The sequence below is a fragment of the Manacus candei genome, unplaced genomic scaffold (assembly GCF_025592945.1).
Source record: "Manacus candei isolate 608988 ecotype Guabito, Panama unplaced genomic scaffold, ASM2559294v1 h1tg000009l, whole genome shotgun sequence".
Classification (NCBI taxonomy): Eukaryota; Metazoa; Chordata; class Aves; order Passeriformes; family Pipridae; genus Manacus; species Manacus candei.
In genome coordinates, this window is record NW_026138057.1 from 6,390,493 (window position 1) to 6,462,581 (window position 72,089).

At 45.2% G+C, this 72,089-nt stretch overlaps 1 protein-coding gene across 11 annotated transcripts; it reads right to left on the reverse strand.

The window, feature by feature from the left end:
• Positions 1-4,627: 4,627 nt before the first annotated feature.
• BDNF (brain derived neurotrophic factor) lies at positions 4,628-42,586 on the reverse strand. Of its 11 annotated transcripts, XM_051776865.1 has the most exons (3): positions 21,639-21,704; positions 20,312-20,380; positions 4,628-5,679 (listed from the first exon to the last, which is right to left on the reverse strand). In XM_051776865.1, the coding sequence occupies exon 3, from the start codon at positions 5,656-5,658 to the stop codon at positions 4,918-4,920; it is 741 nt and encodes a 246-aa protein (XP_051632825.1). In that variant the 5' UTR covers positions 5,659-5,679; positions 20,312-20,380; positions 21,639-21,704; the 3' UTR covers positions 4,628-4,917. The 11 variants fall into 11 exon arrangements, with proteins under 11 accessions (XP_051632825.1, XP_051632820.1, XP_051632823.1 ...); XM_051776860.1 differs by lacking the exons at positions 20,312-20,380; positions 21,639-21,704 and adding an exon at positions 42,391-42,586; XM_051776863.1 differs by lacking the exons at positions 20,312-20,380; positions 21,639-21,704 and adding an exon at positions 41,455-41,557.
• Positions 42,587-72,089: the final 29,503 nt, after the last annotated feature.

The following is a 72,089-nucleotide window of genomic DNA, read 5'->3' on the forward strand; positions in this document are numbered from 1 at the left end:
GGAAGTGGTTGAAAAAAAGAAAAAACAAATCTCCACCTATAAAAAAGTAAGGTTCAGAAAAAGAACCTCAATCTCCTCCTCTTCCAAAACACACCCCACAGAACCTTCCTGAGTTGAAAATGTCAATTCCTTCATAAGGTGAAGCCTTGGTGCTCTTTATATTTACTCCAAAAAAGCGCATCCATTCCCTTTTCATTTTAATTGACCTGCCAGAAGGTGTCTTCTCAATGAGGACCTAATTAGGGGAAGTAGCCTGGAAGCAGCGTATTGGATCCACCTGGGACAAACTGAAATAAGTGTCCTCCCCCTCTCATTACACTTACAACATAGCCTTCAAATACTCTCTTCAAAAATCTTCTTTTACTGCTTTCTACTGGCTTTTGGCTGAGTAATTTTAAAGTCTCGCTATATGCCTTTGTTTCTGCTCCAAGTGATAAAAGCCAGGGAAATACCTTTATTTTCCCCTGCAGAGCTAGGACTCAGTAGTGGATGGATGGATATATGGATGGATGGATGGATGGTTAGTGCCCATATCTTCCTCTGTAGCTCAAATATATATTTTGAAGGTGCCCATTTTATTCCCTAGGTACCCATGACATATAATTAACATATATTTAATAAGCCAAAGCAACTTCACCCATCTCTGTCCTACCTTGGGGAGGAGGCAGGGTCCGAGCAGAGCCAAGCTCCTGCAGGCACACAGCGTGGTCGTGATGCAGCTCCGTCCATCCACACACCACAGATTTTAGTGTCTGTTACTGCTTCTGGTAGCTTATTTTAAGATGACAGTAATGCAAGCAATGTGCAGGCACGTGTGTTTAATACTCATGACAATCTGCAGAAGCACCATTTCCTCTGAGATGTTGCTGGTGCTGGGCTCTCGAGAAATCCACAGCAATATATATTTTTTGGTAAGAGTTTGGGTTTGTGCTTTTCCCCCCTCCCCCCCTTACATTATATGAAAGTTTTCTACTTGTCGTGAGGATGATTGTTACAGGGCTATGGGATAATTAAATACACAAAGGGCTTGGCAGTTGTAGTAGAGAACATTCTTTTAGAAATGCTAACAATATGTTAAATTCAAGGAATTCCACCCCTAGTACTCCATGGGGTCATAAAAAAGTTCAGTGCAGGGGATATAAATATAAATGACACCATTTAAAAATCAGGTACATGACTGGACTATAGATATTATGTCTGACTTATCCCTTACTTACTAGGGTAGTAACCCCTCCCCCTCACTTCCATTGTGCTCATTATTTTACACCTGAATAAAATCATATATATGTCATTAACGGGTTTTTACTTCATGATGTCTTTTGTGCTAGAATTAAATGGAAATACATTATTCTGTGAGTACTCCCACCTTTTATGGGAAGTAAATTCTTGCCACCCCTCCCCTCCCGATGCTAACTGTCCAGCTATGAAACAGGGGGCTATCTGCCCTCCAAGTGAGATTTTATTGCTAAAATAGAGTAAAAATTGTTTTAAAACAAAGAACACACATCTTTATAGTAAAACTCAAGTTTGTTTTACAATTAGAGAAAAGAGTCACATGGTCCCCCAAAACCCCCCAAGTTTTATATATATATATATTTCGAAAATATATTTAAAAACATAAAAAACTCTAGTTAAACATATATTATGTTAATCAGTACACTTAAATATAGCTTAATTATATTTACAATATGACGCGGTTGCTTTTAAATTTTAATGCCAATTTCAGTATTTTCCCAAAAAACCATAAAATTATATAAATATACAATAAATATTTATGTTACACAAAATGAATAATAGAGAACAAGGCCACAGACATTAACTTACAGTTGCAAGAGTCTTTAACACAGCACTAGGCCTGCTGACATGCATGATATACTTTTGTCACGTACAGACCACAGCAAGAGTTTAACTAAGTAATATGAAAGAAAACCAACCCCTCCCCTCTCCGTCTCTGCTTTAACTAAAACTGCTCAGCCTGTGACCATGGATGGGTCAGGTCAGGCAGGAGAGAGCCATGGGACTGCAGCTTCATTGCCAGCTTCACCTTATGTCAGTAGGTACAGAATTGGCATGTTACAGGGAGCATCACTCTGGCTGTAGTTACAGGACACAGTTCTCAAGGTTCCCAGCTCCATCCTTTAGTCCCCCCCACCTACATGGGCTGTCCTTTACCCCTCTGTACCCACCATCCCACTGCCCTAATTCTGCCACACCAGCACCACCCTCACTGTGCCAGGTGAGGATTTCTGAGTGCAGGATACAGCCATAATTAACTTTGGGAAACGAGGAACTTTATTTCTAGCATGATTGATGCATTAACACTTCTCTTTCGGAAATCCAGTTTATCTAAATTGGGAATTATTTTATTCCTGTATCTGAATTAGATTACTGTCACATCCTAGCTATCTTTTTATTTCCAATCTAGATGAGTGATCTGATTGTTACTCACACATCAGCATCATCCTGTCCTCCCTATAATCAACCCACCCTTGTTTTGAGAGGAGCCACCATTATACTTCTGTGCTGCAGTTTGAAGCAGCTCCTGAGCCACTCTGGGTTCACTAAATGCAAATTATAATACACACACAGGTACTGGCCACAGGGGAATGAAAGGGTCTAGTGGAAGGTGTACCTGCCTATGATCTAGACGATCTTTAAGGTCCTTTCCAACTCAAAACATTCTTTGATTCTACGATTTAATTTGCACAAAGAACACCTGAGTTGAAGTTTTGAGACATTTCAATAAGTTTGGTTTGTGGTTTTTTTTTTCTTTTTCCATTTCTGATTTCTGTGTGGGAACCTGAGTATCAGCAATGGATGGGGAAGGCTGAAGTTTGACGTTCAAGTGGGTCACACAACCCTCTCTTCTCACTCACAGTCCAGCAGGCACAGGACCAATGCAAAATGTAGCACTTTGACAGAGTTACCCTCAGGAAGAGGCTGCCCTTCTACCCCCAGTAGAAAAAAAATTACTGATTTGAAGGCGCCTGTTAGCTTCCAGCGTGGGTTTCTACAAGTAATGACATAAATTCAGTGCTAAATATGCTCTTCAAAGAGCATGATGGGGGGGCAATCATATTTCAGTAAACTTTCCCTGGTCCAGGTTTTAATTAACGCAGATTCTGCAGCATTCAGGAGCAGAGATATATTTTGCAGCATATTCCTCTTTGTTCAGCTATTTTTCTTCATCTACAGGAATTACAAATACAGCATCAGCCTTCAGTGAGCTCACTAACGAGCTATTTCTGCTCTCAGCCCACGGTAGTCAGTGCAAGAGCTCGGCACAGCTCTCAGCCTCACAACCTTCTCAGCAATACTTCTGTCAGGAGAGTGAGAGGGGGACCGTAAGCAAGTTAATCCAACTGCTCCAGCACTTGCCCTTCACTTACTCCGAGAATATTTTTTTAAGGACAGTATTTGTTTCACAAACTAATGCTGATGGCAGAGGTTGAGCCACACAAACTCGATGGTGATTGCTTTCTACCAGGGGCAGGGCTCCCTTCTGCCTCATTCCCCGGCTCGTTCCCTGGGCTCCTACAGGCAGAGATACCACCAGAGTTTGCCCACCAGCTTTACAGGCCTGGGCTGCTGGCATGCTGTGGGTGGAGGGTGAGGGCATCCACGTACAGGGCCAAGCTCTCGCTCTCTCACGGAATGCACAGGACCCCGCAGTGACTGCAAGTGGGACGGCCTCACTCAACCCAAATCACTGTTATTTGTCCCCAAACTGGCTGAGCTATTAAGTCCCATAACCAACTTGATTTCAGATCCACCGTCACATTCCTAGACTCTTTTTCTAGTGCTTCACCAAGACATTTGATCCAAGCACAGTCTTTTATTACATGAAAATCATTGCTCTCAACACTCTATAGAATATTCTCTATATGATAAGCTCCAGTCCTATGGTAACTGAAATACTTTAAAGATCACAACCAATGTCCCTCCAGAGGGAGGAAAGGGGAAAGAAAAAATACCAAACACAAACAAACATAGTATAAGCAAATGCAGGTCTCAAAAGACTGCAAATTAAAAAAAAGAACAAAAAAACAACAAAAAAACAAACAAACAAACAACAAAAAAAAAACCACCAAGAAAGCGTGTTACCATACAATTAAATAAGTGCTGTCTTTAAGCCTGAAGTTCAACAATGTGAAGTGGAACATCACCATTCTTTTTCAGTTGCCTCTTTTTATTATTTTTTGTCAGTAGTTGGATTGCTATTGCAAACACCTTCACAACATACAAAAAACAAATTTGTTTTTAATCCAGAATAAGGTAATGATTTTTTTTTCCTTTTTTAAATCTGATGGGAATTCAAAAGTAAAAGAGAAACAGTAAAACTATGACAACAGCACCTTGACATTGTTTTAATTCCAACGCTATCAGAAGTTAGAAGCAGTAAACATATATACTAACAGGAATAAAGATACTTACTGTCTAAAATGTAAACAGAATGTTTTGGTTCAATTTATTTTTCTGAAAGAGGACAGTTTATCATTAATTCACAATTGAAGCAGCATGCAATTTTATTATTTTTTTTTTTAATTTTTATATTTTCAATTCTTGGCAACGGCGACAAACCACAATGTTATCGAGGAATGTAATGCAGACTTTTTCTTTTGCTTGATTTTCTTTTTTTTTTTGGTTGTTTTTTTTTTGGGTGCTTTTTTTTTTTTTGTCTTTTTTTTTTTTGGTTGTTTTTTTTTTTTCTTTTTTTTTAACTTGTGCGCAAATGACTTTTTGTTCCCCTTCAGGTCATGGATATGTTCAATAAATAGATTGTGTAACCACTGTACTGTATAAACTTCCATCATACATGCAGTCCATAAAATTATTTTTTACCGAATAATTTACCCTGTTATGTATATATACAAATAGATAATTTTGTCTCAATATAATCTATACAACACGAACCCACTATCTTCCCCTTTTAATGGTTAATGTACATACACAAGAAGTGTCTATCCTTATGAAGCGCCAGCCAACTCTCTTTTTATTATCCATGGTGAGAGCTCTCACGTAAGACTGGGTAGTTCGGCACTGGGAGTTCCAGTGCCTCTTGTCTATGCCCCTGCAGCCCTCCTTTGTGTACCCCTTAGGGTTGCATTTGGTCTCATAGAAGTATTGCTTCAGTTGGCCTTTGGGTACTGGGACTTTTTCCAGGACTGTGACGGTGGCCCCGGACATGTCCACTGCAGTCTTTTTCTCTGCTGCTGTCACCCACTCACTCGTGCTGTCACACACACTCAGTTCCCCACGGCGAGCTGGATCGGAGTGGCGCCGGACCCTCATGGACATGTTTGCAGCATCCAAGTAGTTTTTGTACTCCTCAAGCAGAAAGAGCAGTGGGGGTTCCAAAGGCACTTGACTGCTTAGCATGACTCGGGATGTGTACAAGTCTGCATCCTTGCTCTCCTCACTGGGCTGGATGTCCTGGTCCTCATCTAGAAGCTCCTCTATGACATGTTCAAAAGTGTCTGCCAGCGATGTCAGTCCTCTCGAACCAGCACTGGGCCCATTTAGGCTCTCAAGAGTCCCGTGGGTCCGAAGACCTGGGTAAGCCAAGCTGCCTTGTCCTCTTAGACTAGCTTCTTTCATCGGGGCAGCTTTCATGCAACTGAAGTATGAGATAACCATAGTAAGGAAAAGGATGGTCATCACTCTTCTCACTTGGTGGAACTGTTAAAAACAAGAAAAACAAATTAACTTACAAGGCTTGGAGTAATAAAAATTCACCTAAGTTGTCACAAGACTTTATGCACTTTCTACAGAGGTCTGCTGCACGCAGCTGCAACTTGTTACCAGAGATAAAGCATACTCTTGTAGAAGAGTGTGCCTTCATTTACAGTTTCAGATAAAGCATCTGCTGCACTTAGGCAACATTGATCCCAGCAAGTCAGAGTTCTTATGTGCCGAAGTCTCTCTGTAGTAAGTATCAGATTAGATATTATGCAGACTCCTTATTTATTGACTGATTACACCTATTTCAAGTAACAGCAAAAGCAGAACTGCTACTTAGCAATGCAGCATTTCAGCAACAAAAGACAGCTTCACAATCATGAAAGGCAAGACTTCCATTTCAAGTGCAAATGTAAATATTTGATTTTTAAGATCTCTCTATGGCAAAAATAGTTCATCGTTGTATCCACAAAAAACCTGAACAGCACCAGGATAAGTTACATTTGTATTTTGAAAGCAACCTTCAGAACACAGGAAGAAACTATAAAATTCTGAGGTCTCAGCAGGTCAATTCCTCATTTAAATGTAGTAGGTATATACACATACATACAGAACAAGAAAAGGGCCCAGAACAGTACAGCAAATTTGAGCTCCACAGACAGCTTGCATCATGTGAACAGCACGGAAAGGCCCTGCTGGATTCCAGGGCTGGTAAGAGCTCTCCCGAAGTGAAAGGAGCAGAATCACTGTTTCCCAGAGCCTCACACTGGCTGTTTTCAAGTGGGCAAAGCATTTATTTAAACCTAGCTAGAGCCCAGAGCCCATCATGAACTCCAGCACAACCAGCCCCACTGCCATACCGAAAGACAGTTTGCCTGTTTCTCTCACATTCTGCCCCAAGGTCTGGCGTGTGCCATGGGCTGTGCTTTGATGTTTACGTGTATGCTTGTCTCTGTCCCCATTGAGAGGGGGGTAGCACCAGAAAGGAGTGCTGGTAAAGAAACTCTTCACCAGGCTTGGAGTCAGCACAACTCACTTCTATCAGCACTCTCAACAGCTTGGAGCTTGTATGACTGCTCCTTCCCAAGAGCTTTGCTGAGTCTCCATACGAGATCAGAGCAGAAATTGTTTCCTCCTCAAGAGCAGAGGAGGAAAGTACTGTTACAAGAACCCCCCAAATCCTGTAGTGACAGAGAGCTATACTTTCTGTCTGATCCCAAGTGCTACTAAAACATCCATCACATCCAGTTGTTATTTTTCCGCCTTCTGATCCCTGTTCTCACTAGTCCTGCTTGCTAGAAAGCAATGGCATTGTTCACATTTTTGAAGAAGCAGCTAATGCTTGTTTCAGAGCTTTTGAAGTTCATTCGGAAGTACCTCATACTTGGCAGTAAATGCTGTTTCTGTTTGCCAACAGGGTGCTGTGTAAAAAGACTTACTTTATCTCCTGCAAATATGCTGTGGGAAACTAGTACTCTTAAGACTTGAACATGGAAAGACAATTTATCATAAAACATACAAATAAAATAAAATGTGTACTAGAAAGGAAATGCCCAAAATATGGGTCTCAAAGTTTACTTAATGAAGGCAGGGTGGAAAGTGTTTGGGTTTGTGTCCATGCCCTCCTCACCCCTAGCCCCTCCCTGAACAAGATTTTGGCCAAGAATTCTCTTTACCTCAGTGCAACTCTTCCTTCATCCCTCCATCTCTCTTCCTCTTTAAAAGTGTTGTTGTGGCATAGATTTATTAAGATTAAACAAACCTGACATCTGTGACTCACAGGAACACAGTGTTTGCTCTAACCATGCAGAACATTAATATTTTGCAGATTTTTTCATCCTAGGATTTTTAAAACATTCTACAGGGAGTGTCAGCTTTCTTTCTCAAAGGGGAGAGAAATACTACAGAGGTGATTTACAAAACAAAGAAAAAGATTGTTAGTCTTCCTTTATCAAACAAGGAGAGACAACTCTTGCAGTCTTGAAAAGGGGTGGCTCAGCTAGCATACAAATGCAGAGCCAGCGGGACAAAAAACAATATTCATACTACATCTTTGGAGAGTTATTTTCTATAAGACCTAAAAGGAAAAGAACCCCAAACACCCACATCACACTTTGTGACCACCAGAGCAGTGAACAGAACACAGATCTTCTGGCTCCTATTCAAGTTCCTGTTATTTTTATTAAAGCAGTGCCCAGAGATCCCAGCCAATTCTTGACTCTGGAGGACAGAGTCTGTCTGAGCACGTAGTACCCCAAGGGATCTTCCAGTGCAAAAGAGAGAGGGCACAACACAAGAGGCACCAAGACAAGCAGAGAACAAGGAGAAGCTTGCACCCACCAGGTAAGCACACCAGCTGGAGGCTGATCAGCTGCTTTTCAAGTGAGTTGGGTGAACAAAGGAGAGAAGGATCCCTGGACCAGGCCATGTCCTTCACCACTGCCACTGGGCTGTTTACTTCTCATGGATGTGAAGTGAACAGAATAGTGGCTGTGCAGCTTCACTCACAGGGACACTTCTCTTACAAGGAAAACAGAGGACAGAGGTGTGGATTGACTTTGATAAGCCCTCAGAATTGTCCACCAATGGCTGGTTGGTCACCAGATACAACAGTATTTTATATACCACATTAAATTAATTCTTCCTTAATCAGTTTTGCTTTCCATTTAGCAAGGACACTGCTGCCACATTTGATCTATTTACATCCCATCCAATGACATACAACTACCACTATTAATTATCTGGGGTGGCACAAAATTGTGTACAACTAGACTTTGAAAACCAACAACTTTTAGACAGCCATTACCCACGTAGTATACTGATAATACAGAAGAAAACATGTCTGCTTAAAAGCCATTCCTCTTCCTCCCATTTATAACAGCAGAAGACTATGTCAAAGTAAGCTTTAGCAGCACAGACACATGGAATATTGCCAGCAAGCGATCACAGATCAAACATCTTTTTCTTTGTAAATGAGTCCCAGACTAAGTTGAACTCTGCAAGCAGGATGTGAAAAGATTCTTCTCTCTATCTTGACAGTGACTTGAGCAATATACACAGTCCTTGTCTTTGGCAGCAAAATTATATGAAGTGATTTAATACATGGAAATAGTATTTTATCACCTGGGAAATATCTTCATTTTAGAAGTCATAGCAATTTGTATTAGCAGTTGCTCAAAAATCTACTATTTTAACATGGTATAGCAGAATAAGGTATCTCACTTCACAATCTTTCAGCTATTGTTGAACTGACATCTGAATGCATGGTTCATCTCTTTCTTAGTGAGGCAGGACTAATATCCCAATGTAGCACCAATAAGGTCACTGGAAACACTTTGGATGGTAGCTTCCAGTCCTTTTCCTCTGTTCCCCAACTATCAAACCTTCATTATATTACAAAGATTAAAGACACTCCCTGTCCTGTTACAGTAAGTGCCTTGTAAACCCCAAACACTAACATATTATATACATTTTTCCGATTATGAGCCAGTTACCCTGTCTGGAAGTAGAATTGTGCTGGGAACATGGGAGAAAACTGTATTTTCCTGTTTTCCCAGCATGTTACTACCGAGCAAGGTACTGAATATCCCCCACTACGAGGCCTTGCCTGGAGATGCCCAGCATTTCTGTGTACACCTGTGCCTGAGGATACCCTGGCAGACCCAGTACCTATTTCCCACGGAGGCTCACCAGTGCTGAGCAACCTGGCTGATAATGCACGTTCTGAGGGCATAAATACAACTGAATGCCAGACAAGGAGAGTAGCCACGACCACTTTTATTAAGACGTGCAGTCAGAAAAATACAGTGTAGAAATCACTGATGGCACAGCGTGAGTCTGCAGTCCCACAGCGCGCTCACCGCCTCCCTTCTCAGCCCTAGGAGGTTCAGGTCTCTACTCCACACCTTCTAGGACAAACAAGTGAAGACTGCAACCCCTTTGCACTCCTGTTCAGCCACATCTTTGGGCATAAAAGATCGAAGACTTCTCTAGGAGAGGAAATCTTGGTCCAACTGCTGTCCCACAGACTGTTGTATACACCCACTAACTTGTGTAACATGGATATAAACCAGCCTCCTTGAGAGCAAGCCTGAAACTACTCCCTCAGGACGCACGAGATCTCTGTCAGGAATCACATTTGAGACTGGCTTCCCGAATGCCATCCATTCTCATGACTGCAAGAGCATCCTTCCTGCTTTCATGCAGCATAGCAATGAAAAGAGGTCACCCACCACGGACCAGATCTCAGGAAGACGTGACCTACTTTGTACTTCAATAAAGTCCATACAATTACAGCTAGAATAAGGGCACATAATTGTGGCAGTCATCTCCACTAATGGGAAGGAGGCTCATTAAATGAAGGTCATGTCAATTATCTACAGCTAGTTTACATACACACTCAGTTACCTTGCTGTACTATTTATTTCAGTATTTGTATTTAATGAGGATTCACCAGTTAATTGTTTTATTTCATTATTTTTAGTTATTTTAAGCAGGAATCTAGCAGCTTAACAGGTTGTATTTCCAGCAGAGAGACCTGAGGAACAGCTGTGAACATGCACTTGCTTTTCTGCATCCTGATATGTGCCATGGAAGTTGAAATAACTTTCAGTAGTGAATAGATTCATAATGCTTTAATCTCCAGAAAGGAGTCTGTTGAGGAAGATAAAATTAGCACCAAGATGACATTCATTTTCTGCCTTGCCATTTTCTAAGATCTTTACACAAAAGTTCAATTTACTAAATACTACTGAATGCCACAGGCATGAGTTTCTGCTTTACGCATCATTACCAGAGTGCGTGAACAGATATCAAAATGGGATGCGTGTCAGCACATGATTTGCAAAGACTAAATGTACAGAGAACAAATACTATTAACCTTTATCACATGCATAACTAGATGTCTGACACACTCTGGTTATCCTTGAGGCCACTTATGCAGCAAACTGTATAATTATTTTTTATTACTGCAAATCAAGCGCCCACCCCCCAAAACATACACATGCACGCCCACATCCAATTTGTATTCTTGTAAATTGGTGCTTCATGTCAGGAAGAAGAAACCTATTTTATTTTTATTCTCATGTTGGTTTTCCCCGAGGTAATAACATCTACTTAGCCATAATGCCAGAGATGGCAGAGACTAAGAAGCATTTTGAAGTCCAAGATAAACAGCAAGCAAATTTACAAGTAGTGTTAACTTTAACTACAACTTTTAACATGAGAAATTTGCTTTCATCTTATGTTGCTAAATTTTGCCTGTGGTACAGCTTCTGAGAGCAAAGATACTCCAGCAATGCCTACACTGGCTCTAGAGAAGCATGCATCTGTTTAAAGCACTACAAGGATAGTTCCAAGGTGGGGTTCCAAGGTTTTATCAGACTTTCTCTGCAAAGCATACAAAAATCACAACCTCTCCTGAAAACCAGAAGCGGGAAAGAATCCAGAGAAAATAATGGCAAAATCATAATGCCATGACATCACAGTCCTGATCTTTCACAGAGCTGTGCATCAGAGTTTCCTACAAACTTTCATCATACCTTTCCGGACACTCAAACAGTAAAGTACACACTCGCTTCAAAGCTCCAATTAAGGTGCTTTAATGGGCACAGAGCAGACAGTCTCCTCATTTACAAACATGCTTATACTTAAATTGGCTAAGTGCAGGACTACAGGGAGTTCCCAGCAGGATCTCTGTCGGACAGATCTCGGACCCATTCTGCCCATACCAGGAAACAGGCGGGATGAGTTTTGGCAGCATGTGCAAGTGAAGGAATGGCAGGCCAGACTCACAGATAGCGTCACAGCTTCCAGAGAGACAACATCCACAGAAGAGTTGTGCACTATTTTAATAGTTTGACAATGGGAACTGATTGTTGAACCAGTGACACACATACTGCCTTTCCAGGTGTTTGTACAGCATCCCACTCCTGGGGCACTCAAACTGCATGGGGAGCTGTGATTCCAATTGTAAACAGAGAAAGTCACCTCCCAAAGGGTACTTGTGTGCATGCCACCTTTCATATCAATCACAGTGTGCTTCATCACAATGGTTTTTTGCCAACATTTCATGTTGAAATCCCAAGGTATGCGGTGAAAGTCCTCCTCAAACAAAAGCAGGTTTATTTCTGCCCACCAGAGTATCATGGGTAGAGTATCATGCTGCACTTCTCTTGCCGTGTCACAAATGCTCTACAGTAGGGACAATACTTCCAAGTCTAAAACCTATGCATTAGCAAGTTCCAATTTCAAAACTGACTTCAGGCTCAGAAAACTGCATTAATCTTTTTAGATTATATGTCAAGGTTCATATGTTCATGCCATTACTGTCGTCATTCAGAAGTAACATTAATGCAATCTCTGTGAAAGGAAAGTTCACCTACAGAACAGGCTACCTAACCACCCCCCCCCAAAACATGAAAAACAACCACAAAAACAATCCATGAAATAATTACTCAACGCCAAGATACCACCTAGTTCCTCCATGGGAGCAGATAATTACAGTTCTCCGAAATCATTTGCTTCAAAAGCCACTGGAGCTGCACGGAATGTTAATTCAACCTGTGTGCAGAAGAACGTTAAGGCAGAACCTCAGACCTTTGAGCAGCATCTGTGGTTTGTCTTCCATTTCACAATGGTTCTTTGGTATGAAACACTGTGCTGAATCATCACAGGACTTGGCAGCCATTCTGCCAAGTACACACATGAAGCTCCCACTGAAGTCAAGGATAATTGGCACCCAAGAGCAGGAACAGAACGGATCATGTTGCGTGCACTCTAGTGCGAGTTGGATCCCTTGTACTGTGACATGTGTCCAGCAGCCCTGGAACAACCTAGAAGCTGCTGTACCAGTTGAACTTGGATCTTACAGAGTGCTATAAACTAGTGAACAGCATGTAAAGCATCCCACGCACGCACCAGTTCTGCTGCAAGTGGCAAGCTTCCTAGGACCTATAGAACATCATGCACTCGACAGGAACGTAAGCGAAGCCTTGCCAAGGAAAATCCATTGTTAAAAAGCATAACCATCAGACAAAGCAGTTACCCGTGGTTTGGGCAGGCAGTGCTTTCCCCAGGGTATGGGGAGGAGAGCAAGGGCTATACCCCTGCAAGACTCCTACCTCTGCTGAGACCCTGACTGTGTGTGGCACTGCTGTAAGAGAATGCCTTGCTTTTAGCCACAGTCAGTACTTGAAATGAAGCAGACCAGTATGTCGTGATGTGCATGAACCAGAAACTGGAAATGCCTGTTGTCAGAGCCCTGACAGGTATTAACAATATGCCTGCATTTGCCAGTGGTGTTATCAGTCATCTTTTGGCTGTCCGCCCTTGTGTGCAGATTTCTCTAGACACATGCTCAGTCCAGTTATTAGCACAGCATCTCCATGGAAATATTCCATAGACAGGGCAAGGGATAAAAGCTCACACTGAGGGACCAAAGCAGTTTCTGGGAGCATTCAAGTTCAAAGTTACATGGCAGCAGAACCAGAGCAGGAGTAGAAACTTGTAAGTTTGCAAAGTCACCTCAGTCTCCATTAATGGAATAATGAGGACTTCATATTGAGTAAGGATACGCTCATTAGGAATCTAACCCACTTCACTGGGCAGCCAGCCCCACACGTGCCTTGCTGTGGCAACAGCTTTCTCTTCAGAGATAACACTGTTGGAAAACTATGTCAATATGTTAACATAACTGTATTGAAAACACTTTGGCAAGAAGTGCTCTTTCACCACTGATATTTTACTATGACAATGCAGCTCACCACAGATTTGAAAGCATTATAGTTTTCAGCTTTTTTTTCTCCCACCTCTGAAGTGGTTTCATGTTGAAACAAGACTTCTGCAATTGCTATGCCTGGTACTCTATCCCTAACCTAATTTAAAAATTTGGAGCTACCTTCAATTGGATTCAATAGAGGGATACACAGGGTCACGTTGTATAACCAGCATGCCAATAGCTGAGACTCACACAAATAAGCTCCCCCCCTCCTCCATTCTTAGGCAAACACTTACAGACTTACAACACTGTATTTTTGCTTTCATTTCACAAGCTCCACAAAGGGAAAGGGTTTGGAATTACTAGAAGGGGTGAGAAGGTACATCTGGCAAAGATTCAAGTGTTTGAAAACAAGCTTCATCAGTTGTACTGCTCAAAGTACAAACATTCAATGGAACACACAGGAAAAAAAAACCTGCAGCCTTGCAGGAAAAATTAATTTATCAAACTCCTGCCTTCTCCCAGTTGTATAATGGCATAATTTCTTTCACAGGGGAGCGTTACACCGTGCTTTCTGTGAATTACACAGACCATGGGTTCTTCTCCTCCTCAATTAAAAATGAAGTCACCTTGGTTCATGACTTTTCATACTTGCCTCCAGATATAACTACAGACTGTGGCATCACGGGGAATTATTTCCACAAAACCACTGAGGTTCCTTGAAGCAGTAATTTCCAGTGGACCTAATCCTGGTGGACACAGTCACTACTTGGTATAAATCCACAGTGTTCCATTCATAGATTTATACCAGTTGTAAAGGCAGCCCAGTATTTATGTGGTCTGCAAACCACCACATAAATATGGAGTCACCACCTAAACTAGAGCTAACAGCTGTATCCAAACAAAATGTGACAGGTTTCAGCAGAATAGTTTCCTCACGCTCAGGACTCCTGAGGGATACAGGCATATTTGGTAATAATTACACTTTAAAGAGGAAGAAAAAAGCTTTTTAGGCGTGCAGACTAGCTCCTCCCTTCCCCCACTGCTTTAAGCACACAAATAGCCCAGACATGCCTATAAAGAGAAGTATGCAAAATCCAGCCCAATACCACCTAAGGTTCCTCACTTGGGTGTCCTGTTTCACGCACATCCCCCCCACTGAAGAAAGTGGCTTTGCTGCCAGCAAAGTCCTCACTGTAAGAGCCCTTAAGCTCCAAAGGGTAGGTTTGTATATGAGATTTCAGTCATTAAATAAACAGTTCTCTAAAAAACTTCAATACCTGTCCCTTCACGTAAGCAGATTCTACTACCCTGCAGGGGAGGACGGCTTCTCTTCAAGTAGCTGGGGGTGGGGGAGGAAAGAGAAAGTTAAAGCAAGAAACATTAAATTACCCAATTAGTCTGTTGGATACACCTAAGTGTTCTCCCTCTCCCAAGTATCTCCACAACATAACAGACTACCTAGAAGTCACCATCCTATTCAAAATCAAAAGCAGAGCTGTCATGCCAGAGATCATTAGTAGCTATAGAGACAAAAAAAAGTTGCAAAAGCAGAGAGATCTGGTGCTTTTACTACTGTGACTCTCCAGCTGTACAACATTTCTTGGAGAACACACTATCAGAGCCCCCAAAGTGCTTTGCAAACATTGAATCTCAACACACTTAAGTGAGGAGGAACCACATCAGAAACCTTGTTTTCCTTCTGGGTAGCCTGAAGCCCACAAATATGCTTAAACATCTTACCCCCAGACTGCATAGCAAGTTGCTCCTGAACCAGAGGAGAGCAGAGAGCCCCCGGCCCCAGTCCCTCACCTCAGCCACTACACAAAGCTGTCTTTACCACATATATCATCCACATACTTTGCAAATCTCTCTATGGTAACGTAGATGTCTAACACAGAAAGAGGCTGATTAAAACCTTAGGGGTATTATTTGGAATACATATGCTAGCTCACTTCCATCTGTGTCGTTAATTAGTTCCTGACTGTAGGTTAAATGTAGGGCATGTTGTCACGAGCCTAAGGTGGGGTGGCAGGAACTCCTGCTATTGCCATATGGCTTTTTGTTTCTTCTTTCATTCTTCAGCTTTCAGCCTCCTGCTTCCAGTTTGTGGGCTCAACCATCACGTAACAAAGAACAACAAGGAAAACAAAACTATTGTTAAAACATTAATATTCTTCACCATTAAAACCTCTACGAAGTTTGATTGAAATGCAACACAAGTATCTATCTCATCCAGAGGCTTTTACCTGCAGTAAACTTGCTATGAAATTTAGGAAAGACCTATTCCCATGGAGAAGTACAACTGCACAAGTAGGGATTTACCAGCCCTATAAACACAAACCAGGCAGCTTTCCAGGGACCAAGGGTCAGCCTTAAGTTGGACAAAATGAGAAGAGCAAGGCTATCCCTACTTGTAATATGGATGTCCAGCACTTCCAGGGGATGAAGCCAGTGTACCAGCACCATCACCAACAATAAAAAGGAAAAAAAAAAAAAAGAGTTCCAGTCATCTTGTTCTCCAGTGCATCTCCACAGATCCATCTTTTCTGTTAAAATACCAATGGCTCAGGACCATCCTCAACAAAGCTAAGCCTGAACGTGAATAATTACAAGATATGCAGAGTATCAGCAGTTCCCCCCCAGCCATTTTCTAGTGAGCACAACTTGAATATTAACGGGTCTGCTGGTGCTTTGCGACTGAAGACTTGCTCCAAAGTGTTTAATTTAAAGTAGACATGGAAGTTATTTATTGTGTTTTCTGGCTCTCACTGCATACCTGTCCTTCCATTAGCTAAAGGCAGGGGAAATGATTTATAGTATTTCCAAGCATAAGGGTCTATAAGTTTCATAACAGTTACAAGAATCAGAGCAAGGAAAAAAATACAACAATATCCATGTTGAACAAAACAGGTTGAGAATCCAGTCATATGACTTCATGCTTGAGGCTTATGGAATTCAAGATGTTGCCTCTAGGTTTGTCAGTCTCAAAGGTGGAGACTTCTTTGGAGGCTTAGACCTCTACCCAGTTTCTTCTTAAACATTATTTCTGCCTTTTTTTTTTTTTTTTTTTTTTTAATGGAGGCGTGTGGAATTGACTCACATCCTTTTGCAACATCCTTGCTCACTGGTGACATTCCTCCTACTTTTGCAGTTTCAATGGCAGAAAAGTTTTGCACAGGGGGCAGCAGAAATACATCATCGGTGCAAAACTGGAAGAGAAAAGGACTTAAAATGAGTCTTTCATGGAAGGCAGCTTTATTCTTTGTTTTAAACTCACATGCCAATCATTAGCTTTTAAGGGGAAAACTCATTTTCAGAGATTCTTTTGCAAGTCATTACACAAAGTATACATTTCCGTGAGAAGATGTAAAGGTGCACCTGTGTATTCTCTCTTTGCACCATTTCATTGGCAGCAATTTGCCAACACCACACCAGTAAGTACCCTGCTGCTGCAATGACATGTGAAACATCCTTCTTTGCCCCCTGTAGAATAAAAGCAATCCTTCTTCACCCGTGGGACATAAGCTGCCAATAAGAACAAAAAAAATCATTACACTGACATAACGTATAATGTTTATATTTGAAAAAGCAAAAATGGAGAACTTCACACGTGTTTATTTCTAGTTTTGGTTCAACCAATTATAAAGATAAAGGATGGTCATGATATTCAGCAGAACATTCATACTTCACCACAGTTTCCTGGCATGGATTCTGGTTAGGTCATCCTTGCCAGCTTGAACTTGTCAGTGACTTTGCTTCCCCCTTGGACTCACACTGGCTTTTAGTACAAATTCTATCAAATAGCATTTCTCTCTTGGCATTTACGGCTCAGTCAAACTGGATTATCAACTCAGAAGGAATGTAAATAGCAAGTGAAGATCCAAGTCTTAATGGAGGCAGCCAGCAGGCACAATTACCTAGAAATACTGCAAAACAAGTCCCGTCGCTCATCCCAACAGTGTCCATACACTTCTGTGTGCAGTGACAACTGTGACTGAGGGGGGGTGACTGGTTTACTTACTAATTCAGCCTTTGAATAAAGTTTAGATTTAATTTCTTTTCTGCTCAGTGTATCAAGTACTGAACACTAAACAAGAACGTCATGGTCAGTGTAAAGATGGATAAACTAAACCATGTGGATACTCAGTGGTGCACCAAGCTTAGAAAGTAAATGGCATAAGGGACTAAGGAATCCAGAGATCACAACCTTTAATTCCTTGATCTAGACAAAACTGCATTTCTCCAGAAGCTGTTATGTTTAAAGAAAGCAGTGTTTCAATCACATTAGATAAGGCACAAGATTAAGCTTAACTCACTTTTAAAAGATATGTACTACAGGATTCTGGGGTGAATCTTTTGCTGAATTAGAAAAGAACATATAACAGCATTTTGCTCAAGATTTTGCTTAGTTCAACTTTTTTCCAGGCTCCTCCTCTACACTACATGTATGTAAAGCCTACTTGTAGCTCAGTGCACATAAAGGAAAGGCTGAGGTTGATGTGGAACTCTGAGAGCCAAGAGCAGTCTTTCAAACTCTAGACTGGTACAACAGCTCTCATGCACTCTGATAAGTTATAAACAGTTGGCAGTTGCTTCCTGACTTGTGGCAAATATCCCTGTATCACAGCTCCTCAGTTTCCCACAGGAAAACTCTATTCCCTAGGAAGTTATACATTAAGATCTTATCCCATTATAGTTTATGCTGACAGACTTCAAGTATCTTAAGAAATTAAAAAAATCAATCACATGGAAAGTTATATAGTACATGCAATCAGGCAGTGGCTTGTCAACTCCAGGTTTGGTTAAACTGAGGTTTAGTTGCTTTGGTTTTCTTATTCCACTGGGCATTTGATAGCCAAGGGTTAGCAGTTATTATAAAAGCCCCCAAATCATACTGTGTCTCTAAGAGTCAAACAACTAATTGCACACGTGACTGTGAGTTCAGTGGGTAAAACAGATGCATTGTTTCTCTCTGTAAGCAGTTCTTCACAAATCAAATACGGAACAGCACCCTCTCAAATGCAGAGGAAGAACCTGCTATAGCAGGTTGATGCACAGAACAAAAATCAGAAGCTGCGAGCTCAAGAGAACCAAAGAGCAGATACAACAAGTGCATTCCATGTTGTTAGATTTGAGGGAGCAACAAACACCTGTGCACTCAACTTAACTTCGGTACTTTTAAATGGAGAAAAGTATGAATCTACTGAAACCAACCTAAAGGCTGCTGACTCAATACATTGGGAAAAATCAGGATGCTTTTCTAGCCCCTCAAATTAAAGGGCAGCCCCTGACAAGTAGACTTCAACGATGGGATGGGGAACAAACCTACCTTCAACCCAACTCAAATCCTTCAGGGACTAGTTCTACACTGCATTTTATTTGTGCAACCTTTAGACAGGCTATAAAGTCTCACCAACAGCTGTACCAAACCAGTATAGATTTGACTTGCAAATACTTTCTTACTGAAAGTGATGCTTCTTGTTTACCTATTCAAGCCAGATAGAGAAGACTGTATAAAACTTAATTACCTAAATTGCTAGAACAGGATTCGCAGGTAACACCTCAGTTGCAGACCTAAAAAAAGCCTGCACTATTACACTAAATTTATACTGAGGAGTTAGAAGGATTGGGATTAACTCATTTTAATGGTGCAGAGCCAGCCCGAGCAGCCTGTGTGGTTCGTGCATCTCTAGGTGGCAGTAGTTGCTCAGATTTTGAGATACCATAAGATGCTTATCTCAAATTTAGCAACCAGTATTCCTCCCATCCTCCTAGAATTGCCTTTCCTAATGTGAAATGTGACCCCCTCCCCCATTTCTTCATAATTTATAGTAGTCTGTAGCTGAGTCACAAGGATTTCTGCATTTTCCTAACCAAGTACACAAGAAAAGAAGTGAACTGCCAAAGGATTGAGGTAATTTATAGCGTAAAGCATCGAGAGCTTTAGTCGATCAAAGGACTCAGAGAAACAAATATAAGAACAATCATGCCTTCTGTTCTCTACAAATGCCACGGCCAGAAATAACTGTCCTAATTAACTGGTTTCAGAAAATGACTTCTCTGAAAAATACAATATTCTTACCGAGGAAACTATACAACTGCCACAGCCTTACAGCAGCTGTCACCAGGGCATGAAAAATCACTGATGGAAGTTTCCTTTTGCTTTCTCCGGTTGTCCACGGTACTCATCTTCAGACAGCTGTATCCACTCATGATGGCTAAATTACGCTGTAAGGGGACATTCTGCTACCACTAGGACCAGTGTCACCAAGAACCACAATCACACCGGGTCAGTGTTTTCACAGCTAACACTCTGTTCACTGGTTATAAAGGGTAGAAACTTTGCCTGAGACGAGGTTGGCTTTTTGTTGCTAAGACTCTTCCTGTTCAGTGTGGTCCATGGTGTTCCCAGTATTTCAGACTGCTCCATGTTCGTGGTTGCTGTTGGGTGTAGCAGTTGGACCCCACCACTCTACAAGTTCTTGATAATTAGGTCCTGAATGTTGAAAAGGAGGAAAGGCTGAGCCTGACCCTACAGATCACCTACACCTTATGCATATGACTGTCCTGTTCCACATGGACAACTCCTGGAAACAGTGCTCCCCACTGGGCTGCTCAGAGCCTGGAATTGGTAACATGTAAGCTTAAGGGACCACAGCAGAGTTGTCTGTATGCACTGCACAGCAAAATCTATTATTTATTGTTTGAATTACAAGAGCACTCACAAGTCCTTGTCAGGTACCAGGAAGAGAAGACAGGCAAGACTGTCTCTGTCTCAAAGAACCCGCAGTCAAAGATAAGACTGAATAATAGGTATGGATAAGGAAAGGAAACAGTAGGATTTGTGAGTTGACAGACAGCACAGCCTACCAGCCCCATCCCAACACATGAAGCCATTCACTCTATACACACCTGTGCTGCTTCCTAATGGTGTATCACAGCAAACAGGAGTTGTTACACACAGCACCTTCCCAGCTGCAGCTGAAGACAGTAAGTTATTGAGTTAACACTTCATTTCAGCAACACACAAAAATAGCTTGGCTTCAGTGCCTTTTGAAAGCTTCCTTTTAAAGGGTGTTTACAGCTAAGCATTACCAAGAATGCCAGTGTATGAACTGATCTAAGAAATGATTGAGAGTTTCCCAATTAAGCAGCATTTCAGCTATTTAGGAGGAACCAAGTGCTCGCAACATATGCTTGAAAACAGGTCAAGACAAGTCAGCAATTAACCTATTAAAAGCACATATCCTTTTCTAGTGGAGCCTCCACCAATTCACACAATGCCTAACGTGAGATTTCTAGTGTAGGCACAGGGCACATTCTTAGAACAACTTTTCAGCCTTTTATACAAACCAGGAAGGCAGGTATGGGACGTACTTTCTTTTTTTTTTACTAGGATCACACTTACTACACAAGTCACTCAGTAGAGCGAATTGTTTCTCATGTTCATGCAGTGCTTGCCCATAGGAGGGTTGAGAGGCTCTCCTACTTTCAAGTTACCTGTGACCTGTCCCGCACCCCTCCGGAGAATCATCTTCTGAGCAAAACACACAGCTTCTTGTGTTTTCCTGACAGCAACAGTAACAGTTGCATAAAGTGCTACAGGTACTGCAAGGACTTTTAACTGCAGCTACTTTCAGCCTCAGCACTGTCACTTCGCTTTTAAGCAAAGCACAGAACCTTATACATTCTTTCCCTATATTCTTTCACATGTTAGCGAGTCTTTAAAATCCTTTGCGTCTGTGCACTGCATTTTGTAGTATTCCAGCACACTGTAGTACTCCCATAGCACCACTGTTACAACATAATGCCTTGGTGCTTAAAAGCATGCTGCTTGAAATTAAACTTTTTTCAGTTTAGTCCTACTCCCTGCAAGATAAAAGTCCTTTCCCATTTTCCTCCACCATTATATCTGCATTATTCGGATAAAAAATGTTCTTCATCTTTCTGACCTGGTTTACCCTGATTTCACAGCCATATAACAACAGGATGTACCCTGCAGCTCCGGAAAGCAGAGAGCACTGGCAACATGAACAGAAGGCACACTGCTTACATATGGGTTTTCCCAGCCGAGGTTCAGTGAAGCTGAACATTAAGTGATAGTACTACAGCAGAAAATTGTTGTGAATTACAGAGACCAGCAGAAAGGCTCCCGTATCTACTCGCGTTAAGTAAACAGCTGAAACATCTACCAGCTCCTTTAAGGTATTTTAGAGTTAAAACAGAGCCACTGCCTTACCCTGAGACCAAGGTGAGGGACAGCACTCGCTCCTGTAGAACATCACTGTTTGTCTTCCCCCTCTCCCCAGGTGTGTTTACACAGCCAGTGCGGCCGCTCCGCACACAGGAAGCCGTGGTGTCCCCCCTGACAGCTGCTACCTCCTCTCGTGTGCCAAACCACAGGATTCGCATAGAGCCAAGAGCGTCCCCTCTGCCTGTGTTGTCTTCTACACCTAGACTAATTCTGGGCCATCGCTGGGCTCAAGTTTTCACCCAAAGGCTTGCAGGCAGCGCTCCGGCTCTGCAAGCGGAGCCATTGACTCACACCAAGGCACTACCCGGCACAAAAGAGCAGGACGATACGACGACCTGCTCACTCGGGACAGCCACCCATGCGCAAACAGAGCAAACCCTTCACTTCTGCACAACCAGCCACTCAAAACTGGTGATGTGAGAGTTCCTCCCACCCACGAGCAGGTGGCTCATTACCCAGCCCTCTGCTCGTATCTACAGACAACCAAGGAAATTCATTTTAAGTACTTATCACCATGAATTAAAGATTACAGAAATACTGGCTGAAAAAAAAATGTATTGCCAGGATAGATTCTTTGCATTCATTATAACTGTGTTACTAGAAACATAAATAAGTAATGACTATTGATCTTGCATAACCTCAGAACAGCAAACTACAATAAACTGAGAGGAAAAGGACATATCTTAACTGGAATGTACAAACCAAGACACCAACAGCACCTCTTAAAAATAAACAAGCAAAGCCAGCGCGGCTCACAGCTGTAACACCTCACGCTTTTAATTCTAGTAAAAAAAAAAATCACCGGGACAGCACGAGGTTTCCAAAGTATTAACTACACATTCGCCAACCAAATTTACCATTTAACCCGTTTGCTTCTGGCTGAAGGAGTGTCTGACACCCCGATACGAATCCACAGCCCCGCCGCTCCCCTTCCCGGGCACCTCCAGCCGCTCAGGCCGCCGGGCTCCCGCCCTGCGCCGCCTGCCCGCCCTTCCTTCCTTCCCTGCCCGCGGGCTTCCCGCGCCCGGCGGACGGGGGAAGCGGGAGAGGCAGAGGACACGGCGCCCATGGCACCGGATCCCGGTGAGGGTGCCCGGCGTGCTTCACATTCCAGCGACGGTCCAGCTTCAACAAGTGCATCGCGCCCCTCCCTGACGGCACCGGGGCGGCGCCCGGACCCGGCCCTGCCCGCAGCCCGGCTCCTCCGCGGCCGGGCCGGGCCGAGCCCCGCCGCCGCTCCCGCCGCGGGCGGAGGGGAGGAGGGAGCGAGGGACGGAGGGAAGGAGGGAGCGAGGGACGGAGGGAAGGAGGGAGCGAGGGACGGAGGGAAGGAGGGAAGGAGCGAGGGAAGGAGGGAGCGAGGAGGGGGCCGGGGCCCCGCCGCGCGCCCGCCGCCAGGGGGCGCCCCCCGCCGCCCCAGGGCCGCGCGCCGCGCCCCGCGCGGGGCTCTCGCGCCGCCGTCGGGGAAGCGCCGGCGGGTCCCGCGCGCCGCCCGCAGCGCGCGCCCGGCCGGGAACGGCCCCGGGAACGGCCCCGGGAACAGCTCCGGGAACAGCTCCGGGAACGGCCCCGGGAACGGCCCCGCCGGGCCGGCAGGTGCGGGAACAAAGGGGTCGGGGCTGCCCCGGGCACCCCCCACCCCCCGGCGCCCTTCCCGCTCCCCGACGCGTCTCCCCGGCCAGCGCCCGCCCAGCCCCGCAGTCACCCGCACCTCCCGAGCCCCGGCCCCTCCAAGTTTCCTGGCGGGGCGCCGCGTACCTTGTCGTCCACACAAAGCCTGTCCGGGTCCCCTCCGGGAAGTCACATCCTCTCCCGGGCGCCCAGTCCCACCGGCCACCTCCCGCCGCCTCGGCAACACAGGCGGCGTCTCAAGTGTCTCATCAAAGCTTTATGAGGGGCGGGAGGGCAGCGGAGCCGGATCCCCCACTCCCGCCGCCCAACCGGAGCCTCCCGGCCCAGCCCCGCCGCCTCCTCCTCGCCGAGCGGCTTCGCCCCCGGCCAGCGGCTGCGGCGGCCGCAGGCACCGCGCTGCCCCGCTTAGAGCCTCCGCACCGCCTCCCGGCCCCGCCACCGCCCCCGCCCCGCCCGCCCGGCCCCGCTCCGCTCCCCTCCGCTCCCCTCCGCTCCGCTCCGCTCCCCCGGCGCCCCCCGAGCGGGGCGGGGGGGTGTCTGTTCGCCCGCCAGCGGCGGGATATTGGTTTACTCCGCCGGGTATTAAGCAAGCCCGATCCATTTAAATATCGCTCCCGCGCTGACCTCTCCGTAGTTCGCCTATTAAGAATGCAATCAAGATAATAACAGGCATTGCTTATTAATGAGCGCCCCAGGTAACGTTACACCGGTGACTTTCTGCAGGCGCGCAGCGGGCGCTCGAGTCCCGGCGGCCCCGAGGCGGCTCTGCCCGGACCGGCACCGGCACCGGCACCGGGATGGGCCGGGGACGACACCGGCAGCGGGGCCGCCCGTCGCGCCAGCGCCCGCCGGCGGAGACAGGGGCGGGCGCGGAGCTCGTGGATCTCGGGCGAAACGCCCTGCTCGGCTCTGCCCCGCCGTCCGCGGGGTGCATTCCGTACCCCCTGTCAAAAATCTGTCTGGCCGTTTCCCCCTTCTGCCCGTGCAGCACATACAGTAAATTATTGATAGTGGAAATTGCATGGTGGAGGCAATAATGGCATCCCCTGATTGAGTAGCTCCATTTGATCTTGGTAAAGACAGAGAGATGGCACGATCCCTGGCTGGGCCGGCTGCGGCGAGTGGCAGCGCACGCGTGTGGCTGGCGGGGCACAGTAGCTTGTGCCACATCCCACGGCACAGCCAGCCGTGGGACAGGCACTGACTGCACCCCCTGCCCGGCTTGGGCTGTGGTGGCCCCACCTCTGTCCTTCCCTGTCCCCTCACTGGTAAAACTGGAAGCGGTTGATTTTCAGAAGAAGATATCCCAACTCCTTTATGAATCGGTTAAGACACGTATGTTTTTGCACCTCAAGCCTGACTGCCATCTAATTGCAATTAATGCCAAAGGCCCAGTCACTCCAGCACACTTCTGGCCATTTATTGATACCAGGAGAAATGTGTGAAACTCATTGCTGCCCTCAGACAGTCTGACTGCTTGTGTGCTTTTGCTATGAAACACCTGCATTGATTAGATTGGTAAAGTAATAAAATAACCAAGGCGTTTGAAATTCAAGTACACCTAACACTTTCCATATAAACCAGCTTTTAATATATACTAAGGGAAAGATTCCTGGTGGTTAACAACCCTTGCAGCTTTAAGAGCTTCTCTAAAAATCGTGTTTAAGTACCACATTACCATCTTTCTTGCACTTGGGGGTTTGGTTTCACGTGTTTGAACTAAAAGTGTCACTGAGCTAGAAGACAGTTCTACCTCTTTAGTCTCGGTGTTTTCCAGTCAAAATCTACTCAATTTACAAGAAAGGAGACAAATTTTCAAAGTAAGTCCTCACTAACAGCCTGGGCCTGAGGAATCACACTCAGCCCTTGCTGGCTGATAGTCACTAATAGAGGTAGCACTTCAGGCCAAGTCCTGCTCTGCTATTTCTGTATTATTAAAATTCTGCCATTAGGAATGCATCAGCCATTCCTTTTCCCACTCTAATACACTGATAAAACCTTATATCTCTCAGTGATAATGTTGTGTGGATGTTCGAGACCTATTTCAAACATGGTATTGTAACTGGCACTTGCTAAGTTGACATGTGCATTTCATTTACCTGTTTTAGACTTCTCTCCACAATACCATTCCGCTTTCCAGGTGTGACTGTATTAGTGTGGGTGCCTGATTTCACCAAGGCAGCATGTTTTCAGCAGCCTTTTTGTACAGTGATAAGAGCACAATTTCAATATTCTGTGTTCATAAGATGATGCCTGCAGATATTTGGACGATCCACCAGTCAAGTTTAACAGCAGCAGCAGAGGCTACTTTAATCAGCTGTAATGTAATACATTACACACGTGTTATTCCTGGAGGAAGGACTCTTCTCCTGGTACACTAGACATGCAGATGAGCAGCAGCGAATATCATGCTTTAGAAACACTTAAGCATCTTCTGGCCCGTTCTCAGGAGCGAAGGAGAAGGCATATACTCTGAAAAAGTCTGCTTGCAATCAAAACAAGTTTTTAATTTTGGAAAGGAAGTGTGTTACGGACCGCCTGACAAGTCCTCACTCTGTGGTACACGCTTTCAGCTCAGCTCTGCTAAGAACGTGAGAACCATTAATTCCAGGCAACCATGAAATTCCAATTTTGCTCTGCTACAAACATGCTGCCTTTTGCGCCGGTGTACGGATTTTCCCGGGGAAGAGGTGTGGTCAGAGAGCTGCTGTATCTTGCTGGTATAATCAGCCCTTTGGGGATTATTACCAGCCAGTGCTTGATTACTGAGAAAATGAAAAAAGTAGTGTAAATAATTACCTGTTTGGATTTTTAAATGCACATGCAGGCTGGGCTTCATATGTTTCAATCGGACCCTGACTTCAAGGAGAATTTTTTATGAATGAATCCCAAAAAATTTGGCCTACAAAGTATTAGTTTGTGAAGCAACTGATAGTCATCACATGGAGACACTGCCCTGGTTGGAGCTCCACTCCTTTGTCCATAAGATGTACTATAAATGTGGAGGTTACATAAACCCTCACCATGGAAATTGTGGGATACACAGGATGCAAAGATCAGACAGCCTGATGTTTACTTGGTAGCCCCAGAAAGAGTTCTCTCTTGTCGCGTCTGACAGAGATGTCTTCAGCCTGTCTCAAGAGCAGCTATGTTTTTCCCATTTGGATTGTACAGATGTCAGAAGTGAGTGGCACTCGAAAGGAAAGTCACACCACAGGCTGCATGAGGAAGAAATGGGCAGGCCAGGCCCTTTTCCAGTGATTTCAGATAATTCAGTGTATGGAGCCTCTTGGTGTTATTGCCACAATATGCCCACCTTACAGCATTTACTTGTGTAAACCGAGTGTTTTTTTCTGTACCTGACTTTTGAAAATTATTAGTTTTGTATACACAAATCACACTTCACCCTTTTCCATACAACAACAGGGAAAGAGCATGAGTTGTCAATCAACATAATGTTGATTTATCCCTGCAGTAATATCAGATTGCTTGCAGGAGGGTAAGATCATTGCTTTTTGCTGAATTCAATTTAAACTGCAGCATAGGCACTAATGATGCTGTAGATACTATAAAGAAGAAAGCAGAAGCACGCACATCTGGTTTCTGTCTCAGTGGAGGTTATGCATTATAGTGATTGATGTACAAGGTCCAAATTTACTGATAAACTAATTATATGATAAAGTAGTTTGTGGGGCTCTTAAATTCCCCCATTGCAATTGTAAGAGAAGCAATAAAAAAAGTCAATACTTGAAAAGAGTAACATTCTTAAAAGGTCCATAGTTAGTCGATAGGTAACTGGTGATTCAGTCTCCCCCCCCCAAATGTGTCTTTACACTCCCATTTTATTCACGTAGTATCTTGACCTGTTTTTGAATGAGAAAAAGGTCAAGAAGCTACAATTTGGACTGCTCCTCACTCAGCTATCAGGAAATATAAACTAATCCTGATTACAGAAGGGACAATGCTGTTGATGTACTTGGGTTTTGACGCTAGAAGGTTTTTTTCTATTAAAAATTTTAATTGGCTGAGGTCAGTTCTTATATCATTACAAGCATTTTAAGTTTAATTATATTTATTCATGTTTCCTAGTTACCTTTATTTGCTATTTTTTCACATTAAAGGGCTGGAAAGTTCATGGAAATAAACTTTTCCAACTCAACTAATGCTAAAAATTGCAATGGATTATGTACACAACTGGGAGTTGCAGGCATGGTGCATTTATAAGAAGATGACTGGGCTGTGATGCCACTCTCTGATGATTCAGGAATCACAGCACACACAAGAGAGCCCCTCATGCTCCCCATTAACATCAGTGACACTAGAAAACCCTCAGCATCTTTGAGGACCAAACCCAAATTCTGCTCAAATTTGTAAAATCTTTGTAATCATACAGGCTGTGACTGAGAGGACGAGAGAAGGATGGTGGGGATCACTTCCCCAGCCCACCCCTTGCACCCAGGGGTTGGCCAAGCTACAGTCACAGGCTCTCCTGGGCACCAGTGCTGTGTGGTAACGCCCTGGGGTTGGTGGCACTGGATCTCACAACCTCATGTCCAGCTTGCAAAGAGTTGCTGTGGTTCTGGTCTGCAAGCAGCTTGCTTGGTTACTGGAGTATACTCTGTGCCTTAAATAGCACAGGGTACTTGCTCTTAATTTTGAGTTTAATTTCGCTTTCAGTGAACAACATCTGTCAAGAGGCCTTTCAGCCTCATTTTAGCAGGGAAAGTATTATGTGAAACAGTGAAGACAGGAATACAAATCCAAAGATCTTTCATTAGACATAGTTTGTAGGCTGCATGTGCACAGGATAAAGCAGGGAAACCTACCCTTTCAATCACAGGCAGCACAACCACAACATTTTTCCTCAAGAAAATACCACCTAATAGCTCAGAATCGTCACCCTCCAGCTACAGCAAAAGTGATTTTAAAACTCTAACAAAGAATTAAAATAATTGGTCTCTTCTCATGTCTGCTAGAGGTATGCCAGCTTTCCATCACATGGTGGGATCTGTACCCTGGATCTTGTTCCATGCCTTCTAGTCAGGGATTTTAGCATGCTTTATGGGCAGGAAACTGCTTCTCTGACAGCTCTGTGGTAGGTGCAGATTAGTTTTTTGCAAACGAGGAAATACATGTGTCTATTATACATAAATTTATTAAGCTGCTCATGAACATACTTGTTAGCTGAGCACACCCCTTCTGGGTTTGTTCCTGGCCACTGCTCATATAGTTGTCTCTATTGGCATCAAGTGTCATAGAAATGGAATATATGTGTCATCTGTGACAATTACCACATGCATCGAATGATGCACACACACACCCACACCCACACAAGAAAATCCTCCCCATCCCAGCCTCTAGGCTTCCCTTTTGGGGTTTTGCATGAACTCCATGCACTGCTTGGACAGTGGGAGTCCTAAACCACATAGGAAATCCCTCTTCCCTGTGCAGAAGGGCTGGGGGAAGCCAGGAGGACAATTCACCCTTCGTCCTGACCACCTGGTCCTGTGGCCAGTGTTGAGCTGTGCCAGGCTGGCCCCACACTGAGGGGTAGAGGGCAGCTGTCGAGGATGGTGGCACAGTCAAAAAGGTGAAAACAGGGAAAAAAATTAAGAAGAGAACGAACACAGCCCAGCGGCAGCATTAAGAGTTGGGTTTATCATGCCCTGATGCTTTAGCACTCACTAAAACTGGCTGTTCATCTCCTGAGTGTCTCTGCCTTACTGCTGTTGTTTTGGAGGCATGTTTAATAACCCAGTACCTGAGCAAAGAGCAAAGTATCTGGGTTGTGTCTGAGAGTATCCAGTGTACTGGGTGTCTGGCGAACGGTGCCTGAGCCCTTCCCCACCCACCCCTGACCTTCCTGCTAACAGCCCAGCCATGGCTCCACTGCAGCAGGCAGCAAGGAGGGCATGGAACAACAACAGAAATGCAGACTCTGAGGAAGCTGCAGACATGGGAAGGGAAAAAGAAAATCCCCTCTTCTCCAAAGACGTTGTGTGTGATTCCTTGGGATGGGGGAAACCTGAGCCGAGTGTGGAAAGATTAGATGGCTGGAGATGCACTCCTGTGACGAATCAGGCCATTGGAGCTCTATGATTAAAGAAGATCAGAAAACTGTTGGTGCACTTGTGGGTGAAAGGTGTTGGGATTGACTCATCTCTCCTTTCCTCTAAGTATTCTGTGGGTTTCAATTAGATGCAATACAGTGGATTATTTTTAATATTTAAAGGGATCAGATTCCAGAGGGTTCATAAACTTAGACAGGCAGCTTGTCGGAGTAGGTATATGCCTTACCAAACCCTCTTTAGTGCATAACTGTGGAGAGCATATTTTGGGTACGTACTAAAACTAAGCAAGCCCCCAGATCCCAGGTCTACAGCCCTGTGAATGCTCTTTTGTAGTTTATTTCTCTTTAGGCAACTAAAATCTCCTCAGACATCAAGCTCAAGCGCTCCATTCGCCAGGTGCGGCAGCTCAGCGATATTGCCCGGAGGGTGATGGGTGATAAGAGATCTAAAGCAAACAGTCAGGGAGGGGAGGTGGAGGATGGATGGCGTTGGGTGCTGGGGGCTGGAAGCTGTCCTGGGGTGCCCACCACCCACAGGACCCTGCTCTGGCCAGGAGCTGGAGGGAGGGATCCTCCTTGGGCATGCGGAGATCCTTGGGAATGAAAAGCATGTGTAAACATTAAATAGTTCTTCTGGCTCTACTGCCCTGCACGACTTTCATATTAAGGCATTTTACGCTGCCCTTAGTTGTCTACATCTTCCCAAAGAGGTTAAGGTGCTTTGGCTCAGTCCCTCTTTAAAGCACAGCCACGTCAATACTTTTAACAAGCCGATGTGTTTAAAGATGAATTCAGGGTATTTTTTCTTTAAATAGGGTACCAAGCTATTTCACCTAAGAAACAACCCTGGAGTTCAAAACATTTTCTGCGTTAACCACCTAAAGCATTGAAGAGAGAAGTATTTGAGGAATGGTAGATATTTTTGTTAATTGCTAACTAAAATTATCAGCGCAGCAGTAAAAATTAAAGATAGTCCTCAAAATGAAATCCAGACCACATTATGTTCTCCTCCTCCAGTTACTGTGACTTGCGGCTCAAGAAACAAGTACCGGATTAGTCACGTTAAAGCAAAAAATTTCCCCTGACTAGAACGTTTCGTTTGCACGGTGCCTTTTCTGTTTATTGAGCACTCGGGATTGTTAATCTTTCAGTAATTTAATGACTGGAACCATGTTGTGTGTAAATGTTACTACATTCCACTTCGGAGATTAATAGGCAGCCACGTGTCTGTCCGGCAGTTTTCACTTGTCCAGATAAAAGGGATGGTCTGTTTATCCCCGGCAGAGGAGCGCCCGGGCGGCATGTGAGCACTGACAGCAGCAAGAGACACCACTGGGGCATGTGTGAGCTAATACACAGCAAAAGATGCCAACAAAGAGGGTGCCGTCCCCACTTCCTCTTTCCTTTCCCTGTAGCACCCAGCCCCAAGGAGTGGGAATGGCACAGGGGCCTTTATCCCTCTGAGCTGGCCAGACGAAATTATTTCATTGACTTGCATGGCAGAATTGCCTTAAATAGTAGCTGGTATCAGTCTAGCTGTATTTTTGAGTACTCCAATTAAAATATTATTTTCCTCCTCACGAGTAAGGCATGGGGGTAATTGGATGCGTAGCTGGTTCTCTCTCTGCAGCACGTGACGTGCTCAGACTATCATTTATAGATGCAGAGAGATGGGAACAAGACACAGGGCGGATGTACGGCTACTCTGGAATTCAAAAATCCTGAAATATCGATTCAGAAAATCAATACAAATTTTAAGCTATTTTAAAATAACTTTCCTCACGTTCTACACCATTTCTCAAATGGGAAAACGTATCGATTTCTCTGCCCCAAGCCTGCACAAGGACGGGGTGGCTCTTGAGGTGTGGTGGTGGGGCAGGAGCATCCAGCAGTGGAGACACGGCCACCACCACAAAACCTGTGCGAACATAACCTTAAGCAGGAGGAAAGCAGTCCCGCATTTGACATGCTCAAAGCCCCTTTATTTTTAGGGTTGGATACAACTCAAAGACTACTCAAGTAAAATACACCCCTGGCTTTTAGGGGGTGTATTTAGTGGGGCCTTTCTTGGTGGTTCAGGACTCGTGCCATTGGAGTATAAATTCGTAAACAACGTTATCTACATTTATTTTCTGGACACTGTTTATTTTGCATGTAGTTTATACATCTGAAACGTAAATGCTTACAAGGGAGTGGCAGCTTTAAACACCTCTTTGTATCATTAGTTAGCCTGCTTAATCTGCTATAATTTATTGCAACTTGCAGTTGTACTCATGGTGCCTTTACTTATTTGAATATAAACACCTCTCAAGTCAGCAGGAATGCAAAGTTTTTAAATCAGAAGGGAGCTGAGTGCTAGATTTTCAGCAAGGACTTTGCAGCAAGGCATTAAAACCCTTATTTTAGACTTTTGTTGCATTTCTGTTTGATGCTTTACCCTGCTACGTGCTCCGAGCAGAATCATTTTCCCTTCCAGGCATGTATAGCTTCTACCCCATTGGTTTCTTAATTTGGGTTAGATCCCGTAATATGAAAAATATACTCTGATATTGCACCTAGAGCACATTGATGAGGCCTAAAGAGCTCTTCTGTGATGGGAATTAAGATCAAAAAGGATGTGGAATTTAAATATTCAACATTTCTTCTTGGATATGAAACAGAAAAATTGTTTAGATGCAAAAGTCATTGCGACAGAATATGTTACTTAGGCTCTAAGACCATATTAGGATAAAATGGCTTTTTTATATAGGAATTGCACTGAGAGAAACTCCTTCATATGGAAATTATGACATTTTGTCTATTGCTTCTTACTACAAATGTTTAAAGGATCTGTTAAAAATATTCTTTTAAGAAGTCGTATCAAGATAAAAGAAAGTAAATAAGAACCAACACAATTTTCAGTCTTATTTCTGATTAGCTTCTTAATTTAGACCCCGTTAACTGCCAGAAAATTTCACCAGCTACCAGAGCTGGGGAAGCATAACTGACTACATAGTTTATTTTGCAGTTTGGGTTTGCTGTGCTTTTGTCAGGCCCTCACCCTTGCAGTGAATGAACGTTGTGCTAATTCCACATACTGATGGGCTTAGAGAAACTCAGGAAAAAAGGCTCAGCCTGAGTGCTAATACAAATGAAAGACAAGCAGATGAAAAACACATTCTCATTGTCTGTTTGACAAACTGGTACTAGACCTCCATCTAAATTTAGCCAATTGATTTTTAGCTAACCATTAATCTTTACTAACACCCCACAGAAAGCACGGACTCAGAAGTCAGTGGACAGCTTCCATCATCAAAGCTTCAGATACAGCCAGGCAGGACACGCCTGCAGACGGCTGAGGGATTGCTAAACTAGCTTGCCGGGAAGATGGACCTTTCATCCCGTGTTCCCCTGTACTGGGCAAGATGCATCTCTATTTCTTTTCCATCCAAGCACTGCTTCCCTAACGCGGGCCAGCCTTGGGCCTGCCAGGTCTCCAGCACTATCCATCACTCCCGCTTGCCCGTCACCTCCTGGTGCTCCCACACCTCCTCGCTGGCAGGGGGTCCATGCAGCCCACAGGAGCCCTGCAGGGAAGTTCTGCTGCTGATCAGAGCCCCGGGCAGCTGCCACATGCAAGCAGCTGCTGGTGAAATGGCCTCTGGTGGTCAAGGAGGCGAGTCAGTACCTGGCTTTGGTCCTACCCTGTTGCTCTTGGACAGGCTGATGGACCCAACAGAAAATAATTTGGAAAGGTCCGTCATCTTTGTCTTTTCCTCTGGCCTGAAGTGTATGCCTTGCATTAATCTGAATTTACACCCTTTGATGTAAAAATCCTTTGTCTGGAAAATCCGTATGGAAAATGAATAGGAAATTCTGGCCGTTTTGAATTAACTTTCTAGGTTTGCCTTTTTAAGGACTCAGCCTTCTTGTCAGATATTTTGGTTTCCTTAAGATTTGAGAACCAGCAGAATTTTCTTTAGGGAATGCTGCAGAAAAACTTTGATGGGAAAGTAGATGATAAAAATAACTGTTTGGTGCCAAAGGCAGTAGACTGGGGATTAAAAACCCCTCTGAAGTCAGAGGCATTTGGGTCTTGGAAGGAGCTCAAAAAAAGAGGTGAGAAAAGCAGTGGGCCTCCTGGGCTATGACCATGGTTGGGCAGCTGATTCTAGGTGAAGGATTTGGGAAGAGGAAAACAACAGGTGGTGGGCGGAAAAAGCACGAGAATCAGATCTGCCTGGGGAATAAGTGGTGGATAGAGTGACGGACTGCTGATATAGGAGTGGATGCCACAGAGAAAGAGAACAGGTGAATCTATGATTAAACTCTCACCTCTTGCACCACCAAGAGCTTTGTGAAAGACTCATGCACAACAGCAAAAAGCCCCAAACCAAACAAAACCCAACCAAATGAACCAACCCAACAAACAAACAAACCAGTACGGAAAAATCCTACAATTAAATAGTTGTTCCCTCAGAAGAGGATGAGAGCAAAACGTGTGACAGATATTAGTCATGCCACTTAGAAAGGTGTTCAATGATGAATGATGAGTGTGGTGCAAGGACGTAGAATAACTTAGTCAATAAACCAAATTTGGGACACAGAAAGAGATTTGGATGGGAAATACTGTAAGATTCACTCCTGTGAATGACTCTGACCGATAGATACTTTATTCTTTATTTGCTCCCTGATACAACAGGTTTTCAGCAATAGAATAAGGGGTTTCACACTTCAGGCTACAGTAGGAGATGTACAGAAGTAAAGGACATTTGAGATGCATCATCATCCACTGGAAAATTCAAACCCTGGATTTAGCCTCATTTAAAAACTGCTAAGGCTTTTTGTTTTCATGGTCAATACTATTTTATCAGCTATCTGTTTACAAAATTCAGCCAAATATCCTCTCAGATGGTTTTATAAACTTCTGGCAGATGTGAGTGAACATGTATTTGACAGAGCCAACTAACACCTAAGCAGCTCCCGTCTCGTGGCCTCTGCTCATGACTCTTGCTGCATCCCATTCTCAGTGGAGTTGGTTGGGTTTCAAGGGTATTTGCTGTCAGAAATCAGCTGCCTTTTTTTTTTCCCCCTTTGGTAACCACCTGTTTCCCTGAAATCCATTAAATCCATTGTCTTTTCATGATATTATTTTGCTTCGAATCTGAATATTTTATCAAATGTCATTGTCAGACTACTGATGATAGCTTTAGAGGGAAATACTGAAAGCATCTTTGAACACTCTGTAAAACAATATAGAACTGAGTTTGTGTTGAAAATATTGGAAAAAAAAGATAATTTTGAAATGTCAAATATTTTCACAGCTCTGTCTGCCTTGACAATGTATGGCCTTTTCTGATTCCCCAGGGAAAATCTGAATGGGAGCTAAGTGACAGATACAGAACAACCTGTGGGCCACCATCCTTCTAGTGCTGATGTTTCAAGGTAACATGTAAAAGAATAAAGAAACCTGAATGCATGATCAGGGCTGAAGTCAATACTTTGACATTTCCATAGCTGTACAGGTTTAGTGTCTCTAATATTAGAAGAATATGCTGCAAGAGTGAGTACGTTAAGTCTTGTCTTAGGCTCGAGCAGTCACCATCTAAACAGCCTCCATCATTCTCTTCCCATTCACAAGTGTTTCTTAAAAACATATTCTACATATAAAAAACTGCAAACTTTTTGGGTTTGGTTTTTTGGTTTTGTTTGTTTGTTTTTTGGGTTTTGTTTTGGGTTTTGTTTTGTTTGTTTGTTTTTTGGGGTTTTTGTTTTGTTTTTTTTTTTAATTTATGGTATTTTTTTATCTTTTTCAGTGCTCAGAGGGGAGTTCAGTAACATCTCTGTTGGAGGTAAAAGAGCTGGAAAGGTGTGCCACACAACACACAAGCTGTATAGGAACCAAGCTTTACACTCTGTGGGTTATCAATGGAACCAGACTCGCTGGTCTTCCCTCCTGCCTTTCTTTAAAGAAGACATATTTACAGAGCCAACCCCCTGAACGCTGTCCATGTGCTTCTAGTCTTGCCAAACAGATGAGAGAAGGGTTAAACCTGAAGCCTTCCCACTGCCAGGGTCCCTTTCTCCTCAACATGCCTCTCCCTTTTTCTTTTACTGCTTCGACTTGTATTTTACCATTTGTTATAATAATGGAGTCTAGAGTGAAGCTTGTGGCCCCATAAACTTTAGACATAATTTTAACTGTGTCAGCTTTAAAAAGTCAGAATCTGCCTCATCAAAGGGCAATCATGTCCAATGTGGGTGTCTCTGTCAATTGTGTTTTGAACTGCAGCAATAATCCAACCAAACCATGCAAAGAGCCTTTCTACACCCACATTTCTTAATTATCATCATGAGACTGAGGTAGCTGAGACCAGATCTATAATGTTTTCTGGATGTCAAAATGCCCACACACCTTCTGTAATCCTTGTGCTACCAGCCCCCTTTCATATTGCTTTTAGTTGGTCCATCTAATTATCTACTACCATAACTTTTTACTGCATTATTCCCAAATCCCACAAAGGCTCTGTTTAAGAAAAAAGAAACAACTGGTCTGATGAGACCTCCTTAACTGCACAATCTTATAAACATTTTAGTGGATGATAAACTCGTCCTCACCCCTTTCAGAAATGAACCATTATTTTTTTTACAGTCAGGTAAGACCTAGGGCCTTAAAAGTCACTGCATACATTACATCCATAAACAATGCTATTTCTTGGGAGCTTTGGGGTCTACTGTCCATTTGGAGAATAAATAAGTTCATTATTTTCACATGTGCTACAGTCAATAAGGATCTGGAATGGGAAAGTAGCGAAAATGTTATGACTTAATGAACATGTTGCATAATCATTCTTGCCAAATGTCAAAATAAATTGGAGGCCAGAGTGTACAGTTTACGCTTGTTAAATTGGGGTTTTGTGTGCTATTTTGGGAAGGGAAAAAAAAAATAAAAAGACAGACCAAACCACGAAAAGGCAAGGGGAAGAGAAAGTATACACTTGGCCACTTCTGGCAAGACTTTGGTCCATTACAGTCCCACCACTAATGTTCCCCATGGGAGACAATACAACAGCCTGGGACTGTGAGGAAACCACTTACCGACAGCAGAGTTGGCTCTGTGGCAATGTCCTGGCCCCAAGGCTCTCCACGAGCAAAGGAGGGGCAGGGGCCAACCCCCTGCAGCCCAGCTTATGCCACGGACCAGACCTGGCTAATCCCTGCCTCTCTGGGAAGCGTCAACCTGCGCCAGGGGTGGGAATCAGTCACGTCCATTAGCGACTTCAAAAGACTTTTTCCATCAGGAGACTACGAGTTTGCACTCTGCCACGAAGTTCAAATGAAAACACGAATAACGTGACTGGAGCAAGATTTCACTTTTGCTGGAGACTGTTGTGAAATGTCAGTTCCACAGGTAGCCCATCGATTCCACTTTTGGCATAGAGGTACTGGGAAATGCAGGGTTTGTCTACATTATGCAAAGAGTTTTCTGTTTGTCCAAGCGATGAGTAGCTTGAAAGCTCTGAGTTTAGAAATATCTACACAGCTGAGGACCTCATCTGTTGAACACCAAAGCGTGTCACAGCTATTTTCCCTTTGAGACTGCCTCAGGAAGAGACCAATTAGGATTACATGGTAAGTAAAATTATTCCCATACTTACATGGTTAGGAAAATAGGTCTCTCCAACTGCATGCTCAAAAGGCAATCAAAGCAATATTATTCTTCTGGAGTTAGATTTTGCCTTATTTATGGTTTTCCCCACTGAGCACATGTTCCGGCAGCACCAAGAGGCCACATGGACTTCTTACTTCCCTTCCTGCTTACTCACTTCTTGCTTCTTACTCCACCTCTACATCTAGTAATGGGAGTGCCACAAAAGTGCCTGTATTTCTTGCTGCCTGCGTGAAATGCGTGGATTACAGATATGTGGCTTTCATTTATTTTGTTTCACGACACAAGGAGGGGGGAAAAATCCTTTTCATACACCTACATCTATCACAAAGCAACTAAGAATAGAAGCAATATTGAGACAGATGGAAATGTTAATGGTGACAGCTCACAAGCACGAATCACACATTTGTGAAATAATGAAATGGGTGGGCAGTTGTTATATGAACTCCATGTCAGTTGGTATGTTTTCCTGGCTCCAGTTTTGCAAGAGTATGTCTCAGAGATATTTTCAGTTCATAGGAGAAGCCAGCGCCCTACCCTACACCTTGCTGGCACGTGGGTGTAGGGATTCACCAAAGCTGGTGAGCAGCTTGCATGAGAACCTGCTCATCACGTGCCCTGGGCACTGCAGGATGTCCCCTGACATTTCCCTGTCAGGGCATTTTAGTATTCCTAACAATGTGGTGGGAGAGACACAGAAAGGAGGTGTAAAAACGCTTGGAAACTCATACACAAGAGAAACATTGGATACTCACACTTGTTTCAAAATCCTACTTTCAGGCATACAAAAGTAATACCTTTTTTTTTTTACATATCATCTGCCCATATTCTGTGGTCCTTATGACTAGCTGGACTTGCTGACCACAAATGAAAATGAGGATTACAAAAACCAGTCCTGCATTTGTTCATTTTTTTTTCTTTCTAGTTCTTCATGCCCCAAAAGCCATCAAATCCATTTTAAGGACCACTTTGACAAGCCTGCTTTTGCTAGCCCTAGTTTCTTAGCCCCAATCTAATGTTAGCTCAAAGGGGAGGGAGCCGTGAAAGTGTCTATCCATATGTATTTTACCTTGTGCTACCTGTCTCTTTCCCAAGGTCTAGGGAAACTACTGATTTTCCACAATTTTGAGAGGTACTGTTTCTTACAGATCCTTTTCACAGAACTTGACATGACTATTTTTTGCTAGAGGAATGAACTAGTTCTCCTGAAATCTCCTGGATACTCTCTTTGTTTGCGTATCTGATTTAAAAAATTCTAGCACCTACATCTTCAAGTGCTCATTGGTGATTTACTACAGTGATTCATGGTAAGACTTACAGTTCTAAGGAAAATCTGTCCCTTGGGATTCATCCACCTTTCCAGAATTTCTCATGGCAGGGCAACCGTATGCCACCGTATTTAGGAAGCAACTTATGGTAAATAAATGGCACACAGTCTGCATTTTCTTAGGGCATTTCTAAGAGTTCAACAGTATTGGTGTGATAAAGAAAAGAAATAAAGGACTTGCTGTAAAAAGCCAAATGTATGCGTCCAGCCACCTCAGATTAATGAAATGCTAGACATTAATCCGCCAGCACACATGCCTGCGAATGGTGGCCACTAAAAATAAATACTGAGAACTATCAGACCATTTGAAACAGGAAATTGTTTAACAATGCTGAAAATCCAAGAAGTTATCCAAATGGAGAGCTGCTGAGAATGGCAAACTTGCAGAGGCAACACCTATGTCAAACACCATATTAAAAAAAAAATCTCATGTAAATCTCATGTTGACACAGACGCCTGACAGACACCAAACCACTGAAGACAACACTTGTGGTACCAGGTAAAATAAAACTATTAAAAAAAGGGGAAAGATAGACTGCCATGTCAAAACTTTGCAGGATGAAGAGATATTCAAAGAAGATTGGACATTTTACGGTGTCATAACCGTAAGAGATGAAAGGTGGTGATGAACCACCACCAAAGTGGTGACAGCTCTTGGAGAAATAGTAGATACTAAAATCAATAAAGCTACTTGCAGATTAAGGTATGAGTCACCGTGAGCAAATGTGACCAAATATGGCCCAGTGTCATTTGTTAGCAGCTGCCTGTCCCATGCGTCTCTGCAGAGAATCATTAGAATTCAAGAGAAACATGGCAACAGAGGCAGAAAGGGAAATATCAGAGTTTTTTAAGAGCTGGTAAGAAAGTAATGGGTGCAAACCTAAAATATAGGAAGATACACAAAATTATGCATGGAGTGGAAAATTCATATAAATAGAAGCTCCTTGGCAACCTCCTATATAACAGAACAATTTATTTTGGGAAGTGGATAGATTTTTAGTAGGGCTCATCAACCATTAGTTCACAGTGGATGTATCCAGATATTAGCTCTACCACATGACTTCATCCTCTGTGAAAAAAGGTCAGAGGACGTCTCATTATGAATTTAATGAAACCAACACTGCAAACTACGAGTGTTTGAGTTTCACCCAGCCTGCAAATGACGGATGCTGCTGCGACCTGGCTCTTCTCGGCCTCCTCTCTCCTTCGCCTTAGAGCTGCCAAGAACTGCCTCATATGGCACCCTGACAGGCATCCCCAGCAAACGCAAGTTCTCCAAGTGAAAATGGAAAAATCCACGGAGGGATCCTGCCCGGCCCCTTTCCCCGGCCGGCCTGGGGGCGGGGGGCGCGGCGCGGAGCCCGGACCGCCGGCAGCGCATCTCCCGGAGAGGAGAGCGGCCGCTTCGCTTTCGTGATAAAAAAAAACCAAACCCCAAACCCCGCCACCCCAAACAGATACCACCGCAGCAGAGGCGCCAGGTGACCGACTTCCGTGGGAGCCCCGCGCCCGGCGCCCCTCCGGTGCCGTCCTGCAGCACCTCCATTTTGGCTGCGGCCGGTGCCGGTGCCCGGCCCGGCTCCGGTGCCCGGCGCGGCGAGCGGTGCCGTCCGGGGGCTGCCGGCGAAGAGCTTCTCCCGGGGCGCGGGGCGGAGTGGGCGGCGGAGGGGCGGCATCCCCACCGCCCCCATCCCCGCGGCACCGCGCCCCCGTTTCCGCAGGACGGTGCCTCCTGGGGGGAGGCGGTCGCCGTGGCAACCGCGGCGGGGGCGGGGGGGGAGCACCGGGGGACACCGGCGGGGGGAGCCCGGCCCGGCCCGGCCCGGCCCGCGGTGCCCTGCGCGGCGGCTCCGCCCGGCTGCGCGGTGGGGACGCCGCCGCCTCCCCCGCGGCGGGGCCGGCATCCCGCCTGCCGGGGGGTTCCCTGCTCGGCGGCGCTACGTGCGAGCCGGAGCGGGAGCCCGGCGGGAGGCGGGGGCGGCGGGATCCGCCCTCCCTCCCTCCCTGCCTCCCTCCCGCCCGGCGGGGCCCCGGCGCCGCAGCGGGGCCCGCGGGGCGCCGCCGGCTCTGCCGCAGGGAGCGCCCGTCGCCCCCGCGCCGTGGCCGTGCTTGGGGGCTCGGCCGGCCGCCCCTCGGCTCCGCCGGGGCGGGGAGGAAGGGTGGCTCCCGGCGGCCGGGATTCCCCGGGAGGGGAGGCGCAGGCTGGCTGGAGCGGGGCGGCGGGGGCAGCGCGGCTCCGTGCGGACCCTCCTTCGCGGGAGCGCACTGCCCCCGGCAGCGCGGGGAGCGGGGGGGTGGGCGATGCACAGCCTCTCCGTGCGGAGCCGGGGACCCCCAGAGCCTCGCTACCTGCGAGCACTGCTGCTACCGCCGCTGCTCCGCCAAACTGCTGACTTTCCAGAGCTTATTTTTAGCCCGGAGACTAAATATTATTAGCTACATTTCTACGTAGGAAGAATCGGAAGCGAGCGGAGGGGGGGGGAGTGTGGAGGGAGGCACTAGAGATAGGGAGATGAGCAGAAAGCTTATCCGAATGATCTCCAGTTGGGGGGGCTGCGTTTGGGTTTCAGGCTTGTCAAACACACACACACACACGCACGCACGCACTCACATCATTAATTATAGCAAAGTAGATGCGGATATTGGATCATCAGCAATACATGCACGGCTCTCCCTTTCAGCCGTAGGTTGCGTACACAGAGGGGTCAGTTAATCTCCATGTAGGTAAAGATCAGCTGCGTCTCTTTATCTATGTAAGATCAGTCGTGCACAGTGCCAGCTAGAGCTCAGCTGCATCTCTTTAGCTATGCAAAATCAACTTGCATCCTTAGCTAGGGAAAAAAAAAAATCCGTCGCATCTGCATCTCTAGGTAAAGATCAGTTGCATCTCTTCCCAAAGCATGCACACGCACATAGACGAGATTCCCAGGTTAAATCAGGCACAACTTAACTCAACTCGTAGTGCAATCTCATCCAGCTTCTCCTACCTTTTCTAGTCCTCACACACCGAGCAGCCAGCAAGGTAACAAAACTAGGCAAAGAGCAGGCACCCATCCCCGCACCACAGAGAGAGAGAGAGGCAGGAGCCGGAGGGGGCCGCCGAGGGGGTTCCCCCTCCGCTTACCTTGGTCACAGCTAACACCACGAGCAGTGGCTAGATCGCGGAGATAAATACTGGCATTTCCCAAAGTTGACACCGTCAAACCAACCCCCGGAGCTTGCAAGACTCTTTTTTTTTTTTTTTTTCTTTTTTTTTTTTTTCTTCCCTCCTCTCTTGTTCCTATTCCAGCCCGCGCCGCTAGGAATTCAACTTAGCCCAGCTCCAGCGGGGCGAGAGGGCGGCGGGCGGGGAGGGGAGGGAGGGGAAGGTCCGGGGAGGGGGGGTGGTGGGTTGGCGGGGGAGGGAAGCCGGTGCCCGGTGCCCGGCGGCTCCCGGAGCCCGCGGGGTCGCGAGGCGATGCGGAGCGGTGCGGGGCCGCCTCCCGCCGGGGCCCCGCCGCCGCTGTCCAGGGTGCTGCCGCCGCCGCCGCCGCCGCCTTCCCTCCCCTCCCCGCTCCGCTCCGCTCCGCCGCCGCGCCCGCTGCGCGCCCGGGCCGCCCCGAGCCCCGGCCCCCCGCCTGTCACGTGCCGCGGCCGCGCCGCTCCGCGCAACCCACCCCCCCCATCCGCCGGGGCAGCCCCGACCCCCACTCCGCGGAGCTGCCCCCCCCGGCCGCCCCCCCGTCCCCCCCGACGGCGGGCGTCAGGGCAGGAGAGCGAGCCGGGGAGGGCAGGCGAGCGCCCGGCGGCAGCCCGGCCGCGACAGCTCCCAAGTTTTCTCTCTCAGACGCGGTGTTTCCATCGCAGCCCTAAATCAAAGAGCGCCGCAATTAAAGTTACGCTGTCTAAAAACACAATTCTCCCGGCCTCCGCGGGTTACGCGCTTTGGTGTATTAAGTACTAGAAAGCCGAGCCCGTGATATCAGATACTGTCGTTAAGCAACATCTCAAGCTTTTGTTGTTGTTGTTGTTTTGTTCTTCTCTCCAGTTATTAAAAATAGGCTTTTTTATAGGTACTCACCATTGTTTCTTTGCTGTCCTGGAGACAGAAGTGTCTTAAAATCCAGTCTCTCCAACAGATGCTGGAAGGTAATGTGTCTTGTTTGAAGTCATCATGTGAGAACTTCTGCTTTGCTCAGTGGATCGCCCACCACTTGGTGTGACTTATGAATCTAATAACCCTTTGCAATATCCGCAAGCTTAAACTCTCCACCACCTTGGTGCCTACAGAAGACAGAAAGCAACTGGCAGGGAGTTTTAAAAACCTATAGATTTACGCAAACGCCTTAGCTCAGAGTCACGTTTCCCTCTGAGTTCTTACGTGATCTTAATGAATGAGAGGGGTTACCAACAACACACTATAAAACGTGATCGCAGCCGCCTCCCAGGAAACTGGAGCGGGACAGTAAGTTCCCGAAGAAAGTCCTGGCCGGCGGGGAGCGCCGTGCAGTGAGCCCTGACTCCCACCGCCCTCCTTCCACCTCCCGGCTCGCACCTGGGGCCGTGCAAGACGAGCCGGCTCTGGAGATTTGCAGTGAGGACAGGTAAGTAACCATTTGGAGTTTTTTTGTGTTTGGGGTTTTTTTTTTCTTTCTTTCTTTCCCCGTGTGTTTTTGTTTGTTTGGGGGTTTTTTGTTTGTTTGGTTTTTTATTTGTTTGGGTTTTTTTTTTTTTTAATGTCACGTTCGCTCTGCGCTCACACGGGAAGTGCTCCAGGGACTTGTTGCATACTAGGTCCTGCCACAAGAGGAGCATGGCACAATTGCCAAGACAAGCTGCCTTCGGAAACCCCTGCTTTTCCCCAGCCGCAACTTCCCCGCACACTTTTTCTCCCCCTCCTCGCTCTGTCCTCACCGGGAGGCGCATCCCGGGGGTGGGCTGCCCCGCCGACCCCGCACCGAGCCCCCGCCGCCGGCGAGGCGGAGGGAAGCCGGGCGCATCCCCGCGGTCTGTCTTTTCCTTCCCCTTCTCCCCTCCCCCGGGGCCCCAGCAGCGTCCCGGCTCCGCCCGTGATTTCTGTGGCTGGGTCCTGCCGAGCCCGCTTGCGTTGCGAGAGCACCCTCACACCTGGGCGTAACTGCGGTCTCTGTCCCCGAGAGAGGTGGCCGAGCCCCGGTATTACTCCTGCCAAGGCTCACAAAGTCCTCGTCCCCATTTTGTCTCCGTATCTCGAGTTTATTCTCGGTGGCTGCCCCGCCTCCCCGGCTCAGAGAACCCCGCGGGGAGGGGGTGCGGGCAGGGGTGGGGGGAGTGGGGGGGCGGGATTCTTCGCCTTTGAAGGCGAACTGCAGCCAGCGGAACCTGGACTTGCCAAAGTTCGTGGGTGCTGCCTCTCATAACAACCCCCCCCCCCCAAAAAAAAAAAAAAAGAACCAAACAAAAAAACCCAAAAAACCCACCCAAGACCGAGAAGATCCTCGTCCACTCCCGTTCTCTCCTGATTGACTGTTGGAATTGCATTTACGGGTCGTTTCTCTCCAGAGCGCTCGTTTCTCCCGCCCCCCGAGTCCCAGGTACCTCTGCCTGGGAGCCAAAGCAAGCAGCCTCTTCCATGACAACCATCTATGTTGATCCATGCAATAACCAGCAGATGCTGCCCTAAGACTGGTACAGCTGGTACTTTCCTGCCTCGGCTGTCCTGGGGGCAAGGTGTTAGAGGGAAAGTCAAGTGGTCCCCAGGAAAGCTGCCTTGAGGAGAACTGCTGAATCCCTTCACCTGCACCACATGCTGCTGTTTGCCATGTACAGGCAGAGCCCGTCAGAAAGGCTGTTGCTGATGTAACACTGCACCCGACAGATCATCCTATCACTGATAGGGTGTCACCCGAGATACATCCTTAAGTACTGAGCTTCAGTTAGGAAGCTGAAGTTTTCCTCCAACAGCTGGAAGTACTCCTAGTTAGTGTTAATACTCATCAGGAATACTGGTTTTTAAATGGCATCAGCATTAAAAAAAAAAAGTGTGTATATTTCAACAAGTGGACTTGCAGTGCTTTCTCCCAGTCTTCTAAACAATTTGCTTCTGCCTCTTCCTCAGGGGAGTAAAATTATTTGGTAGTATCTACTTTGGGTAGCAAGTTGCACAATTTATATTTGGATTACATAAATACATACCTAAATCTTCAGAGTTTCTGACTTTGTGGCATCCCCAGTGGTTTTTTATAGAGAGAACTTTCTAAAGATGCAATATGAGTTAAAACATATTTCTACATACTTATTTTGTAGCTCCAGAAACATAGTCTCTCATGGAGAAACTAATTCTACCTGTAGCACTTGTAAGAAAGTACTTTGTCTCCAGCACTGTTCCTACTTCTCATTTCGTTAAATTCTAGATATCTTCATTTTCTCATGAAGGTCTCAGCTGTTAGAGATGCCCAGAAGAAACTTTTGATGGGTCATAGTATTATACTGATGTAATAACGTTAAACTAAAAAAAAAAAAAAAACAACCAACCAACCAACCAAAAAAACCCGAAAAAAACCCTTCCACAAAATCTTCCCAGGAGATCCACAGCAGGAATTGGACATCTAACCCTGTCCAGCTGCTTTTTCCAGAGCAAATTGATGGGGTTTGCCCAGGGTCATGCTGAAAGAACCACAAGCAAAGATACTCTTTAGAGAGCTAACTGGAAGAGCTCCTGGTCAAGATTTCTGCTGAAGCACAGGACTCCACCCACTTCCCTGGGGATAGGTGAGAACTGACAACCCATCTCATACTCAATAGACCCAATTAAGCACGTGTTTGCTGAGGGGATAGTTTGCTTTAGATTGCTTCGAGGTAGTTCATGAAATAAATAGGCACAGTAATCAAGGGAACGGTACAAAAGCGTATGGAAGAACAAAAGGTCATTGGTAAAACAGGTAATACAGGGTAAAACAGGATGCTGTGGAGCACAGGAATTATCTGGCAGAAGAGGAGGAGGAGGTAGCATAAATCATAGCTCTTTCCTCACAGTGCCATTCACAGGTGAGCAAACAGCCCAAGCCTTTCTGATGGACCAGAGCTGAAGTTGGGACATCAGTTACCGCGCACAAATGATGGAGGAGAGTCACTCCTCTGTCAGACAGCTCTGAGGGATTCCTGCAATAAAGGCTTTAGAAAGGGGAGGGAGTAGAATTAAACCCAGATGCCTGTTGAGTTTCCAGACATTTCCTTTCCCTACGTCTTGTTTCCAGCTACGGTTTTTAGCACTAGAAGAGCTTTTTCCTAGGCCATGGGAGAGCCAGCTGTGAAAAATCACTTAACCCGAGTAGGTGTGGAGGGTTATTTTTCCTTATTACTGTGGAGGGGCACAAGTGACTCAAAGTTACTCACTTGACACGTCATACACTTCAGTAAAAGTTGGGACTAGTGAGTAGAGTTTAAAACTAATAATCAGGTGATCCATTTACAGGGTGTTGGAAGAGGATAGCTGCTAGCGTTTTGCCAGAATGACAGGGCACAGCATTTGCTCTATGCAGGTAGTTCATACATATAAGGCAATGTACATCTCTCGTTCCAAGTCTGTTTATCTTGGATTTACATTGTTACCAGATGAAGTATACAACTGCAGGACTTGACTTCAGTGGGGACTACTCATATGTAAATAGTGACATAACTGTTTAGCAGATGAGGCCTAATTAAGCGGGAGTAGGTCCTACATTTTCCCTCTCTAAGAGAAAACAATGTGAAGAAGCTAATGCAGGAGCATTGCTAAAAAGTCACAATGCCTTAAACCAACCTATGAAACACCCTGAAATCCTAAGGAAGCTGCAAGTGTTCTTTTCCTTCCTTAAAATACCTCAGAAAACAATGAGCTATTACTGGTTGGCTTTTTCACATAGTTGAAAGGCTACCAAAATGTGTGGATAACTGCTAAGCACATGCTAAAAGACACCTTCCATCCATTATGCACAGCTGCTCCTTCAGAGATCACTGAAAACCCGCCTCAGACACCAACGTTAGCAATCTGAGCAGAATCAGACGATAACAGTAGCTGTCAACTTTACGGAGATGCTTCTGAAATAAGAGCTATGTGACATCACTGCTAGTGTGAAACGGGGCTGCCAGCTTCTCTCCATGCCAGCAATCTAATCATGTGTTTGAAAGAAAGGTCCCTCAGGGTCATGGTGTGCTAGTTTTGCTGGTAACCTCCTGCTTCTTCAACAGGCAGATTTGGCGCCTGCCCTGCTACTGCCTGGAGGGTAAATACCAGCCTCCCAGTAGGTATTTAGGGTAGCCTCCCATCAGGTGTTGATTTTCTGTGCCTGATCTCCTCCTCCCGGAGATTATCTTGCTCTGGTATTTCCATCTTTCCCCTGATCTTCGTGCTGCAAGCCTTAGCAGTCTTTCACTCTGCCTCCTCCCTCCCTGGAAGTTTTCCTTTCTTTCTGAGCCTACTTGTCTTCAAACTGCGTGTATTCCATGCTGGTAACATGCAGATGAACATCGTAGTCATGATCCCACTCAGACACTAAACAAGCCTCCCACCAATGCCTTGTCCTCCTTTAAAGTGCTAGAACATTTCATCTTGCTTCTAGTCTCCTAAAAGCAGCAGGAAATCCTCTGGAGTAGGCAGGCAGCAGCGTGTGTGCTTGTTGTGTTTGTACCTCAGAGAATGGCTTGTCATGGGCTCACCTCCAAGAGCAGGTTTGCAGGGAAAAGGGGGTGAGACCCCTGCAGTAGGGTGGTGGGTCCATAGCCAGCAGAGAGCTTAGGCTCCCACCCACCTCAGCCCACAAGAGCAGGGCTTCAGTGTCACCATCAACAGGAGGTATTTTGCACGTTGACTTCTTCTAAGATGACAAATTATGCCAAGCTCATATTCACGTTTGGTAAAACCAGGAGAGAGACCAAAGGGCAGCTCAAGCTCAGCATTCCCAAGGAAACCCAGCGCTGCTGCAAGTCAGGGCCAGTCAGGGTTTCCATCATCCGAGTTGTTTGAAGCAAAAACCTTGAGACAGGTGCCTTGGCCAGCGTTCCTGAACTGTGGAGGCAACAGCACGGCTGGAGTGGGAGGACGTGTTGGGGTAATAGCGGGTCTGTCAGCATTGGGTCAGCCACCAACTGGCTGATGCCATGGAAATCCTCTGCTCTGCACTTTTGGCCAGCTCTAGGTACCCCACATCCCTCTCGCAGCACAGTGGGGCTGCAGCAAGGCTTCAAGAACAGGTCTGAGAGTTTTGCATTAATTATTTATTTGACATCCACAATGTAAAGAAACAACACTGTAATAAAGTTTTGCTTAAACTATTCCTGTCATTCATGGAGAGGATGTATTTCAGGAAAACTTCCGGAATTAGGGGTTTGTTTTTCTCAAACTACCACAGAGGCAAATATAGTTCCGTGCCTGCACAGCACTCATTTAGGTTAGCTGCAAAAGACAGGAGATGAGATAAATGTAATGGAAACTACTGGCCCATGTAAGTTCTCCTGGATGACCTGAGCAAAATGAGCCACCGGGTATCTCTTACTAGAAGAAAACCAGAGATAGGGAGAGAAATCAGAACCTGGAGAAAAAAGAAACATGACAGCTGTAATCTGTTACTATTGCAACCTGATTATGGGATTCGTTGACAAGGTGGGGGACCCTTTCTTTTGGCATTAAAGTCTACACCTTGCTTCATGTAACCACAGGAAAATATCTCCAGGCATGTCAATCTTTAAAACTGATTCTTTCTTCATTTTTCCTTAAAAAGAGCAAACATACAACATGACTGTGAATAAAATAGGCTACACCACCACCTCATCATATTTTTAAATGCTTTTATGCACAGTCCTGAGTTGGCAAAGAACTCCAGAACTTCCCGTGCAGAAATACCCTTATAAAAATATAGAGGATTAGCCTTAATTGTACTCAGGAGTGAAAAGTAAACACATACTTCAGTTTCCTTCTAAAGTTAATGTTTATAAGGAAACTATCTCCCAAACTACATTAATCTACTTCTTGACAGTCAAATACCCTATCAGCTTCCATGGGAGTTCACAGTAACAGCTGTGTGCTTGAACCTCGTGGAGCATGATAGAAACGTGTTATTGTTAAGAACAAAATATCTCTTGGAGAAATTATACACTGAGCAGAGAGCAAGAGGAACTGGGTATAAGGATTATTAAGAGATGCTGGTGAGCTCTGTGTAAGAGTGACCTCTGACTTTGTCTCAGCATTCAAATGATGAACTCTCTCCAATGTAACTGTGTTCTCTGTAAGTCCCTCGTGTGAAAGGGGAAGAAAGGGAGATGACAACAGAAAGAGAGGAGCAGGGAAATAGTTATGTAGGATAAAAACACTGAAGGAGAGTGGAAACACAGAAAAATTTACCACTGAACTGAGGGCATTTAGTAGAATAATAACCTCCATCCAGACTCTTGCAACAAGTTAGCTAAAAAAACCCCATACCAGCTATGTATGCAATTGTCCTGTCTATTTTTATCCTGTCATTTTCAGACTAAAATGACAAACAAATTCTCCCCTGAGACAGTATTCACAACAAGCAGGAAATAGTGCTAATGTTGACCTAAATAAATAAAGCTGCTCCTGCGTAGGAATTCCTGCAAGGATCCTTTAACACAAGATACTTTGAAAACATTTGCTGCAAAATGCATATGAAACCCCGGGGAACAAACAACCTGCTAGACACCATGGTCTCACTATCCCAATTTGGCAAGTGAGGTTGAGAGCTTCATAAGAAGAAAACAGGGGTACTCAGGGTAAGATTTCTGATGCCAAATCACGAGGTCCCAGTAGACCTTTCAGTCAGAGCACAGATGAATTTGCATAGAAAAAAAAGTATTATTTTGTGGAGTTGTACACGTGGTTTTGAGCTGAGGTGTACACGCAGCTTTAACTACATCCTATGACAATTTGCATGATGCTTTCTGCCTCAGGTGGCGCTATTGCTCCTGCTTAACTTTTTGATAGGGTCATTCATTGCAGTTAAAGACAGCAATTACACACTTAAGCAAATAAGTTATGTGCATCTTTAGAGGCACTGATAACTGAGGTGAATTAGATCTGTTGTCCTTATTCAATCTGAAGCTGTAGACCCGAGATCCCTTTCCAAAATCAAGCTTTGCGAAGATAGAGCCAAATCTAGAGGAAAATTTTGTGGAGGCTTATTTGGGATTTTATTGTAAACTCATCAAATGCAGCAGTGTTAGAGGTTGTTGGTAAAAATATTATTGCTACTCCTACTTTGTATTTGCATCATAGATTTGAAGATGTGTTTGCTCCATTTGCAGCCCACATACTGCTGCAGCATCCTTTCCTTTGCTCTACCTGATAACCTGTCAAAAAGGTGGGCTGTTAGCAAAACCTCCGCTGAGCAGCAATTAGCAAGTCTTCTGTTCCAGCAGAGATGGCAAAACTGACTTTTGTTTTTCCGACACTTGAAGCTAGAATGGCACAAGAGGGCCGTTATTTTCATTTAGAGCCCCCTGTAATGCTGCCCATTTGCCTTAAAGATGTTCTGAATGGGCTCCATATGCAGCTTTTGGGTGCAGGGATGTCATGAATTAATCCGGCCACCAAAGTCTTTTCTACCTTTCACCTGAAGCAAATGAGCTCCAGCACATCAGTCTTGCACCATTCCATAATTTGAAGGGTCTGATTCTGTGCAGGGCTGGTTGTGCTTTCTTACCTTTAAAATCAAAAGAATTCGGTGTCCCTTCTCATCTTCAATGAGTAAAAGATCCTCCTGAGCAATTATGTTAAGCATCCACTGGAGTTGAACTAGATATAATCTTTGCATTTTCTCTTCCACTTTGTTTTCTGATGTGCTGTCCTGTTCTAACTGTTCCTCATAGGAGCCAAAGCAACTTTTGTTTGTGATGTGGGGAACTTTATTGAATAAATATATCTAGAAGTGTTCCTAACACTGAACAGCACACAAACTTCATGATTACTTTTAGTGTCTCTTATTGAACTGAAAATATTTTAATAACCTGAAAGATTCTTCAGTGAACCATGCTGGATCTGTGCAATTTATAGCATATTTAAATATTTTTACATTGGTACCCAAGATTGAATTCCAATATTTCTCTTTTGTATCTCTGAGCATTTTAATACACTTCTGGGAACACTTACCTTTTATGATGAAACCAATATTTTCTAACATAAAGTGGTGATTTCAGCTTAAGTGCAACCATATGTATCTTAGGGTAAGGACTTTTGGTTCTAAATAACTGGTTAATGTTAAGTGTCTTTCACAATGAAAATGTCACAAACTACTATATACCAGGTTTCTTGGTAAAGGGCAGAACAGTGCAGCTTCTACAGTTAAGGATAAATACTTTGAGGCACAATTACAAATGGGGATTTTTTTTTCAATGAGAGTGGTACAACTACAGAGACATGGGAGAAGCACAAACCAAATCTGCTCAATTTAATGAGCCTATCTCTCTTGGTGTGAATTAGATCATGTCTTATTTTAGTTTACCAGTCTGATTACTGATGGGTAATAACACTACTAAACCTAATTCTACAAAACTATGCATATAACTTATTCCTGAATCTGTACAGCATAAAACCCTCATCAGTAGAAGCATCACATTTGATTATTTTGCTTCAGGCACCAATCTCAAGTCTCTCAGAAAGCTGAATTAATCTTTACAGCTTTGAGGGACACTTCTGTGTCCATTTTACAAGAAGACAAACTGAGGCAGAGAGCGTCTAAACTGCCAGTAAATGACTCTGATAGTGCAGCTTGGTCCCTAAGCAGTTTACCCACAATAATAATGCCGGTCAAGATTTGGCAGTCCCAACACTTTTTTCCTAAGAAATATGTAATGACTCTTCTCCCGTGTCTTCTGGGCATATTACTTTGACACTGGGAAAAGATCCATGTAAAAATATTTGTATCACAATATCGAGGATATGCATGCATTCATGTGGCCTAGCAGCAAAACACTGGCAGGGAGCAATTATTAATTTGGGGATAAAATGACTTGTTCGGTGTGCACATAAATTAGGAGAAAGAGCAGAGTTCTTTGGCAAACAGTGAGGGAACAGCAATCAGATTTTCCAGCTCTTAAGCCTTCTCAGACTCACACTGTCTGCTCTAAAGGTTAAGAGTCACCTGTGGATCACAACATGTTTCTTGTGCATTTACTCCATGGCCTGCACCCTGGGGCAGTGAATTTGGAAGTTTTATAGAAGAGCCATGGAATCATAGAATAGAATAACAGAATACCTTGGGTTGGAAAAGACCTTTAAGATCACCAAATCTGACTGTTAATCCAGCACTGTCAAGCCCACCACCAAACCATGGCCCCATGTGCCACGTCTACTTTTCTTTTAAACACCTCCAAGGCTGGTGACTCAACCACCTCCCTGGGCAGCCTGTTCCAATCCATGACAACCCCTTCTGCGAAAAATTTTTTCCTGGAATCCAATCTAAACCTCCCCTGCTCCAGCTTGGGGCCATTTCCTGTTGTCCTATCGCTTCTTAACTTGGAGAAGAGGCCAATCTCCATCCTCACTACAACCTCCTTGCAGGGAGCCCTCCTTTTCCCCAGGCTGAGCCCCCCAGCTTCCTCAGCTGCTCCTCATAGGGCTTGTGCTCCAGACCTTTCCCCAGCTCCGTTGACCCTCTCTGGACTTGCTTCAGCACCTCAATGTCTTTCTTGTAGTGAAGGGCTCAAAAATGAACATATAATTTGATGTGTAGCCTCACCAGTGCCGAGTATAGGGGGATGATCACTGCCCTAGTCCTGCTGGGCACACTGTTGTGGATACAAGCCAGGATTCCACTGGCCTTTCTGGCCACCTGGGCACGCTGCTGGCTCATGTTCAGCTGCTGCCAACCAGCAACCCAGGTCCTGTTTCACTGGGCAGCTTTCCAGCTACTCTGTCCCCAGCCTGTAGCGCTGCTTGGGGTTGTTGTGACCCCAGTGCAGGACCCAGCACCTACACCTTGTTGGCCCTCATAAAACTGGCATCAGCCCATGGATCCAGCCTGTCCAAATCCCTCTGCAGACCCTTCCTACCCTCAAGCAGACAAACACTCCCACCCAGCTTGGTGTTGTCTGCAAGCTGACTATAGGTGCTCTTGATCCCTTCGTCCCGATCATCAATAAAGGCATTAAGCAGGACTGGCCCCAACACTGAGCCCTGGTAACATCACTTGTGACTGGCCTCCAGCTGGACATAACTTTGTTCACCACCACTCTTTGGGCTCAGCCACCCAGCCAGTTTTTACCCAGTGAAGAGTACACCCATCCAGGCCATGAACAGCCGGTTTTCTCCAGGTGTCAAAGGCTTTGCTAAAGTCCAGGTAAACAATATCCACAGCTTTTCCCTAATCCACTAATCAGGTCACCTTGTCACAGGAGACCAGGTTAGTCAGATGGTCACGAAGGCAGGGGATGTTGCTGCTTGTGGCTGCTCACCCCGCTCCTGCTTTCCATTTGTGACTGGGTATCCTTCTAAACCCTACCTTGGCTTAGAGCTACGGGACCTCGGCAGCAAGATGAGTGCAGGGCTCACCCCCTGAGCCCCCGTGGAGCCGGGGTGTGCTGTGCTGGGTGGCTGGAGGCACACCTGCCCGGGCTGGCACTGGCAGCAAGCCTCACCTGCGGAGCCCTGTGGTGCTGGGGGCCCCCCGTGCCACGGCAGCCATCCCATGCTGTGCCACCAGCCTTCTCTCTTTAATCAGGCTTTTCATCAATCAGCACTTGGGACAAAGCATGGGCCTGAAGAGTAGATGATGCCTGCCAATGTTTTCTGATCTTTTGTGGGTGACTCATTTTTTGGGCAGCCTGCCTTCCATGAGGAGGAGAAGGCAACTACCAGGGAAGGGAGGTGAGAAGATTCAGATAACTACAATAAAGATAATTCCAGATTATTTGTCAGGATAACTCAAGATGTCTATCATTATCAATAATTTCGGTCTCTGAGGTCTGTGCAGTTATGAGAGAAATGAAACTTGGCCTAAGGTTTCCCTGGCTTTCAGTGGGTTTGATTGTTGGCTTAAATATGCAATTGCTGTGAAGTTGCTGTCTCCAATAATCTTACATTTATCTTTTTTCTTGTGTTTCTCACAAGTCTTTTGACATTCCTTGCTCAGGAGTAATCCCCACTAAACCTTAAGTATGTGTCAGTACTCCTAAGGAAAAAATCCGGGAGTAAAATCTAAAAGATAAACCATAAGGTGAAAAACAGATGATTAATTGCAACTAAGTAGGTAAGAAGAATGTCATGGAATACCAGTACTTCTCAATTATTTAAACTTAATCAGGAGCATATAAATCACTGTATCTTAGCATGACACCTTCCTGTACCACTAAGTCTCTCTCAAAAAATACATTTTGGGGATTGGTCTAAAGAGTGTTCTAAGAGAGAAGGGCAACACAAGCCAGAGCAGTGGTAAGATGAAAGGATTCAAACAAAAGATATATAGTTAATTAACAACATAAAGCTACATAAAGAGCCTTGAATGAAATCTGAAAAGTGCAGGCTGGATTCTTAGCTGCTTAAATTGACATAGCACCATGGCTTTGTGGAGCTGATCCACCTTGCACAGAATGTCTTGCAACCTTGCATCTATCTAAGGTGCCTTGGGCCTCTTATAGAAACGATAAAGGAGAAAACCAAACAAAAACTGTTCAATTCAATCCAATAATGGCTTGACTATATTGATAACTAAATGAAGCTAATTAGAAACTTTTTGTCCGACCTAACTCTTTATTATGATAAAGGCTTTTTGTTGTGCAAACTGATTAGTAGACCTTATTCTCTGTCATTTACATTTACTAATCTAGATAGTCAAAAAGTGCTGATGAAAAACCCATGGGCTCTGAAACTCATCGACATGGAGAGGACAGAAATCATAGACATGTGAAGTAAATAAGTACAACGTGCCAACATTTTCCAACCTTATGTGTGCCATTTTATAAGTTTGATCTCAAGTTACTCTTCCCACTGCAGCCATGTTGGCACCATCAAAAGCAAGAAACTTCTGAAATAATTTTGTCCTGATGTCAGAGTGCACGCTAAGCCCTGGGAGGTGCTGCTGTGTTTTATGGAGGGAGGCAGGAAATTGCCTCTTCCCGGACCAGCCAGACAAGCTGTCGGCAGCATGCGGGCTCTTTCTAGCAGCTTCCCCAGAGGAAACAGGGTAGGATGGGAGCCCATGGAGCCAGGAGGGATTAGGTGCAGGTGGCATCTAAGTTTTCTGTGTGGAAGGCAGGAAATGCTAAGGGGTGAGGAGGTATTTGTTTGGGGTCAGCAGCAGAGAGGGCACCGGGAGAGATGATAGTGAGAAGGCCCCAGTGGGAAGTGCTGTACCAGTCCAGAACAACAGTACCTGGGGAGATACTGGTGCCACAAGACACAAGAGTTTAGGTATCTCAGGTGCATCTAGGCTGCAGGCAAGAGGAGGCATCTCCAGGTGTTGACTCCAGCGCAGCTCCAAATTCTTAGGAACAGATTAAAATCTGAGCCTCTCTCTTGGATCTCAGCCCTCGCAACCTGCTTCTCCTCCCAAAGCAGTCAAGGTTGGGATTTGGACAAGACTTTTCAAGTTTTCCTTATGGGGATGTGGCTGGTGGTCACACACCATGCTCTGGCAAGCCCTACAGCCTGCTCATGGGATGGGAGGCAGGCAGGGCATGGTTCCCCTTCGCCGCTGCACATCCCCACGAGCCCAGGGCTGCCAGGCAGAGGAGAGGATGGGCTAACATCTGCAGGAATGGCAGAAGGGCTCTGACAAGCGAAAAGGCTTTTACTGATCTGAGGGCTGTGGCTATGTAAAGGACTGTCATGTTCCAGAATGAAAGGCTGGGCATCATGTAGACCTACTGCCTCCCAGTCTTTCTGTACAACTATACATATGTGAGTAACACATATTTATGTGCACCTGTAAGCTTTTTACACAAAGACTGGCTATAAACCAGAATAGAAATGCAGTTATTTAGGGAATAAAAACTGGAGTTTAGAGAATGAGAGCAATGGCACGAGAAATGGTTTCCTTCAGCTCCTGATGGTTGAAATGAGCTATCTGAAGACTTTTCGCCGGAGGTGCACTGGAGGACCACTGTCAGCATAGGTGCTACAGTGAAAACGTGTTATTTGTATGAGATAGGGTAAAAAAAGTCAGGAAGACTCCACGTCTCTGCCACGTTGTCCTACAGATGTGACCCTTTCACGTGCAAGGCTTTTTGTTTATAAGAATAGGTGGGACTATGAGAGCAGGATCTGAAATGCTCAGTATTTTCCTCAGTCTTGTCAAAAGCAAAAACTGAAGTCGACAAAAAATAATTTAATACATAATCATTATTTCCCTCACAGAAATTATGGCTAGATTGGTAAAAACATTCTCACTTAACCACTCTCCCAGACAATACACAGTTCAATGGCCGAGTACTAAGAAGTGACAGTGCTTCTCCCAATAAAATTGGAGCAGTACTACAGTGTGTAAAAACCATTGTAGCTGTGCAATCTCAGACTCCGTCACCTTCTGCTCCTAGACATGCATGGTCTGTAAAGGATGCAGGTATTGGTGAGACAGGCAGGAGCATGCAACACGAGCCTGGACACCCCAGGAAAACTCTAAACCCGACCTGCTTCATGGTTCCCCATGCCCTCCTGGACAAGCCACATGATCTCTCCTCTGAGGAGATACCAAGAGCTGCGTGAGCTCCTTACCTCCTGGAAATGTTGGGAGGATGCAATCTTCCATCTGCAGGGCATGCAGGTCCTGCCACCACGGAGATTCACTAGTCAGGCACACCAAAGCAAACACACCAGTGAGCAGAGCAGCGAATTTGTACAGATGTAAGGTGTTGGTTGTGTAACAGCCCAGGTGATTTATGTTTGCTATCTACAGATAGGGATGAGACATGGGTTGCCTGCAGCTTGCATGCTTATACATGCACACCCAGAGGGGGAGTACAGCAGAGCCCTTGGAGCTCAGTCAAGGCAGTGATTCAGAGGCAGAGCAGCACGTGTAGGGTAGGTAGCTGCTAGCCAGGTACTTGTTGGGTGGGCTTGGGCTAATTAAGCTGATTGGAGAAAGGAATCAAGGATCCAGGAGCGAGAAGAGAACAAAAATGCAAGTCGAAATTCAGTGTCTGCTGACCTGATGTGTAATTTTATGGCAGTTTACAGACCTGTGTGTGAGAACAAAGTGGAAAGCATCTATTTTTATGTTGTTGGAGGGATGCTGAGCTGAAGACGAGACTTAGTTCATGAAACACAGTTTGGTTTCTTTTTAGTCTTAATCCACCTCCTGCTACACACTCCTCTGTTCAAAACACCACACATCTTCATAACATTGCTTGTGTGCGGGGTAGCCTTGTTTTGTTACAGGACTGGGTTCAGGGAGGAAATTGGTTTCTGATGCTCAGAATGGCTTTGTAAATGAATGATGAATGAAGATGCAGGCAAACTGGGAGATACAGGGAAGAAATTGATAAATAGAAGAGAATGCTGTGGAAAAAAACCAAGAGGATCTGAATTACTTACACAAAATACACCAGTAATTTGTGTGCCTGTTGTGAGGTATCAATGGCATCTCTCTCCCTGCTGCACTGAAACATGCTTTATATACACAAATAAAGGAAACTGCCATCCACCCCAGTGTTTTTGTTAGTTTTAGAGAATCCCCACATTTAATTTCCAAACTTGAAAGGAAATAAGGAATCTAGAGCTCTAGAGATCATTGCTGTTTCCTTTCAGAGCAATTCTGCATGTTTGACATCTTATCTATTGTTTATGTCAGGCAAACAGAGACTGGACAACACAGAGTGGGCTGCAGCGGTGAGACGGCGAGTGAATACCTATGAGCCTCGGTGATTCATCATTCCAAGGAGCTCTTGCTTTAATCACAGAGGGCTGCCAGATGAGGAAGACCATGAGGATTTATGGCTTTGGGGCAGAGTGACATCTGTCCTAGGCGTTCCAACCCAAAACTACAAATCGATGCTTTTATTAGAAAGTGACGGCATTCGTGGTGAAGGGTTGAACACCCAAACGCTGCCCAGCACAAAACTGCCGTGTGAAAGAGCAGCCCCTGCTTGACCCACGGAAAAATCAATCTCAAATTAAAGCTTTTCAATGGCTGAGAGATCCATCTGCAGGATCTTCTCTAGCTAAGGTGATCTCGCCTTTCTGAGTGTTGGGCTTCCTGTTTTGTCACAGACATGAGAAGTGTGGAGTTTAGTGCTAGGACGCTGTAAGCAGCAATTAGCCATGAAGCATCGCCCAGTGCTGCCGTCAGCCCTCCATGGTCACTTTGTCTCACTGCTCCACTTTCAGAGAGACCTTTTTACCCCCCATTCTGCTGGTTTAGATGATGTTTGGTGTCTGCGTCACGTTTTACGTAAGACTGATGCTCCCTCCACAGCTGCACTTCTCCTCTACCACAACCAGCTGGATCCTGTCAGCAAGCAGCAATGCCTACAGGTCATGGAAAAGGGGAAGCTTCCCTCAAAACTCGTGGTGGGAGTGTACAGCTAGAAATTAAGAGACCTGGGCTCTATCATCCCTTGCAATATTCACATGTGCGGGTGAATAGTTTGTTATCTGTGTGACTTGGTCTCCCCATCTCTGAAATGGAAAAGTTACCTTTCTGGAGCGATTATTAGCAAAAATGGACTTGAGGCTTTCAGCCATGAGGAGATATAAAAATGCAAGTTATTAATATGGGTAACAGCCGTGGCCTGATTACACTCAGAAATAAAGAGAATGAACTAAAAGAGGGACATAGTTAATGCTTTCATATCTCCTACTGCAGGAGGTTTATTCCTCTGTATAAACCAAGAAATGCATTTTATTTTAGCAGTGGGACCTGCCCTGGTAGAGCAGGGAGGTACAGGGGGACCTTCTGCGGGGCCCTCTCCCAGACTGACCTGCTCCAGCAGAGGTGATACCTGCCTTCTGGCCTCAAAGAAATTTCCACGGCAATCACGTCACCTTTCCAGCCCTATTTTAATCACTTAAAGCTGTGAGCCTTTCCAGCCTGCAAACACTCAAATCGCCGAGATGTGTCAGCCCATACCTGCTGCAAGGACTGAGCCACGTGGCTGCTGAGGTGGCCATGACAGAGCTCCATCAGGGTAGTTTAGGGCTGGATGATTGTTCTGTTTGATTTGGGTTTTCAGTAGCTGTAAAAACAGCACAAATACTTCCTTTCCGACTGCATGTCCTGCAGTTATTTGTGGAAAGCAAAGTCAAGGGCGGTTATGTTCACAAGTCAATGCCCATTTTGTCATCACAAATCTGTGGAGCTGAGAGCTGATACAGGATAATGGACACCTGGTGCTGCAAAGGCGATGCTTTTCTTCAGAGAGAACACGAAATCCTGTGTGAAGCCCATTATGCTACCGTGGTGTCTGCCTTGCTGCCTCTGAGGAATGCTTGGAAAGAGGAGGGTCACCACTCTCAGAGCTGCTGGAGGCTGCCACTTCTCACTCTACAGTAGTTGACTGGGCTATCATTAGCTGGTAGGAGACCAAGCAAAACGCTCACCTCCTGAAAAAGGCAACCTGCTCAAAGCCTTAGGGCTGTTTGTAATAACACTCTGCTACTAGACTCCATTTGCTCTCAAGGGTGATAAGAAATGAAGCATTTGGGGAAGGAAATTTTGAGGAACTCAACCACTTGAGCTTTCGTTGCGACCTCATGGCATAATTTTACCATTTTATTAGGAAATACTGCTATTTTTTTCTTGAACCCAAATCAATCAGAAAGGTAACACCAGTAACCAGAATCACCATTCAAGTTTCTGTATGGAAGTATCCTCACCTGAAACTTCTAAAATGTTATGCCAAAATGTTGGTATAACATATTCATACTTCTACTTTCACTTCTGCAGTGGGTCACTCTACCCACTACGTATGCTGTTTCTGAGGATGTGATTTTTTCCATCATGGATGGGAAAGATGAGAACCATATTCCAAGTCATTACTGTGGCTTTACTCAGTTATCAAGGAAAAACATTAAAAATACTTTGACTCTTATATAAAATAGAACAGTATCAAATACACACTTTTATTTTCTCTTCATTTCTACGTGACAAGTCAGCAGCACATTTGAAGTTCCTACAGTAATGTAAAACACATTCTATCATTTTCTTTGGAAAAATATTTCCTGTGGTGCTGCCTCTATATGTGCAAGGCAATTGTTTACATGGCTGGTTCCTAAGCTCTATACATTTGCATCTGAAAGATCAGAAAAAAATGGACGAGCTTGAAAATGTCATCTCAGTTGGGACTTTGGATCACAGAAGGTTCTTAATAATGACAGTGGTTCTTGGGATAAGATGATGGAGAGTTTGAAAGAGAAAAAAAAAGGTGATACTGTCAAGGCATCCCTGGTGACTTTGAGGAGAGTTTTGCAAAGATACAGCAAAGCTGATGGTGCTGTGGACTGTGATGCTCCAAACTTTTTATCAGCTTAGCACTTCTGGTCTGGAGAAAATCTGAATTTTGCCTGTTTTCCTGCTCTCCAAAAGGGGATGAATAAACAGCCTTGGAAAACAACAGACTCCAAAATCTGCCATTAGAGTATTTCTAATGTTTTAAGGACCTGAGATCCAACCAGGGGGTGTAGTTTATATTTCAGTAACATGCCTCATACGGTTTTCTTCACTTCTTAACCTCCAACGTGGTACAACACTTGCAACATGTAGTGTCATGGACAGGCACCAAGAATGCTGCACATACAATAGGAAAAATGCAGCAGTGACACATACATATCTACAGCTGTGTATATGCACACATGCTGCCATTCAGGTGAGCTCAGGCAGCCTGAATTTCCCAGGCTGACATGTTATTTACTCTTCTCTCAACCTTGGAAGATTTTTCCTGGAGTTCATAGCCTGCCCCTCTCTAACAAGGCTGGGTCTGGGGAATGGACCTTCCTGTGAGTATCTTCCATCAGGCTCACCTTCCATCCCAGGTGGTGTTAAGTAAACCCTAGGAACTGAACTATTGAACTCGACCTTTGTACCCAAATACCTTCATAAATAAATGCTTGGGTAACAAGGGAGGAGAAGATGGAAGGATTCAGGAGAAAAACAGCACATGCAGAACTCAGCTGAGCTGTCTGGTCACTACATCCTTGCACAAAGGTGATTGGAGAGGTTTCCTGATGGATGACATCATTCACAAGAGCTCTGTCTGTAGCTGTCAGCACAGAAAGAGGTCCTTAAAATTCCAGGAGCTGAAGCCTTGCAATCCATCAGGGAAAGGAACACAGACATCCACCCTCCCCCTTGGCCAGCACAGGAGCCCAAACGGTGAGCATAAGTCACAATCATTTTGTTTGTGCAAAACTCTTGGCCGTGGAGTCACAAACAGTGCCTGGGTTACTGTGTGCACACTCTTGTTTGTACTGACAAGTATATCTGTACACAGGGACTCCCAGACTCCCGGTGTGCAGTGCTTTTCCTACCTGGCAGCAAACTGGACAGAGGGAAGATGCTGCTGCCTATGGTGGGATCACTCTGACACGGAGTACAGTGCATTCCTAACTGCGAAAATGATTGATTTCATAGAACATTTTGGAAATGAGATAAGTGTTGTGCAGGCTTCCATTTGTAGGCATTCAAGTACAGTTGTAACCCAATTAATTTTTCTTTCTCTCTTTTGATTGTCATCCATCACACAGGGTGCAGAATAGAAATGGTTTTTGTCTGCCTTTCTTTGGATCTCAGCAGCCTTAATTTTTAATTGAAAGCCACGCTTACACCAAGAAGCCAGACAAAACGGATTCAAACTTCACTTTTTTCACTGAGCTTTGAGTACTTTATATTAGTTTAGACTAAAATAAAAAAAGTGATGCATGCAATGCACTCCCTCTTCAGAATGTTTGGGGAACTTTACAGACAAGAACCACCTTTTCCCCCTGCAGCCCTTGGTTACTTGGTCTGGTTCCCATCCTGCCCATGCTGGCTAAACACAGACCAGTTCCTAGCAGAATAAACAGCTTTTCTCAGTCAGGACAAAAGCCTGTGACTTCTTTGCCCGAATTCTAAATTCTCCACAGGTTACACCTGTGGCAAATACGGCCTGAGGGATAAAGCAATATGAAAGCAGGTCATTACTTGAGTAAACATGAGACGATGCCATGAGAAAGCATTTGGCTCATCAGGTGGTGGAGAGAAACAGCAGCATTATTCTGCTTCTCTCTGTTTCTCCATCAAGATGGGCACCACTGGCCTTTTTTCACATCACACAGCTGTCCTCCCCCACCCCCCTATGGATGAAGCTGTGGTTTTGGGAATGATGTAATCCAAGCAGGCATTTGGGCTCAGCATCTTTTTCTCCCACTGGTTTGAGGCACCAGCTGGGGAACGCTGCAATTAACAGGACTGGCATTTCAATGCAGAGAACACAGGGCAGTTGGCTGAGCACGGGTCACCTCATCATCCCCCGTTTACACAGGGGAAACCAAGGCAGAGGTGTCCAAGTTGAGGCACGTACAGTGCCACAGCTCAGAGTCCCCGTCACTTAATATTGACTTCTCCGGGCTGAAGGGGAGCTACCTGACGAAGGGAGAGGACTGGGGCGGGTCCCCAGCCCCCTTCACACAGCCAGCCCCCAGGCTGGCAGGATCTGCTTGCTGACCTTTCCAGGAACGGGGCTGCATGTCTGAGTGAAGACTCACTCAGATCAACCCCCGTGACTCTGGATAAATGAAACACTTCGCCGTCTGGCATATCACTCAGTTTCCCACGAATGGCACAAATAGTCACCGTGGCACGTACAAACACAAGGAATCTATTATTGGCGCCTCTTCCTTGGCTCGCCATCGTGACGTCCATCCTGGAGGCAAGTGTTAATGCCCTTATAAGGCTCCTTGCATACATTTAAATGTGTTATCCTTTGGCCGATGATACAAACTGCTATCTCAGTAGCATACGGCATGGGGAGGTGGGAGATTTTCTTGGCTCTGTGGTGAGAGAGAGAAATTAAAAAGGAGCCTACAATGCTGAGTCACTGTGACAAATAACTTACTATGGAATACATTCAGGCTTTAGCAAGGAGGCAGCTGATAGTGAGTCAGTGACTGACTAGTGCCTCCTAGATTTTCCTCCTTGGGAAAGATTCAATTTAATGGGATGAAGCGCCAGCAAAAAGTCGTTCTCACTTGTTACCGAGTCAATATCCCTAATTACACACATGGTTAAAACTGTCAAGTTATGTTATATGTCATAGAAGATGTGCATTTTTTTTTGTGCATAGCATCCCCCTGTTAAAAAGCAGTTCAATATGTCCCATTAAAAACACTGGTTTTCAGAAGCTGGAAATTTTGCCAAACTTCAAGTGTTTGGCTGTGTTAATTCAAGCCTCTCCTCTCTTTTGGCTCAACTTTGCAGGCTTATGAATGTCCTCTTTAATGTTCTGGTTTAGCGCTCCATGGCACAATTTAAACCAAAATAGATAGTTTTGTGTTAAAAAAAGCCTTCCAATTGCAAAATGGGTGAATATTTGAGGCAGAAGGTAGATGTCACAATTCTTTCATTACCAATGAAGTCAAATTTGTATTTGCTTAATCACAGCCAAATTTGTGTATATCTTTCTCCCACCCCTGTCCAGTCTGACAAACCCATGCCTGACCAGGGAAAGAGGATCTCACCCAAAGTAGTAGCTCACTCAGGACCGTGGACCCAAAGGAGGGAAGCAGAAAGCAGCTTTGGGTAGCTTTGTTCTAGTCCCTTTCCCCTGGACCCCAGGTCACATACGTGCCAGTGAAACAGCAAAAACATTAGGAAACAAAGCCTCCCAATGTCTGAAAAGCTGCAGTCAAACCCCTTTCCTATTCATTCACCTCCTCTCTGTCCACACTGCCTGGCATAGCTGCCAGTTAAACTCTCAAATATTCGTGCAACCTCCTACCACCCTGTGACTGACACTGCTCCCTGTAGGAGATAACTTGCTGTCTTGCTGAACGTAAAAAATACGAAAACAGTTAAAAGGCAATGCTGTCACCCCAGAACCAAGCACCAAAGCCTTTTTAGCCAGCCAGGGGCATCAAGGGACTCAAACAATATGATCCCTCCCGTGCTGCCACCAGGCTGCTCACCCAACCGATGTTCCTTTCATACTTGCCTGTGCTCTTGCTTTCAGAGAGACCCCGCAGCATCAACTCTGAAATTCCTAAGATACCATGCTAACCATTATGTTATGGGGAAGATTTATAACTATTCCCAAGCAGACCGCAACCAGGTGGAAAGAATTTCCTATCTTCCACTTCCACCTGCACTCCAGGAGGAGACATGAGGTTCAGCCTGGCAAGGGGAACATTTTCCCCCAAGTAATTCCAGCTGAGACACTGCAGTCAGGCTGCCCTTTCTGAGCACAAGTATCATAAACTCTGTAACATAAAGTATCATAAAGCAACTGTTTGCTTAAACTGTTAATTAGCAGGTGAAGTATGCTAATGCTGTTCTATGCTAAAGATTGGCTGCTAAAATTTTACATCTGTTGTTCAGCTCATATGAGCTACAATGGTCCAGTTGCCAGCGAACGGGGTTCATAAAGCTAGTCAAATATTGTTGTATGATATTTTTGTTTGTTTCTTGGACAAAAGCGTATTTTTTTTCCCCCCCTAAATGAAAGCTTTTCTTGAGAAATGGTGATATCATCAACAATTTCACTGTGATTTCTTAGCCCAGTGCACCTGTCTCCAAGCCTGTGAGACAAAGGGCCTCCGTATTTCCATCACAGCTCTACTAAATCACATTATAAACCCCACTATTAAAGCAACTAGCATTCTTGATAAAAGGGCAGAGGGGCAGCCAAGGGCTTTTCCAGGCCAGGGAAGAGGCAAGTTTAAAGGGCTGCAGGGAACTACTCATTCCACCAATGCCACCATTAGCTCATTTGTGGTTGCTGAAGGACCTTGGAGCCAAGCTATCATTTGCCCCAAGCTAGTGAAGTGGTCTTAAAGTGGATGTGAGCATATAGGTATGATCAAAAGAGTCTTCTTTTAAAGAATGGCCCATCTGTGAAAAACCACACACAGACCCTGCTTTTAAAAGCACCAACTTCATACAATTTTGAAGAAAAAGAAATTAATAGTGTTTTTCTCTGTACACTTGTGAAGAGAAGCTCTCGAATGTGACCTTTCCAAAATGCCTGTCAATGATCAGCTGTAAAACAAGAGATCTCAGTAATATTTTTTTCTAATGCAGAGTAAAGAGCAGCCAACTTCCCATAGGAAAGGAGGAGGATTTTCTCAAACTAATTTTATTTCCTTATCTTTAGTCATCCGTTGAGAAGAAAACACTAAATATATTCCTCAGTCTACTCCTTCCAGTGATAGCTCGAAGGAGTAAAGAACCATATGGTCCTTCAGCTGATCTATACTGTCTCCATGACAATGCACATTTACAAAGTTTGCTTCTGACAACTTTGTAGTATGAGATCCAATTGCTTGTAATCAAGGATATGAGGAAACCTTTTGGGAGGGAAGGGCTGCTTGCTGCTGTGGCTGCTGGGCTTCCTTCCCACCCCTACTGGAAGGGGCTGCCTTTGGGTATGGGACTTTGGTGAGGCCATTCCACCCCTGCACAGAAATTCCCAGCCCTTCAGCTGCTGGAAATTAGTTTCGGTTCGGCCACATCAGTCCAGTTCAACCAAGAAGCAGATACCTTTAGTTCCTTCAAGTTCCATACGAGTTTTAATGCACAAGACACCTTAAAAGGGCTTTTACTTCTCAGAAAATCTGGGATTTTCAATGTCCTCCTTGTCAAAGAATCTTTTGCTCATGCACTGTTTTAATTCTGTGAAAACAGGTTTCCCAAAAGTTCTCTTCTCTAGTCTACACTGGTATCTTGAAACCATGACCTCCTGGAGCAGGACAGAGGAGTGGAGCAGCAGGAACTGAGCCTGGGTGCCCTGCACAAGAGCACCCACCATAACTGGGACACAGGCAGGGGTGAAGGGGGGAGCTGGTTGGCAGGGAGGGGAAACAGCATCCCAGAAAATAAAGGGGCACAATTTACAAACAGGGAGGCTTAAGTGTCAGTAGTAAAAGCAAAAATTAGCAACTCTGAGATATGAAGGTGCACTGTTGGTGTCCACAAGGGAAAATTACAAGATTTGACAGCATCACTTTTTCAGGCCTTAAAAATATAATTCTAAATATCGACACTTCTTAAACTGGGGGGGGGGGGGGGGGAGGGAAAGCAAGTCCTTGTTTGATCATCTTCCCTTTACTTAAGGCAGAGTGAAAGTTGGAAAGCCCTGTGCTTAAGGTTTTTACTCCTCCTTCTGGGCCAGCCCAGCTCACCTCAGCATAGTGGGTCAGCACTTCTTCCTAGGCTTAGTGGGAACATCAGGAGGGGTGTCCCTAGCCAAGGCAGAAGGTCACATCCCCCCAAGGAAACAAGACCTGCCTGCCTGGCCACACCACCCTCTCTGCCTTGCAGGGACAGGGTACGGTGAGCATCATCTGGGGTCCTGTCACAGCCTTCTCAGGATCCAGACCCAACAGGGTAAGCTGTGTCCTGAGTCCTGTGACTCCGCAGACTGGCCCCAGTAGCATTTTATTTGGCTTATTGGTGTTTACTGGTGTGCCCGTGGCTGGCAGCGTGCTCTGGGACGGGCACAGCCACCTGCAAAGGGAGAGGGAGCCACCCAGCAGAGCACTCGGGCTAGGGCACCTCTGAAATTTAAGGATCTTTTCCAAAATAGCATTCAGTGGCCAGGATCAAGAAATCATCCAAATGCACGCGGCCCCACCTTGAATCTTGTGTGCAGTTTTGGTGTCTGCAATATAAGAAAGATGTTAAGCTGTTAGAGAGTGTCCAAAGGGGGGCAACGAGGATGGTGAAGGGCCTTGAGGGGAAGCCGTGTGAGGAGCAGCTGAGGGCACTTGGTGTGTTCAGCCTGGAGAGGAGGAGACTGAGGGGAGACCTCATTGCAGTTCCTTGTGAGGGGTAGAGGAGGGGCAGGCACTGATCTCTGTGGTGACCAGTGACAGGACCTGAGGGAATGGTCTAAAGTTGTGTCAGGGGAGGTTTAGGTTGGATATTAGAAGAAGGTTCTTCCTCCAGAGGGTGGTTGGGCACTGAACAGGCTCCCCAGGGCAGTGGTCACAGGACCAGGCCTGACAGAGTTCAAGAAGCATTTGGACAATACTCTTGGGCACATGGTGTGACACTTGGGGATGTCCCTGTGCAGGGCTAAGGGTTGGACTTGATAATCCTTGTGGGTCCTTTCAACTCAGCATGTTCTGTGGTATCAGGGATAACCTGCCAGTAAATATAATCAGTTTCTTGGGCTTTTACCCTTTGCAAAACACTGGGCAATATCTGTTCTGGGATATCTGGGAGCTATCCAGGAAAGACATCAGCCAAAAAAAAGTCAACCACTACCACTCTTCCTGCCCCACAGCTATATTAGGGCAGGGAAAAAGACAGGAGAGGAGATGACACAGCGGTAGACATTACATGTTGGCCCTTTAGATCTTTTGTATCTTTCTCAAAAAGAGTAAAGAAAGGATCTGAAATGATAACAGATGGGCAGCAGCACTAAAGTGACTGATGCCATGCTTGTGGGTGCAAAGAAACAGACTGCCCATGATGGGGACCACTGCACCTGGAGATGCAGGTGACCCACCTGAAACAAGGTCTCACCACCAGAAGTCTGGTGGACCTCTTATTCTCTCTTAAATCCTTTATATTGCAGTTTTTCCCAAGTCTATTAGGTTTTCCTTTTTTTTTTTTTTTTTTTAAGTAATAATTTTGTACTGTTTTATATTTTTTATCCGTGTTTTGAATTTGAATACATAATTTGCCAGAAACTTATGACATATTCCAGTACTTACAGAAGCCAAATGACACACCAAACAGTGTACAGTAGCTTGGATTTACTTCTAGCCAAGCGAGCCATGATGTCCATCTTAACTACTTTAATGGACAAAAATAATCTCACCCTGCAATATAATAGCACAAAAGCATTCAGGCTGCATCTGGGCCTCAGATACCCATTGGCAGCCTCCACCTAAACAAGCGCAGAAAGATGTTATATTGTTATTTTCAGAGCCTGTGTGTTCCATTATTCCTGTCAACAGTCCTGTTTTGACTTTCACACATTTGCTTAATCAGAAACCAATAGAAATACACAACCAGCTGAAGTGGTGCACAGGAGAAAAATTTTTTCTTTAAATCGAGGAGTTGCCCAAAATATGGGTTGCAGATCAGGTAAACCCCACATGATTGGTTTCAAACGAACCTATAGCACATATTTCAGTTCAATAATAAAAACTGCAGCTGGCCAAGATGTGAATGTATTAAAAAAAAAAAAAAAGAGAATAATGATACACTTATTTTATAATAAATCTGACACATTTATTTGATTGGTCAGAACAAAACACTTTGAGACCTTTTTCTTTCTGTAGTTCAAAACCCCATAAACTGACCCAGGCAGCAAAATCCCTATAAATTTATCACTATTTGAATTTTTGCTAGAATGGCAATTTTCACTAAGAAACTACTGCCATTAACAGTTTCACTGCCTCTATATCCCATTTAAACACAACCAGGACTCCAAAGAGCTGGCAAACCCCAACTCCTGGTGAGCAGCTTCCTGCTCCCCCCAGCCCCGTCCCTCCCAGAAGTCAGGGTCAGGACACTGCTCACAAATTGTCTCTGCATCCCTTTGACACCTGAAAACACATGCCAAGTTCTAATTAAGCTTGAAAACCCTGTAGAAATTCAGATTTCTTTTTCTCCTGCCCTGAAAATGCCAGATTGCTCCTGAAGTCTATTTAGAGGGAGTGAAGCTGAGGCTTCTCTAATTAGAGCTGAGCCTCCAGTTATCCCTTCACCCCATATACCATGAGTGAAGACAAGTCTTGCCAGAGAGGAGTCACATCTAGACTAGTCTACCAGCATTATGCAATGAAAGGGGGCGTGCTGTGCAAGGAGGAGTTTCTGCTGGAAAGAGAGACAGCTCAGAGTCACAGCTTCCTCTTCAAGATTCCAAAACTGATGGAAAGATTTGGTTTCCCTAGTACAAAACACTCTCCCTTTGGGGGAGAAGAGACAGCCCTCTGCTTGGGCTTTGCTGATCTCCCCATTCAGTGGGAAAGCACACAAGATCTGGAGCTTAGGGGGCACCACCCAAAGTTATTTGGTGCTTCTGAGAGCTACCTGGTGAATGACAACATAAAGGATTCAATGTGTGTGCCCAAGTGTCGAGCAACTGCTGCCTATTAAAGACTTTAAGGAAGGAAATACTTTCCAGACACACAAGCCTTTTCTTAGGGAATTGCTAACCCGTAGGATGTCAGACACGTAATGCCAATGCCATAAATGTCACCATACAGCAGTTTTCATTCAGGAAATACATGACTGATGTCAAGAAACCCCAAAGAAATATGTCTCCCTTTTAATTCCTCTTACCCCTGCATCTTTCTTGAGGGATTTGGGAAACAGGCTTCAGGAGAGGCTTTGAACAGTCACGCAAAATCAGTTGTCTCCAGATTTCCGAGAGTGGGAAATAGCTAAAAAGTTGCCACATCTTTTGGGAGTGCAAGAAAAGGAGTGCAGAGCTAACATATAGCTCCAGCACAGGTCTGGTGCCTTCACAGCCTGGCTCCCCAGCCCACCACACCCCACAGAGCTGCCAGCACAGCCCATCCTTGGGGATGAAGAGTTGGTGGGTCCCAGGGACCTATGAGACTTTTTTACTAGGAAGGATTTCAGAGCAGAAGCCTGGTGGGGGAAAAAAGTCATCAGTGGAGGCAGAAGAGTTGCTGCTTCCTGCAAAATTATTGTACCCCAACAGGAAAGATAAAAAAACCCAAAAAGCAAACCTGTTTTTTATCTATCATATTTGGGGCACACACAGCAAAGAGAAGATGGAGCCAGGGGCATCTTATAAGACTCCAGTCAGACAAATCCCAAGGAATAGGACTGCAGGGAAGGCAGCAACCCCTGAGCCTTGTGGTCAGCAATGTCTATTTGCTCCTGTAACACTGAGTTCGGGCTGGGACCGAGCTGCTTTTCCTCAGCTCCCCTGGGTCTGGGAGCCCTGGACAGGATTCCCTTTCCCACGTCTGGAAAAACTAACCTGTTTTTCTTATCCCTTTTTCCTATTTGTTTGTTTTAAGTTTCCCTAAGCCAAAAGGGCTGCTATATTTATTAATTTTGATCCTAGAGGAGTTTCTCTGGAGGTACAGGGTAAGTGGCTACAGTTATGCTTCCACAGCACTGGCACCCTCTGCATAGGGAGATTGAGGTCCTGGTTGATTTTATTTAAATGTCTCCAGCTCCCTTTGTCAATAGGCAAAGACAGACTTCTGCAGGGGTGAGACAAACCAAGATGGACTAAGCACCCTGGAGGTGAGCCTGTACAATGGTTTATAGCAATGACCCTCCTGGTTTAGATGTGTTAGAGAAGTGGGGTTACATCAGGCTTGAGTTTACTGGCTCAGGACTGCATCCAGGCTTGGGTTCAAGTCTACATCTGGAAGAGGAGTGGTACCCATATTCTTGGAAACTCAGACCAAGGCCTGGACCGAATAGTCCCTGTTTTTTACCGTGTTACTGTTGCATTTTATGGTCAGCAAGGTGACTTTCTCCCTCCTCACCTCCCGAGATGTGGCTCCCCGGAGTGGGCTGTTTGTACCCCCAGCAGAAAATAAAGAGTCACACCAGCAGCAGAGGGTGTGGGGGCAGACGCTTTTTGGGCATCAGAACTGGCAGTTTTTAGAGCCTCCAAATGAGTAGGCGACTGTGCTGAGGCTCTTTCTCCCACCACAAATCACGAAGCCAAATATCTCAGCTGCACTGCATGTCTGCAGGAGCTCCTCCTCCAGTGCTGGCTAGTGTGGGAAGGGCTCTGTTGGCACACAGCTTGCCCGATCGCTTGTGTGTGTGGTCAAAATTAAGGCAAGCGTGTGTTCAACTCCTGCCACTTGTAACCTGTCTGGCTTCACAAGGACACCCAGAGCACACCAAACATCGGACTGTGTGCACACAGCCAAACCCCCCAGGGATGCTGGCACTAGAAATGCAGGGAGCAGGCTGGGAGATGTTGGCATAAGGGCACCAGAGGGCAGAGGTCTTCTCTGCTTCATAGAGAAAGGAGGGAAACAAATTAGCTAAAGGTACTAGAAACAGAGGTACCTGTCTCCTACCCTGTAAAAGAAGGGCATTTCCAATGAAACAGATGGGTTTAAGTGCCATTTAAAGCAACTCCTGCTTTACCCAAGAAAGCCTCACATAAACTTTGCATGTGGATTACGCAAGCAGTTTATACAAGGGAGAGTCTGGCTACGCATCTCTAACATCACAGAAAACCTTCTTAGTCAAACCTGAACCAGAGAAGTCAAGAAAAAACAGCCCCTACATCCCTGAACCTCAAGCAGTGCTATTGACTTAAGCTACCTGTGGCTGGGAGCTGTGCTTAGTTCTGTAACTGCTGCTTCTCCCTCCTTTTTCTGCTCCCATCCTTTGATAGCCCAGTCTCAGGGAGACATTTTTTAGGAACATGTAGCAGCAGGGCTTCATTCTTTCTTGTGAATTGTAAAGACAAACACAAAAGTGCACAGGTGAGAGGTTAAGAGATTTCAGAATAACAATCATGTAAGTAGAAGTTGTCATAAACATTATGTCTCTAAACTGTTCAGAGCCAAGTCACTGATCTAGCAGGTACTGCCACAGTCTCTTAGCACCTTCCCCTATGTTACTTTTCTTCAGGGACCAGAGCAATGAGAGCTAAGCCTTCAGACACTTCCTTTCTCTGCCTCCTTTCTTTTCCAGTCGTGCACTGCAGACTAGGGTCATAACCAACATGTGTTTTAGACCTGTGAATGGTGAAAAATGTGGAAGATGGACAGTTGCTCATCATGTTTAGTGAAGAGGCACTAGATGCAGAAAAAGGTGGAGTTATTTGATCCCTTCCAGTCAAAGCACTACTTAGCAGCCAGAACCTCAAAAATCAAGGCAGTGAAAATAAGACAGTCAGACCTTGTTAGAATAATCAGTATGGATAGAGGAAAGATTAGCTTGAATGAAGTTTAGAGAGACTATTATCCTGTCATCCTTACTCTGTACAGGCTAGTCCAACCATTCAGCTCACACTTCTGCTGCTGCCATTTCAGAAGCTTTGGGAGCAGCCAGGGCTGGTTTTCAATGCTAAGCTGATGGGACCACACACAAGCAACAGGTGAACACAGAAATGCAGAAGAAATTAAAGTGTTAAAAAAAAAATTAATCACAAGGATATAAAATATAGTGGGGGAAATAGAGTGGAGTCAAGGTAAAAAGCTGCAGCTTTGGCTCATTGCTTAAACCAGCACTTAAGAAAGAAAGTCTAGTACTGACAGAAACAAGGAGGTAGAAGAACACTCAAAATACCTGCTATACTGAAAGCCTGGAAGTTCATCTCCTGCAGGAAAGAGCATTTCTGATAGCACACTGCTACATCGACTTCTACCTATGAATGTTCCCACCACCAGCACTCATTTACTCCTGTCAGTAGCTCACACCTGAGCCTTTTCCCTGTAAGGACCTACACCTGTTTCCTGTGAATCTGGGGGGCTGTGCTCACACACTCCTCCTATGGTCAAGTAGGTTAGGGATCAGCTGGCCCTCCATGAGCCATACCTGGGAGTAGTCCTTGGACCTCTCCTGTTGTGCTTCAGATGTCATTCCTACCAGCCAGTGCTCTTATAACAGTCTGGAAAGGAAACAAGCAGCATGTTAACATCATCACCTCACTCTTGTTTCCCCCTCTTCAGTTCCTAACAGGGCTGGAGTCACACAACCCCTTCTGATCATAAAA

Coding starts and splice junctions, on each gene's coding strand:
- BDNF (XM_051776872.1), bottom strand. CDS start 12,348: ATGATTCAGCACAGTGTTTCATACCAAAGAACCATTGTGAAATGGAAG. Junction 5,680..12,276: donor ACCACAGATGCTGCTCAAAG/GTCTGAGGTTCT, acceptor TGTTTTTAACAG/TTCCACCAAGTGAGAAGAGT.